At 42.6% G+C, this 63086-nt stretch overlaps 2 protein-coding genes across 4 annotated transcripts; one reads left to right on the forward strand and one right to left on the reverse strand.

Moving 5' to 3' along the window:
- Positions 1–259: 259 nt before the first annotated feature.
- Positions 260–19965, forward strand: fxyd5 (FXYD domain containing ion transport regulator 5). Of its 3 annotated transcripts, none has more exons than XR_011993001.1 (11): positions 260–379; positions 6497–6590; positions 6857–7054; positions 7539–7581; positions 12021–12101; positions 12328–12426; positions 12743–12781; positions 13748–13777; positions 13923–13997; positions 17743–17967; positions 18646–19965. XR_011993001.1 is itself a non-coding variant. In XM_072716465.1 (11 exons), the coding sequence occupies exons 3-11, from the start codon at positions 7031–7033 to the stop codon at positions 18668–18670; spliced, it is 462 nt and encodes a 153-aa protein (XP_072572566.1). In that variant the 5' UTR covers positions 265–379; positions 6497–6590; positions 6857–7030; the 3' UTR covers positions 18671–19965. The 3 variants fall into 3 exon arrangements, 2 of the variants coding, with proteins under 2 accessions (XP_072572566.1, XP_072572567.1); XM_072716465.1 differs by having other exon boundaries at positions 265–379; positions 17922–17967; XM_072716466.1 differs by having other exon boundaries at positions 327–344; positions 17922–17967.
- A 104-nt stretch (positions 19966–20069) lies between these two features.
- LOC140592634 (uncharacterized) lies at positions 20070–40095 on the reverse strand. Its single transcript, XM_072716468.1, has 9 exons — positions 39979–40095; positions 33820–33876; positions 27031–27082; positions 26600–26644; positions 26288–26302; positions 25700–25774; positions 25208–25276; positions 24678–24720; positions 20070–23114 (listed from the first exon to the last, which is right to left on the reverse strand). The coding sequence occupies exons 3-9, from the start codon at positions 27071–27073 to the stop codon at positions 23069–23071; spliced, it is 336 nt and encodes a 111-aa protein (XP_072572569.1). The 5' UTR covers positions 27074–27082; positions 33820–33876; positions 39979–40095; the 3' UTR covers positions 20070–23068.
- Between the last annotated feature and the right edge of the window lie 22991 nt (positions 40096–63086).

Genomic DNA, 63086 nt, shown 5'->3' on the forward strand with positions numbered 1-63086 from the left:
CCCTGTATGTGTTGTATAAATGATGATCAACATGTAACAATTATATTCAATCAACTGCTAAATTTATTTAGACAGCAACAACAAACAGAATTAAATTAAAAAAAAATCAATCAACACACTCATGTGCCAGTAATTTAATCTTTCTCATAACAGACAGCATTAACCCGGAGGCCCCGCTGGTCAACACAGGCATGTAAAAATAATTCCATGTCACGTGTTTAAAATCACGTATTTCCTGTGGAGGAGACGTATTTCCGGTGGAGCTCCACTCTACAGGCGTCTGCAGCTGGACACTCTTGTGGGCTTTCCCAGGTCATCTCACCTACTCTACACACACGAATCAGGTGTGTGGCTGCGGCTCAATTAATGTTGAACTCCAGTAAGTAGGGTATTTTATTCACTTTAAATAATATTCTCTTTAATGTAGTTGATGCAGACTCATTCATAAATTAGTTGCGGCAAAAATGCTGATTACCGATGTAATTTTCCACGAATCTGCTATATTAGCGATTAAAATATTACTTATCTAGTTATTGTTAGCTTGTTTACAATAGCTTGTTGCATAGTGCACTGCAACTAACACGCCAAAGCCGTTTTCCATGCATTGTTTTATTTGTGACGACTTGGCATAATGTTAACTTAACATTAACGGCCACAATTAGCATATTGTGTAGCTGTGCATTTACTAAATGAGCACTGTGCTACGTCCGAACTGACCCCACTGTATTTTTTTTGTTTAATCAATATCTATTATGCATTTAAACAGTCATGTTTAAATTTTATTGTATGTTGATGGCTTGACTGTAAACAACATACCAAACAATGCAATAAATAGTTTTGAAGAAAAATCTGCTTTGTCATTGAATCTGAGAAAAACTTTGAAAATAACCATAATGACGCAGTCTCCATGCTACAATAATAATGATAGAAGCAAAGTTTTTCATTGTGGGGACATATCTTTATAAGTACAATGTGACTGTATTATTTGTGTCCCCTTCAAAAATTGCTCATGAGAAATTTTATATTTATTGTCCCCCCCTACTGTTAAATGAAATTTACGCCCATGAGTAAATCACGATGTTGGCGTTGCCGCAAGGGCTAGTCATTTAAGCGCGAATGAGAACCGTTTTGCAGGGATCGATGTCACGTGTTTCCCCAACCCCCCCCCCCCCCCCCCCGAATATTCGAATCTCAAAATGCAAACTCAATTTCCATCCCTCCAAACAAACATTTGAATATTCTGGTCCACGCACAGAGATTGTTCCAGATTCTCTGAATCTTCGGATGATGTTATGCACAGTTGATGATGATAACTGCAAAGTCTTTGCAATTTTTCGCTGGGTAACACCTTCCTGATATTGCTCCACTATCTTTCTGCGCAACATTGTGGGAATTGGTGATCCTCTACCCATCTTGGCTTCTGAGAGACACTGCCACTCTGAGAAGCTCTTTTTATACCCAATCATGTTGCCAATTGACCTAATTAGTGTTAATTGGTCTTCCAGCTCTTCGTTATGCTCAAATTTACTTTTTCCAGCCTCTTATTGCTACTTGTCCCAACTTTTTTGGGATTTGTTGACACCGTGAAATTTTTAATCACCATATTTTTCCCTTAAAATGATACATTTTCTCAGTTTAAACTTTAGTTCCGTGATTTATGTTCTATTCTGAATAAAATATTGACATTTGCCATCTCCACATCATTGCATTCAGTTTTTATTCACAATTTGTTTAGTGTCCCAACTTTTTTGGAATCCGGTTTGTACCTTGCTGGCATGATGATACAAAGAACATCTGTAGCATTTAACCTTTATGGGTTACAGGCTTTGTTGGCCATTTTTTGTGTCTACTATGTCAGCATAGTGGGTCCAAAAACATGCAAAGAAAATCAAAATCCGATTTAGAAAATGATTTATGATTTATATCATTATAGATAGTGGACTAAATAAATACTCACCAATCAATCATAATATTAAAACCACTGACAAGTGGATAATATTTTCATTATACTGCTGTATTTATCGTGGGCAAACCCTTCCCTCCCCACTCAGTAAAATTTATCATGGGGGAATTTAATCGTGTCACTTCATCCTAGTCAGTGCTGATACATGAAAGAACGAGCACAGATCTGGTGAACCTAATTGTCAGGGTGCGTGGAGCGGGCAAGCGGAGAAGCAGGCAAGCAGAGACGGTGATGCGGGTAAACAGGGGTTTTACTGAGCAGGGTAAGGCAGACATCCACGAACAACAGGACAACGCAATGACGGATCTGACGAGACATACTCAGACGTGGACTAAATACATGAAACAAGCCGAAATAACAGGTAACAGGTGATCACAATCGGGGATTAACACGAGGTAACGAGGTGGGCGTGGCACACACAAGGATCAGACGGAGCTGGACATGACAGAACCCCTCCCCAAAGGCGTGCACTCCGGGTGCGCCTCAGGGGAGGCGACGGACGAGACAAGGACCTTGAAAACAAGAGCAAAAACATCAACGAGGGACCGGGAACAGAACAGAAACACAAAACAAGCAAAGGGGCAAAAACCAAGACAAAACCTGACAAAGGACGGGGAACGCGGACAGACAGACTGGGAAGGGAGACACCGGGGGAACACCGACAGGCGGAACAAAAGGGCCAGGAGTGAACGAAGGAACCAGAGGGGGACGAGGAGCAGAGACAGGAGGTACAAAGGGACGAGGAGGGAACGGAGGAGACACAGAGGGAGGAGGAGCAGAGACAGGAGGCAGAAAGGGAAAGGGAGGAGGAACCAGGGGAGCCCAAGGGAAACCCAGGGGGCGAAAGGCGGCAGCAGGAGGAGCCGCGGGCGACCAAGCGGCCGAAGTCGGAGGGCCCCCGGGCGACCACGAGGTAGGAGCCGGAGGGGACAATGACGGGGCAGAGGAGGTAACCGGAGGGACCAACAGAGGGGCAGAGAAGGAAGCTGGAGGGGGCACCAGCGAAGGCAAGGAGGGAGCAGAGGGGGACACGGCGAAGGCAAGGAGGGAGGGTAAGCCGCAACAGGCGACTGCACAGCCACAGCAGGCGGAGGCGCCGTCCACCGATGAGCCAGAGCGGGGAGACCTGCAGGCGAGCAACGAGTCGGAGTGGGGGAACCCGCAGGCGGCCGCCGAGGCGTCGGAGGTGGGACCACAGGTGGCCGACGAGGCGACGACGGGGGACCCGCAGGCGACCGCCGAGCAGGAGCCCGGGGGACCGCAGGCGAGCCGGGGGGCAGGGCGGGCGGGACCCGACCCCTGCGCCTATGTCCTCTCCCTTTCCGGGACACCGACAAGGTGGGGTTCCAGTCGGGCTTGACCGCGCTTGGGCGAGGGAAGAGGAGTCATTAGGGAGGTCCCCGAGGGGTCCCACTCGAGCTCCTCCTCTTCCAAGGAGGAAGGAGCGGTGGTTGGTCTGTCTGGGACCTCCTCGGGGACTGGGACCAGGGCTGGAGTTAGGGCCTCCAGTGAGGCAGCAGGCGTGGCTGCAGGCGGTGCAGCCAGGGCCGTGGGCGGTGCAGCCAGAGCCGCAGTCAGGACGGGCGAGCCGGACAGGACAGGAGAGCCGGGCTAGACGGGCAGGACAGGAGAGCCGGGCTAGACGGGCAGGACAGGAGAGCCGGGCTGGACGGGCGCTGCCGCGGGAAGAGTGGCGGCATCAGGAGGTGCCGTGGGAAGAGCGGCGGCCTCAAGAGGTGCTGCGGACCTGCGGCCAGCAGGGGGTGCCTCGGCGGGTGCCGCGGACATGCAGCCAGAGCGGCGGCAGCTGCAGCAGGTGGTGCAGCCAGAGCTGCGGGCAGGACGGGAACAGGCGGGTCTGGAGCAGGCGGGACCAACGAGCAGGGCTGGACAGGCAGAGCGGCGGCCTCAGACAGGGCCGCGGGCAGAGCGGCGGCCTCAGGCAGGGCCGTGGGCGTGTGACCAGCAAGGGGCGCCTCGGCGGGCACCGCAGTCACATGACCAGCAGGGGGCGCCTCTGCGGGCACCTCGGGCGTGCGGCCAGGAGGGGGCGCCGCCGTCACGCGACCAGCAGGGGGCGCCTCTGCGGGCACCTCGGGCGTGCGGCCAGGAGGGGGCGCCTCGGCGGGCGCTGCCGTCACGTGGCCAGCAGGGGGCGCCTCGGCAGGCGCCGCCGTCACGCGACCAGCAGGGGGCGCCTCCATCACGCGGCCAGCAGGGGGCGCCTCCATCACGCGGCCAGCAGGGGGCGCCTCCATCACGCGGCCAGCAGGGGGCGCCACCATCACGCGGCCAGCAGGGGGCGCCTCGGCGGGCGCCGCCATCACGCGACCAGCAGGGGGCGCAGCCGCGGGCACCTCGGGCGGTGCCGCAGGCAGAGCGGCGACAGCTGTAGGGACCGCAGGCAGAGCGGCGGCAGCTGCAGGGACCGCAGGCTGGGCAGGCGGGTCAGGCAGGACAGGCGGGTTACAAAACAAGCGCGTCTCCGCTGGAGTCTAATGGTGCGTTCGTTTTTCTCTCGTCACTCAACTCAGAATTTCCGAGTTCCATCACGTCTATATATATATATATATACACACTCACCTAAAGGATTATTAGGAACACCATACTAATACGGTGTTTGACCCCCTTTTGCCTTCAGAACTGCCTTAATTCTACGTGGCATTGATTCGACAAGGTGCTGAAAGCATTCTTTAGAAATGTTGGCCCATATTGATAGGATAGCATCTTGCAGTTGATGGAGATTTGTGGGATGCACATCCAGGGCACGAAGCTCCCGTTCCACCACATCCCAAAGATGCTCTATTGGGTTGAGATCTGGTGACTGTGGGAGCCATTTTAGTACAGTGAACTCATTGTCATGTTCAAGAAACCAATTTGAAATTATTCGAGCTTTGTGACATGGTGCATTATCCTGCTGGAAGTAGCCATCAGAGGATGGGTACATGGTGGTCATAAAGGGATGGACATGGTCAGAAACAATGCTCAGGTAGGCCGTGGCATTTAAACGATGCCCAATTGGCACTAAGGGGCCTAAAGTGTGCCAAGAAAACATCCTCCACACCATTACACCACCACCACCAGCCTGCACAGTGGTAACAAGGCATGATGGATCCATGTTCTCATTCTGTTTACGCCAAATTCTGACTCTACCATTTGAATGTCTCAACAGAAATTAAGACTCATCAGACCAGGCAACATTTTTCCAGTCTTCAACTGTCCAATTTTGGTGAGCTCGTGCAAATTGTAGCCTCTTTTTCCTATTTGTAGTGGAGATGAGTGGTACCCGGTGGGGTCTTCTGCTGTTGTAGCCCATCCGCCTCAAGGTTGTGCGTGTTGTGGCTTCACAAATGCTTTGCTGCATACCTCGGTTGTAACGAGTGGTTATTTCAGTCAAAGTTGCTCTTCTATCAGCTTGAATCAGTCGGCCCATTCTCCTCTGACCTCTAGCATCAACAAGGCATTTTCGCCCACAGGACTGCCGCATACTGGATGTTTTTCCCTTTGCACACCATTCTTTGTAAACCCTAGAAATGGTTGTGCGTGAAAATCCAAGTAACTGAGCAGATTGTGAAATACTCAGACCGGCCCGTCTGGCACCAACAACCATGCCACGCTCAAAATTGCTTAAATCACCTTTCTTTCCCATTCTGACATTCAGTTTGGAGTTCAGGAGATTGTCTTGACCAGGACCACACCCCTAAATGCATTGAAGCAACTGCCATGTGATTGGTTGATTAGATAATTGCATTAATGAGAAATTGAACAGGTGTTCCTAATAATCCTTTAGGTGAGTGTATATATATATATATATATATATAAACACTATAAAAGGTACCTGTTGGGTTATAGATTTGTTTGCATGCATGAACCATGGTGTCCAAAAAAAAAACCAAGGTAACCAATTCTAGTTTCCAGGCAAATGGCTATAGCAGAGTGGAGAAATGCTCCGGATGGGAGAACAACTGCTCTACAGTTACAATAACAATAGATTATGATAAAGTAAAAATTCTTATGTATTCATATTTGTGCCATGTTAATATGCTGCCAGTTTGATATAACATTACTAGGGCATTCCAATAAAAAATTCAGACAATGTGGCATAATTTACATGTAACATACTACATATATAGTGGGAAATATTTCAGGGCCCATCATAAATTGAGCAGGCACATCTTGTGATCCAGGCAAAAACATTTCACAAAGCCATGAAAGAGCACAGACACATGTGGGTTTGCTGAAGCACTTGTTGGAGATAATTGGAGTTAAACAAGTTCAGTATAAACATGGCCTGGGCTAAGCTGGCCCAGTCCACCTCTGCTTATGTTGAAGAGACTGGTGCTTCTGTTTAAGTTTGTGAATATAACACATTGTCCATTGTGGCACACTAGAACCAGGCCCATCATGTGTGGGTTGCTTAAAGCTGCTGCACTTTGAGCCACGTAAATGAAATATGATCTTAGCGGATTTTATGCAAGCACGCCATTCTTGGTCATTTTCTTACCACAATTTCCTTCTGTTCTTTCAAAACAGGTGCTTTCCATTTTGATGCTTTCTTGGTGGTGCATGACACAGCTCCTGCCTTGGATACCAAGCATTGTGCGGCATCCTGAAGAAGACTGATTCAGTGGGTTAATATGCTTACAATTGGCTTGCATTTTGTTTTCTGCTCAGTGTGAATTCAATGGCTCTTTTATATGAGAGAAATACAATGGAACCATTATTGTGCTGAACTTAAATCACAAAAAATGTTTTGTTATTCTTAAAGATGTTTAATATATGCATATGTATATGGGATACATATTTAAACAAGGTAATATGTAATAAAACTTGCAGCCCTGTAATTATTGATTTTGCACTGAAGTTGTGTCTTGTATTCCGGTTGTGTGCTAGGAGGAAGAGTTAGCTAAAGGCGGAAGAGAGAAAAAAACCAAAGTCGAAGGGAGGGGGGGTGCACCAATAAGCACTGTTGAAGCAGACAGGAAGTAAGGAAGCCACACGCTTACAATGCACATGACTGACAGAAGTGCTGGGAGCTGAAGTACTGCTGCAGACCAACGGCTGGGAATGAGATTCAGGATGAGGGTCAAGGTAAGAGGGCTCTCATACGGACTGACCCACAGTGTACAATGTATGAGAGGCCCTTAGAGTCCATGGGTTAGAAGAAGCTATGGGATAATTCAGGAGGAGTAAGTAGAAGGACCCAGCAGGCCTCATGAATTGCAAATGGCGCTTGCCATATGCTCAGAGATCAAGGAATAATACTGATTAATGAGCGAATCATGTACCAAAGTGGGAATTTGTGATGAAGAATTACAAATCCATGTTAAACAATGTGGGCTTGTTAGGTTTTGCAGTATTATGTTATGGTATCATACGATTAAAACATGACTGGAAAATATTTTGTGGTTATCTGATTTGCATCCATGTCATCTATTGTAAGAGTAAAATATAAAATTATATAACATAAAATTATATAACATAAAAAAAAAATATTGAGCAATTGTTTATTCTGAACCTAAACTTGGACTGTACGATTTTGTTTGTTCATTTTTCTCTGTTGACCCTTTTTCAGATACAGTTGAGACTTTATTTATGTTTGTCGATGATGTTTGTGGGTGAGTCATGCATAATCATTCTTCTTTTTCCATTTAACTATGGAAAAGCCTATAGCTTTTCACTAAAGTGATATATTTTCCAGCCATAGTCTGTTCTGGGAGGTATTTTGAGACTGTATATATGTAGTTTATTGATGCACTTTATAAGATGCACTTTATTGATCCCAGAAGGAAAGAGAAGTAATGTGTGTCCACCCTGTTTTACCGTTTGGTCATGCATTATATGTATTGTGTTTGAAAAAAAATGCAGTGTATAACGTAATGTATTGCATAATATAATTACAGTGGTACCTCAGTTCTCGAACTCATCAGAACTCGAATTTCTTAAAAGTCGAACCAACCAGAACTCAATCTGAATGTCAGAAGTCAAACCGTGAACGCCGACCTAAGATAACTTGTACACGCGGGGAAATGAGTCCCGCGGCTCGTCTCTCATCAGAAACAAAGGGTAACGCTTCAGTCTCAGCCTCGCATTCGCTGTGAGAGCATCGTGCATGTTTATACTAGCTGAATACATACAGTATATTTAGACAGTAAAAATACATTTAGACAATGATCAGTAATAATTATTTAATAATAAAATACATATAAAAATAAAGATTTCTAATTAATTATTTTAATATCATAAAATAATAAACCATAAATACATTTAATTATAATAATATTGTCGTGCCGAGTGGGGACGATCAGGGCAGGACACATTGTTTTTTTTAACTTTACACATTCGATCACAACTCGAACTTTTTAGGATTCGATCCGGAGTTCTGAACGGATTAAATTCGAGTTCTGAGGTACCACTGTATTTACAAACTGCTTATTTAAAATTAAGGAGAGGTCTATTATATATGATTGTGTGTGTGTGTGTGTGTGTGTATAAATATATATATATATATACACACACACACTCACAGCTGTGGAAAAAATTAAGAGACCACAGCACAATATTTTGTTTCACTCATTTCTCAATTTATAGGTATGCATCTGTGAATAATATATTAATTTTTTTGCAAATTGCAGCCTTACTCTTCCTTGTTTCCCATTAATGAAGGGTCTCTTCCTTGCTTTATGGCAACACTTCAGTCCTGCTTCTAGGAGTCTGATATGAACTGTCCTAGCAGTGCACTTCACACCTGCACTTAATGTTTCTCATTCCATTTGAAGGTCACTTGATGTCATCCTATGATTCATAAGAAACTACTGGATTAGTTAACAGTCATCTCTGCCATTAGAAAGTTGCTTCTGCCCTTTACCTGGCTGGTTTCTGGGTGTTCACACTGTCTCCTGCTTCACCTTATTCTTGTGTACTGCTGTCTTAAATTTTGACCTGGAAGCAACCTGCTGCTCAGCATAGGTTTCTGCCAGCAGAACTATAATTAAACCAGAATTTAAAAATGCAGATTTGTTTTTTTAAAAAGAATGGTCTCAACTTTTCGGTTCATTTTTTGTTTAAATTCTAAAAAAACATATTTAGGTGTAACTTTTTGGGGCCGGGAACCAATTAATTGGTTTTCCATTATTTCTTATGGGGAAAATTCGATCAGTATGTGTATTCTCATATCGATGAAGTGGAATGGATTCTTTCATGAAGCAATAGAAACATAATATTTTATGTTAAATGTGGGGGGGGGGGGGGGTCCAAACGAATATTTATGAAATGTGAGGGGGACACGTCCCATGGTGCTGCCATCAACATTAGCAAACTGTCAAATGTTATAGTCGTGCCCCCATACCCACAGGGGATATGTTCCAAAACCTATCTAGGATTGCCGAATCCAAGGATAGTAGCGAACACTATAAATAACGTGCTTTTCGTGTACATACATACCCATAATAAAGTTCCATTTATAAATTACACACGGTAAGACAACATCAACAATAACTAGAACGAAAATTCCTGAAGAAATTTTGAGATGGGCCTATTCTGCTGACCCAGGAAGAACTGGTTTTCCTATTGAAGTGGCTGGTCTGTGCTGGTATTCCTAATAAAGCGGTTTGTATGGTGTTGCTAGGTGGTTGCTATGTGGTTGCTAGGGTGTTGGTAGGTGTTCCTAGGGTGTTGCTAGGCCTTGCTAGGGTGTTTCTAGGTGGTTGCTAGGCATTGCTAGGTGGTTGCTAGGGTGTCGGTTGGCGTTGCTAGTGTGTTGCTAGGTGGTTGCTAGGGTGTTGGAAGGTATTGCTAGGGTGTTAGTAGCTGGTTGCTAGGGTGTTGGTAGCTAGGTGATTGATAGGCATTGCTAGCTAGTTGCTAGGGTGTTGCTAGGTGTTTGGAAGGGTGTTGGAAGACGTTGCTAGCGTTTCAGTAGCTGGTTGCTAGGTGGCTGATAGGCGTTGCTAGGTGGTTGCTAGGCTTTGCTAGGTGGTTGCTAGGGTGCTGCTAGGTGGTTTCTAGGTGGTTGCTAGGGTGTCGGTAGGTGTTGCTAGGGTGTTTGTAGGGGGTTGCTAGGTGTTGCTAAGTGGTTGCTAGGGTGTTGCTAGGTGTTTGCTATGGTGTTGATAGGCGTTGCTAGGTGGTTGCTAGGTTTCTGGTAGGCGTGACTATGGTGTTGCTAGTTGGTTGCTAGGCATTGCCAGGTTGTTGCTAGGATGTTCCTAAATGGTTGCTAAGCTGTCAGTAAGCATTGCTAGGGTGTTACTAGCTGGTTTCTATGTGGTTGCTAGGGTGTTGCTAGGCATTACTATGTGGTTGCTACATTTTAGGTAGTTTCAAGTACTAGGTAGTTTCAAGTGTATGTGGGTCGTGGTGTTTGTGGATTGGGGAGGAGCCTTGCTTCTACTTATTATGGGCCTATTCATTTCAATGAAAAGGCCCATATTGCTCTTCACCTGGTTTTCAATGGCAATGCCATAAGAAGTTCCAGTAGTTAGGTATAGGCTAACAATAGCAAAAGTTAGAATTCAATACATTCCTATGGGATTTGTAGTATGTTTGATTGTGAATAGTGTTGCCATGGTAACGCGAAATGCCAAGAAAAGTAATAGCACACCTCACACCATCAAGGACTAACTTTTGATATATAGATCCTGGGTGCACACTACGTTACGACCTGCATTAATTGCCGAAATTTACGGAAGAATAATAAATAAAGTTTTTTTCAACTTTGTGATGGAATTGCATGTGATCCGTAAGGTGCACTGAGACAAACGATGTCAGTCTGTCCAACTAGGTAAGGCCTACAACTCAGCAGCGAAATCAGCTCCATTCATTTCAATGGGCAAGCGCAAATTCGGAAAGTATCGTTTACTAGATGAAGAGTAATATGGGCCTTTTCATTAGAATGAATACACCCATAACTAATAATAAAACCATTAAATTGTGCAGTGGTACCTTGGAACATGAACTGATTCCAGAAGGCTGATCAAGTTGCGATTTGGTTGAGTTCCAAGTCGAATTTCCCCATAAGAAATATTTTAAATGAATTTAACCCCTTCCAGACCCCCAAGTGATTGCCTATTCAGACTTATCTACCTAGCTAATGATAAAAAGGATTGACAATCGATATAAAACTAATACGGGCAGGAAAAAGCAGACATACAATAAACGTAAATTACAATCTCTTACTCCGAAGCGAGAACAGACACACGTGCATCAACTTCAAAGTCTTGCTGTAATTAAATTTTTAAGTTCTGCAGCTACTCTTTCCTCTTCAATTTGCTGCTATCACTGCTGCTATCACCGACCTGTTTGAGGTCCGAATTGGTAGACTTGAATGCGTCTCGCCCCATACAAGGTTTAGCAGGAAAGGTTGACTTTCACGATTTCAGTCGAGGTACAACTCGAAAAAAATCAACAGACCTGTTCGATGTCCGAGGCGTTCGAGTTCCAAGGTTCTGCTGTATTATGTAGGCAGGATGAGGTGGAAAGGCTAGGCAGAATGAGGTGGAATTTAAAGCTTATTAAAACTTTATTTTTGGATTTTCCACTTAATATTTTTGAGTTGTAGTAAACCGCCGTTTACAGACCGCAGTTACCAAATCTGCAGATTGAGGGTCTAATAAACTATCTGATAAACTAAAACACAAGCAACTATCCTTATCCAACAAACTACAACAACAAAAGATCATTTTTAACAAGAATAAGCTTTAATAAGAATAAGGTAATAATCTTTCCCCACAATCTTGCTCCACAGAGTATCGCAGTTGGGGCGTCGCCGTTATTTATTCTGTCCAATCAGCAAATCGGAAATCAGGACATTCTGATGATGAAAGATATAAACGCGATCGGCAGATTATGATGGCGCAGAATAACGTACACCAATTCGGAGGGCAGAGCAGAAGTTTTCCCACTTCTAGATCCAGCCATGAAAATATGCAAATATAGAACGTGATTAAACTGTTAAACATGTAATGATGGAATACATAGGAGGCAATGAAAATGTTAGAATTTTGTTCAATAAATAATATTGCCCAAGATTATTCATTGCTTTGTTTGTTCTTAACAGCTTGTGTTATGGAACCTTTCAGTTCCTCAAGTCCTACTTTGTCTGACCAAACTACACGGATCACCATTGCATCATTTACAGGTAATGACATCTGATCTCATCCTTGTTATTGTTCTCAAGATTAAAGCAATTAATGTCAGAGGTAACATTCTTGTACAGTCTCATTTTAAATAAATGTACTGGGGTAGCCAGACACAAAATGTATTATCATGAATAAAATCTGGAACTTAAAATCCTTTAGATTTATGATGATATTACAACATGAGAGTGTTTTATAATGTCATTTTGCATTTATCTTTTTCCCAAGAAAATGAGAAGGATTCTGGATCTGGGACAGAATTAAATACTTCCCCTGAGGAAATGAACACTGAAAGTATTCTAACACCACCAGGGCTAACTGTGCCAGGTAAAAGATCTCTTGAACAGACACATTTTAAAGGGCAGTCTTTCATATTGCATAAAATCACACTACAGTTGGTCCATGACTCAGGCTGGTGTGAGACTCAGGTCAGGACTGTGTGCTTGTGATCGGAAGATTGTCAGTTCAAGTCCTCTGGTCGGCAGGATGATTTTTCCGTTGGGCCTCTGTGCAAGGCTCATAATTCTAACTGCTATAGGGACTGGCTGAACCTGCATTCTTACTTGTCCATTGCTTTGGTAAAAAGCATCTGCTAAATAAATGAATGTAAATGTTGTTTTTCTTTTTTCCATGAACATTAAAGCAAAAATGACGAATGAAACAGCAAACATAGCAAATAATGGTAAGGCAGCACATGCTTATTTTTAATTCAGCTCAACTTTTTGTTGATTACGTGGGTGATGGCTTATACTTAATTAATAGCTAAATATGTTTTTGATTAAATCCTGGACAGTACCAAGTCCATCCCTTCATTTTCCATACCCTCTTGTCTTATGTAAGGTCACTGGGGTACAGTACCAAGTGGTATATACTATAGCTCAGTAAAATATATAAATAGAAAGCATAAAGTACTGCTGCAACTCCTTCGTGGTCTATTTATGGCAATTTCTCAACTTTTAAAATTTGTACAGTAAAAGTTAAATGGTAATACACTGTATTTTGCTTTTCATTATATATCATATGAATAAAGAGATCAAATCCTGCATTTAGTTTAAGTGGACATTGCACAAAAGCCTAAAGCACCCATGTATGCTATGGGTAATGTAGTTTATACTGATCATCTCCGTACCAATCTATTTAATTTGTATAGTACTATTAATAGTTTAATCCCAAACAGTGGCCATTCTAAACCATTTCAACCGGGGGGCAGATTGTGGCCTCCTAGCATTAAGAAGCAAAGGACAATTGAAACCCCATGTTATTTATGCAGTGCTTTGCAGTCACATATTGCAGTTTTTACAAATATGCAACTCGCTCTTATTTCTTGTTTAGACTGTCTTGCTTCCAGAAGTTTGTTTTTTTTGTGCCGGCAACTTCGCTTTTTACCAACTGAAGAGACTCGACCACCTTGCACAGCCATGTTAGAGTCCCATCTAGAAAATGTATGTTTGTGTTTTGCCAGTAGCCAGCGCACAAAATTTTAGCCCTCCTATATAAATAAAAATAATAGTAATAAAAATAATACATTTGCTTTAGACCCAAATAGCACAGGTATTTGGGGGGGCCACGGGGGTGCATGCTTATTGTTCTCTGTTATTTGTTGCACATTTTTAAATACATGTATATAAGTATAGCTTGTTTTTCACAGATGGCGACCATGATGCAGCTTTTGTTTACGGTAATTTGATCTTTTATTCATGGTAACTTATTCCTTGAGCATTCCTAACTGAAAATGTTTCATTTTTAATGAGTCTGCTGCTTGTTTGATTAAACCTATGTATTTTAACAAACATCAAAAATATTTCAATTTATATCTTGCTCAGATTACAGTTCCCTTCGGCATGTGGGGTTATTTGTGGCTGCGGTGCTCTTCCTGATGGGAATTGCAGTGATGACGTGTGAGTACTAATCTGGAATACTAATGATAAACTATGATTACATCGACATACCCTGTTAGTAGAATGAAGTACTAATATGGAACATATTTTCAATTAATTTATAATTTCTAGACATAAATTCAGCAGCACTTTAAACAGACCCTGGAAAAGGCAAATAATAGTTAGGTTCCATAAAGGTTATAAATACATTCAACAACTTCAAGCTTGCATTACTTACATTGCACAAAACTCAGGAGTGTTTATGCAACAATTCTCTTTAATGGAGAGCATTGCGAGCAACATGTAGTTCATTCACTTCATGAATTTATTTGCTATGCAATGTATGTATTGTACATTTAAATACTATCTATCTATATATATATATATATATATATATATATATATATATATATATATATATATACACACTCACCTAAAGGATTATTATCTGAGTATTTCACAGTCTGCTCAGTTACTGGGATTTTCACGCACAACCATTTCTAGGGTTTACAAAGAATGGTGTGCAAAGGGAAAAACATCCAGTATGCGGCAGTCCTGTGGGCGAAAGTGCCTTGTTGATGCTAGAGGTCAGAGGAGAATGGGCCGACTGATTCAAGCTGATAGAAGAGCAACTTTGACTGAAATAACCACTCGTTACAACCGAGGTATGCAGCAAAGCATTTGTGAAGCCACAACACGCACAACCTTGAGGCGGATGAGCTACAACAGCAGAAGACCCCACCGGGTACCACTCATCTCCACTACAAATAGGAAAAAGAGGCTACAATTTGCACGAGCTCACCAAAATTGGACAGTTGAAGACTGGAAAAATGTTGCCTGGTCTGATGAGTCTCGATTTCTGTTGAGACATTCAAATGGTAGAGTCAGAATTTGGCGTAAACAGAATGAGAACATGGATCCATCATGCCTTGTTACCACTGTGCAGGCTGGTGGTGGTGGTGTAATGGTGTGGGGGATGTTTTCTTGGCACACTTTAGGCCCCTTAGTGCCAATTGGGCATCGTTTAAATGCCACGGCCTACCTGAGCATTGTTTCTGACCATGTCCATCCCTTTATGACCACCATGTACCCATCCTCTGATGGCTACTTCCAGCAGGATAATGCACCATGTCACAAAGTTCGAATCATTTCAAATTGGTTTCTTGAACATGACAATGAGTTCACTGTACTACAATGGCCCCCACAGTCACCAGATCTCAACCCAATAGAGCATCTTTGGGATGTGGTGGAATGGGAGCTTCGTGCCCTGGATGTGCATCCCACAAATCTCCATCAACTGCAAGATGCTATCCTATCAATATGGGCCAACATTTCTAAAGAATGCTTTCAGCACCTTGTTGAATCAATGCCACGTAGAATTAAGGCAGTTCTGAAGGCGAAAGGGGGTCAAACACCGTATTAGTATGGTGTTCCTAATAATCCTTTAGGTGAGTGTGTATATATATATATATATATATATATACATACACACACACACACACACACATATACAGTGGTATCTCGGCTCTCGAACTCACTAGAACTCGAAACCAGTTTGACCTAGAACTCGATCTGAATATCAGAAGTCGAACCGTGAACGCTGACCTAATATAAATTGTATGCGCCAGGAAATGAGTCATACTACAATGCAATTCTTACTTGATTGCCTTCTTCACAGACTGGACGATTAACCAAATAAAGCAGCGCAACATTACAGTAACTAACAATAAATAAACCATTAAATTACGTGTACTATTAGAGCATTTATGTCATTTATTTAAACTTTATTTTACCAGGTAAATTAACTGAAAACCAGTTCTCACTGCTTTACGTGATATTCGGGAGAAATATCAGATTACGCATCGGAACTGCCTGGGATACAAACTAAACTCTTCAGCCAATAAGGGCAAAGGTGTGTCATCACGGAGGCGGTTCCAGTTTGTGCAGCCGGGTGAGAGGTCGCAATGCATCTAACCATAGTGCATTGCGTCAGGATCAGAATGCGTTGCTTTAAGTCAGCGCTGTAAGCAAGTCGAACGCACCCAATGACCGGACTGGGGAAACAAACTGAAACGCGGACTGATCACATGGGGATCCCACACGAGGTTAACGAAGGCTCGTGGCACACGGAAGGAGCGGACGATCGGGGCAGGACAGGGGTAATGTTGGGACCCCCACATGCTTGTAGGCATGCCTGATAATGTCGGGGCATGCTCCTAATGAGACGACGGATGCTGTCCTGGGGGATCTCCTCTCAGATCTGAACCAGGGCATCACTGAGCTCCTGGACTGTCTGAGGTGCAACCTGGTGGCGTCGGATGGAATGAAACATAATGTCCCAGAGGTGTTCCATTGGATTTAGGTCAGGCGAGCATGGGGGCCAGTCAATGGTATCCATTCCTTGATCCTCCAGGAACTGCCTGCATACTCTCGCCACATGAGGCCGGGCATTGTCGTGCACCAGGAGGAACCCAGGACCCACTGCACCAGCGTAGGGTCTGACAATGGGTCCAAGGATTTCATCCTGATACCTAATGGCAGTCAAGGTGTCGTTGTCTAGCCTGTAGAGGTCTGTGTGTCCCTCCATGAATATGCCACCCCAGACCATCACTGACCCACCACCAAAATGGTCTTGCTGAACAATGTCACAGGCAGCATAATGTTCTCCGCAGCTTCTCCAGACCCTTTCACTTCTGTCACATGTGCTCAGGGTGAACCTGCTCTCATCTGTGAAAAGCACAGGGCGCCTGTGGTGGACCTCCCAATTCTGGTATTCTATGGCAAATGTCCATCAAGCTCCACGGTCCTGGGCAGTGAACACAGGGCCCACTAGTGGACGTTGGGCCCTCCGGCCACCCTCATGAAGTCTGTTTCTGATTGTTTGCTCAGAGACATGCACACCAGTGGCCTGCTGGAGGTCATTTTGTAGGGCTCTGGCAGTGCTCTTCCTGTTCCTCCTTGCATAAAGAAGCAGATACTGGTCCTACTTATGGGTTAAGGACCTTCTATGGCCCTGTTCATCTCTCCTAGAGTAACTGCCTATCTCCTGGAATGTCCTCCATGGCCTTGAGACTGGGCTGGGAGACACAGTAAACCTTCTGACAATGGCACATATTGATGCACCATCCTGGAGGAGTTGGACTACCTGTGTAACCTCTGTAGGGTCCAGGTATCACCTCATGCTACCAGTAGTGAAACTGACTGTAGCCAAATGCAAAAAATGGAGGAGGGAAAAATGTCAGTGGCCTCCACCTGTTAAACCACTCCTGTTTTGGGGGTCATCTCATTGTTGCCCCTCTAGTGCACCTGTTGTTAACTTTTTTAACACCAATGCAGCTAAAACCGATTAACAGCCCCCATTGCTACTTAACGGACTAGATCAATATCGCAGAAGTTAAATTGACTCGATGCTATACTTTGATTAAAAAGTGTTTGTTTAATTTTTTGAGCAGTGTGTGTGTGTGTGTATATATATATATATATATATATATATGATTTTTTTGCAGTTTCTACAATTGCAATTATATTATATGACAGTAGATGGCAGCATACATTCAGAATCCATCTGCAATATGTTGTACACTTGCAAAGTAGACTGCTTTCACTTTAGATGAATAAGTAAACACCTGCTTGATAAATAACCCTAAATGTTATCTAAGTCAGATGTTGACATGTTCCAGAGCTGGGTCATAGGAATAACCAGTATTGAATTTGGAATTGTTGGACTGCTTTATGTGACAAATTTTATTTTGCTCATTATTTACAGATTACTACAGGCACTACTGTCATCAAACTGTTATATGGATCATTCTCAGGCCCTGATCTGACAAAAGGAGATCTAGACTAAAATCAGCTTATCAGGATATTACTTTGAAAAGATGCCATTGATTGAAATACATCTGCTTGTGCCCAGATCTTGACTCTGGTTTCTTCCTTGTAACACAGTTGGTAGAGTGTGCCGGAAGTCTAGGTGTCACGTAACTTCGGGAAAGTGAGTATTACTACTGTATGAAACGCTCATGTCAAAATCAATGTGTCCCAGGGTGCTTTATGTGTGGTTTATGTGAGGTTTGCAGTCACATGGTAAGGCTCAACATGTCTTTCCTGGAAACATACCTTAAGATTGCTTAAATCCTCATTTAAGTATGACTCAATGATGAGGAAAAAAGCAGGAATTGAACTACTAACCAACCGCTATGTGGTTCTTAACTCGTACACGTAAGCATGATCATATTTTTCCTGCCCTGGCCTCTCTTCTTCGGCTTCCATACCATTTTAGAATTGATCTTAAGATTTTACTGTTTATTTGAAAGTGCTAGAAGTATGTCTGTTTATCTGTGATGTCTTACATACTTACATCCCAGCAAGGTCACTGACACTGAAAAAAATGGGTGATTGTGCTTTTTCTTTGGCAACACCTAAACTGTGGAATACCTAACCTTTTCAGATGAGGACTGCACCTACATTATTTTATTTCTTGGCTTAATTCACTTAGATTTTTTAAATAATTGCTTTTAGTTGATGTTTTTATTTTATTATTGCTTTATTGTTTACTCATAACTCTTTTTTTGCCTTTTAATTCAGATGTGTTTATTGGTTCCTATAAAGGTGTTGTTTTTAAAAACGCTTTATGTAAAAGTTGACATCGACATCTGTGCTTCTCTTTCAGGTTTTACGAGGTGAACAGAGTGTAAATAAGATGAACATTCATTGATGTCATTATTAAGTTATGATTGTGATTAACTCCTAGTCTTGTCAAATGCATACGATAATGTGAATAAAAGCCTGAATACCAACTGCCAAAAACTTAAAATTATATAAATTTAGAAATCCATCCATTTCAGGGAAGCAGAGTAAGTTTATGAATAACTATATGCACATCCATCCATCCATCTTCCAATAGCTTAACTAGTCTACGGTTGGGGGAAATGCTTAATTCATATTTCATTCTTACATGTCTGCCTATTGATGCTGTGTCCAAACTTGTCCTTTAATCATTCAATATTACTGACATCGGTAAAACTTGATTGTTCATTTACATTGTACATTTTCATATTGTTCAAATTTGTCCAAACTTCTCACAGTCCTGCAGTATTTTGTTGATATAATATAATTTTCTTATTTTGATTCTTTTATAGATACGTCTGTAAAGAAAAGGAAAGCAGTCAAAATGTTTAAATAAGCCAATTATTTTGTGAATAGCAGTTGTTTTAGTAAATAACCAATTTTCCTGTTTTCACTAACACTATACTGCTTTATCACTGTAAGAATCAAATTACTGGTGTCTCATGCAGAGTGTACCCCAGCCCTGTGCTGCTTGATTCCGGATAAGCAGTTGAAAGATGGATGGATAATCTAATAACAGCATTGGGGGTTTGCATGTTCCTCCCATCCAAAGACAAACAGTTAATTGGAGTATTTCAGTTATTTAGGGTGTATGGGTGTTTATCAATATGCATACTCAACCATTCTTGTGTTTTCACGTACTCGCTTGATGTGATTTTCCATTGTTTAATTACAATTCCAATAATCAGGAACAAAAGTAAGGAGGATGTAGTTCTTGCCCAGCCCCAAAAATTAAGGATGCATCAGTCGCATTTTCACTAACAAGGAACAATGTCATGACTGATTACGTACCAAGTTTGTTCTTCAGAGGCAAGTTGGCAAGAACATCCTTGCCAAGAAACACAAGTACGATCTTTGCATTCTCTGTATTGAGAAACACCCTACGATTGTGTATGTATATGTTCTGTGACATACTGGCATCCCATCCAGGGCATACCCCAGCCTTGTGTCCGGTGCTGCCTGGGATAGGCTCCAGGGTCCCCTTGACCGTAACCAAGATAAGTGTTTGGAAAATAGATGGATGTATGGATGTAGTAACTACAGCTAAATTATTCAAAAATGCTTTATGTATGGTACTTTATTGTTTGTATTTTTTAGATTTTGCATAATTGTAGTTAGAATAAACCCTGTCTGAAAAGTTTGAGGGATTGCCCAGATATATGTATATTACTTTTTTGTCAAACACCATGCTTCAGCAAAAGGTTACCTAAGCAGCACATTGCCTAAAGAAGAGATCGAAGACTGGCAGTAAGTACAGCAGAAAGCATTTATTATCACACTGTAATCATTTGGTGCACGTACGTGTTTGAATATATACAACGGATAATTAATCACATACCAACTGTTAATAAAATTTAAATGTAAAATGTCACAACATAAATCTTCTGTGCCGTTTCTTTAGGTAAATGGGCCATGAGATTTTGTGCTTATATTGACTATCAAGCCTCTTTTACTATCTACATATATAAGCCAGTATCAAATTTCTTATCCACATTTCCATCTGAAACACGATGTCTGTGTTTTCCTTGTTCCAAGGTGTGATCCTTTAAGTACGCAACTGTTAGGTACACAGATTAGTCTGAGAAACATTGACAAAGTGGGTTGGGCAGGCAATAAAACCAACAGTAACTATAGAAGGAGCATTACACTTTGTCTCCTTTAGACATTGCTCATCTCCTTTTACTGCATTAATCAACCCGTTGTGGTAATCAGTTACAGAGCTGATTATGGAATCATACAATAATACATAATCTTTATGACATAAAAAAAAAAAAAAACAGGCCCATTGTACCACTTACCTATAACTGCAAAACAGAAAAAAATATGATTTATGGTAAATCTGAAATTTTCAATAACAAATATATCACATGGATTTGACTTACATTCAATATGTAATCACAAGTGTCATATTGCATTTTGACAACAAAAACACCCGTTATATTGTTGTATTTATGCATAAATATATCCTGATTAAACTATGCAAATATAAAAATATAACATAATAATACAGAGAAGAAATGGACAGCCCAGTTATTTCAAGATGATGAAAAACTGCAAAGTGGGGGGGGGGGCAGTTAATGACCATTTGAATTTGCTGTGCCACAACTAATAAGAGTACATTATTTAGCCCACTAAACATTGACTGGCGGAAGATTTTATACAGGACTGACTCTCCAAAATAGGAAAAAAGGCCATTCCGAAACTTTAGGAGTGAAGGACAACGTGTTTCACGGACTTTAGCAACATTCTTGTTTAAACACATTTCTGTTCTATTCAAGCATAGCCCTGCTAATCCATTCCAATGCAAAGACATGCCCTGCAAGGAACAGAAAGTGCTGCACAACTTCTGACAATCACAAGAAAAACACCATAAAAAGATTTGGCTACAGGGTTATGAATTATGCATTTTGCTGGTATGCATATTAGGTTCCAAATGGTTTTGTCTTTGGTGCAAAAATAACAGATTTACAAGGCTTATATATTTTTGCAATGATGATTGCTTTGTCCATAATCATTTCCTAATTTCATTGGCTCATTACACAATACCTTGCTTGCAGTAAGTCTTAAACAAAACACAAATTACCCTTCAACTCATATAAAGGATACAGTGAAAGGAACTAAATATTAATGAAATGTTCTAATTATTTAATTGAAATGCTTCCAGATTATGGCAGGTTAACAGGCTAAAATGGATTTCAGTATTAGTGACATTCTGTTTACAAACAGACTGCAAACTGTTTGCATTGTAAGTAAAGTGCAATCAGAAAAAACAAGCTTGAGCAGATGTAAAAAAATATATATTTCTTTGAAGGTGTTCAGCCATGCTAATAATTACTCAATGATATCATAGCTGCAAGGTCAAGCAAAATCATAATGTATGCCTTTCACTTTACCAAACATTTTTAATTAGCTTCCCTTTGTAGACAACCAATTCGTTTGACTCATGTTTTATGTAATCTCGCTTTTCATACAATGGCAAAAAAGATTCTGCCAAATTCTCATACCAAGATATTTTCTAAGCATTCTGGAGCTAATAAAAAAAGTTACTGTATCCAATTCCTCATGTTCCAAAGCCTGTGGGTAAGATGGTTTTCTATCAAATAGGAAGTGAACAGATCCACTCAAACAGTGAAAGGTATGAATGAAAGATGTTTATTGTGGGGTGTTTCCCAGTCAATTTGTCCCAGTTGATTTGATTCTCTCTCCACCCTGTCATCTGAAACCTTATATTGCCACGACTACTTTTCAAAGCTATTTACAAAAATGCTACAGTGGAAGGTCAGGGTAAATGCATGGCGAAAAGGAAATAAAATATGCTGGGGGACAAGGGACTGTTTAAATCACTGTTTGTTCTGTACAGCTTTTGTAATTGCAGTACATCGGCAAGCAGATTCTGGTAGTGATAATGCGTAGGATGGTTAAGATTCTAAGGGTAAAAATAGACCGATGCATTCCTCCTGCTTCAAAATAATGACGGAACAAGAACATGGGCAGGAAGTCCGTTTATGTGTTAAAAAACATATACTTGTGATATTGGGGTGGTGTGTGGCTTAGCAAGTTAGGCCAATGTATTTATGATTGGAAGGGTGCTAGTTCAAATTGTGTGGTCGGCCAAGTGATTTTATTGTTGCCCTCAAGCCCCAGTTATTCCAGGGACTGTCTGACCTCGCTTTGTCAAAAATGCATATCACTTTGGATAAAAGTGTCTGCTAAATATTTTAAATGCAGCACTTTCAGTGCTATCTGTAATATGTCATTTATTAATTGATGTACTACGTGTACAGTATGTTGTGGTTAAACTAGCTGAAACCACCCATAAGTTACTGTATGCTACTGGAAAGGTGTCCACATTACAGGATTTTTAGTACAATAACGAACTTGGTTAGATCTCATCCAACTCTGTCCTATTCAGGTCCCACAGTGACTGGAGTGCAAAAATTAGCCCTGATTTTTCCCAAGGCACAGCGTGGCATGGCACTTTAAGCATGGAGGGATTAGAAGAAAAGCAAATAGCAAGATGGGAAAAAGGTTGATCAAAGAGTGTGCAGTATTGATTGACCTAAAAAGTGTATGAATTATTCAGCATGTGAACAAATGTGACTTACAGAAGAGACAGATTGAAGAACCAAAGAAGAACTAAGAGTGCAGAGAGGGTTATGTAAGGCTTCCCATGCTGGCTGCTTTGCCCTCAGCGCCCCATGCAAGGGCTCCATGGCAGGTGTTGAATGGGGAAGAGATCTTGGTGATTAGATAGTCCCTTTCTGAGCTTGTTCTGCTGGAACAGCATACATCCTGCAGGGAAAAATTGTGGATGTATTAGCTACACATGTCAACTTCAGTTCAAAGATAAAAGTACCTTCTATGGAAATATTATTTACATTAATTTTTAATATTACTCTGTACTACTACTTATATAATCCATCCAAATAATATCCAATAATGCTAGAAACAGAAAAACTTATGACTGCATATGAAATTTTTCATATATAGAATAATGCACAAAGTAAATGAACAACCAAGTAAATTACCGTTATACTGAATGATTAAAGTGGTGATTACTCTTTGCAAATCACTTGTGTTGTGATCAAACCATTTGATACCATGTTCAATGCTGCACACAGAAGGCTTAAAGACTTACACAGGGCATACATTTGCAGGGCGTGATTGTAATGTTTTTACAGTGTCTCCCAAAAAGCCGAAGTGTTGACTTGAAATACTTAGGGGTTGCTGTGTGATTAAGCCTCTTTTAAGTCACACTGTCACTCATCACCATGGCCACCACCCTCTTCAGATCTTGCCCCGGGAGGCACCGTCACTGTTGCTAAAGTATTTGGTTGATTAAGATACAGCGGGGACTCTATGCCGATTGCTAATGCGAGTTGCTAGGTGAGCAGATACTGGCTCTGCTGTACACAGACAATTTGATAACCTGGTAGGGCTGAGTGGCATACACATTGCGCACATAGGGACAGAAAGTGATTACTCTGCAGAAAACCAGCCACAGCATTAACTATAGCCCACATATAACACGACTCAGCCATCTGCACAGATCCCCTGGGGCCTGTTGTACAAGCTGGTTATTTTCATGTAAGAAAAACACAATGTATCACCGTTAAACTGGTTGAGGCAGTTCTTTTGTCTGATTGTTCATGTCAGACAGAGTGAAGCAATACTGGGATAGGCAGGCTGTTTTTCTGCTTTCTCATTTCAGAGCCAGATTTTCACCGAATGCACCCTTTTCTGGACACATGTCAGGTCTTGTATCGAAGGGTTACACATAGGACACCCCCTCCTTTCTTTTCTTTTGGCAGGTGGGGGCATCAGATGACTCAAAGTGGTGTGTGACTCTGGTGCAAGTATAAACCAGCTCTGATAGGGGGATGTGTCTCATTCTGCTTGCCTTTGGCACAACTGTCTGATTTCGATGATGACATTTTCGTAGCAGAGGTCAGGTTGCCAACTCCATACAGTCATTTCCAAATAAATAAGTCCATTGACTAAACAGATGTTAGGCTTTGACAAAGGATTCTATTCTGTGGATGACTGTCACTTTTTCTCAGACACCAAGGTGAAAGTGGAATGAAACATCAGGTCAGTAATAATATGAGGACAGTCACAATATAGCCACATACAATATCAAAGGCTCTTATCTGTCAGTTAATATTATCAGTTTATTTTTAATTATTCGGATGTTTTCTCATTCAATTTGCATTGGCACCTAAGTAATACAATTCTAGAGTTTATGTTTCTTATTATTAAAAACAGTTCCAATGAATGGTCTTCACAGTGTTGCAAGCAATGATACAAATTATGTTATGTTATAACAATCAAATAAAACAAAATATCTATCCTTACCCTTGAAGCTGATCGTGCATGTAGTGTTTGACCAGAAAAATTGCTGAAACACAGGATAAAAAGTCAAAGCATGCAATTAAACTGATTACATGGCCAATTTATCAACGGAACATAGATTTTAGATATTCTGACAGAGCTCCAAAAAGTAGCTCCAAAGAGTGATTTTCAAATACATTTATCACAAGCATTCATTTGAGGTAGCTACTTTATACCTCAAGATCATTATTTAAATCAAAGACTGCTTGTACAGGTGGTCACATTAAAGTTTGATCTAGTGTAATGGTCAACTATTTTCACAGCGGTGTCACTGGCTTAATTGGAAACAGTCATATTTTGAATATCCCAAGCAGATATGCCAGCCTATGCAAACAGTCTGCAGTTAGATGGGTTCAAATATGAAGTAATTTCACTGGTCTGTAGGTAGGACCTCATCGCTTAAGGCCCCACACAATCAATACATATCAAACTGGTTTGTGTCATCTCCCTAGGGATCATGGGACAAAAACAAGTTTAGGTAACATGTCCCTTACCTCCTATCACGACTAATATCAGCACAATCGTGCTCACGGCTACAATGATGATGATGGTGGTGACCCCGTCTAAATGTTGCAGAGAAAAATAGCATTCAGACAAACAGGTTTTAAACTTGAAAGTGAAATAGAAAGAGATTTTCAGAATGTTTTCAGAAGCAAATTTATATGGGATAGATTTACACGTAAATGCACACATTTGGGACTAAAGCATTTGCTTTAAATGAAATGAACAATTACACTAGGCGCTTGGATTTGTTTACTGCAAGGAACAATTGTTTAACCCATTTTTTTAAAGTAATTTTTCAGTTACTAGTTTGAGTGTTGAATGGGATGCGTCTTAATACATTATATTATATTTGTTTATCATGTCTACTTGGTTTTCATGTGACCAAAACAATTATTGCAATGTGGCAAACTACTGTATGCAAGACCCTGCAAAATAGTACAATATACACAAGATGAACAAGATTTATTTGTTTAATTATTTACCTTCACTGTCTCCTCTTGACTTATCGGAATTCCCAGTGTGTTCCGAGTTAAGATTAAGACTTGCTCTTTTGACATCTACAACATGCATGCAAAGCAACATTGATGGAACAGGTCAGACAACAGCCTATAATCCTGACCCAAATGGTGATACACTTCTGAAAAGCCACCTGAACATATATATGATCTAGATCAGGGGTGACCACCAGTCAGTTTTTTACCAGGCTGCGGAATGCTGGAAGTGTGGGGTGGGATTGATTAATGTCCAAAAATTAAACTTATAGCTGGTGTTTGCTTGTTCTGATTGCATCTATAATAAAAATCATTGTTACACTTATTAAAGTCGCCCCTCCTTCCTGGTCATTCACCTTTAATGTATCAGTTAATTGATTTTATAAACAGGTCATTGATCAAAACAGGTATTTGTTGTACAAATTATGTACAAACTAAACGATGGTTGAGTGGGGGAAGACTCGTATGAAGGAATGTGAAGGAAGCATGTGATAATCTTAGCAGTAAGAGGCACATATAAGTCATCTTTACAATGACATGTTGGGTCTTAAATTCTGTTTCAAAATGGTATAAACCTACAGTCTTCATCGTCACCTGTAGAAAAAGCCAAAGAGAACACAAAAAGGAGTCACTTCAGTGTAATTTATCAAATTTATCAATTTAATCATGCTATCAAAAGTGCTGTTTTAATAAAGGAAAATTAAAATGTTTTTTTGCATATCCATTGTCCTTTAAATACAGTTAAAAATATGATTAATTTCTAAATAAGATGCAAATATATACCCAATCCATTTGTCAACCATGATTAAAATGGCTGAATAAAATTCATAGTTAACTATTTACAATATGGGTTTTCGCTGCTGTGTAAATTTGTGGGGTCTCACTTCTTACCAATATCAGCTGATCCTTCTGTCTCATCCATCTCAACAGCTGAAGCTGCCAGGAACATGCAGAATTGTTACATCAGACATATGAAAAGAAAGTCTGCTACTAGAAAAATTATGAACAGCCAATGATTTCTCATTTGATGCAGGAGTACACAAATTCGTAACACAAAAGTAGTTGGATAAAGTCCTTATACTGAACACATGCAAAATACTTAAAAGTGCACTGCCGTATAAAAACGTACACCTGTATAAACTAACAACTAACTATAAAATATAATAATATAACTTATTCCATTCAAATGTCTACATGTATTTAAAATTCATCTTAAAGTCCCATGCTTTATTTGACAGGCAGCAGGCTAGGGTTAGGTATCTGGCTAATTCTGATTAAAGTTTAGGATTATAGTTATGTTTAGGATTAAGGTTGGTTCTTACCAGTTGCTTTGACAATCAGACACAGGACCAGCAGTTTCAGCATCTTTAAAATCTGTGAGAGAAAGAACTTGTCAGTAGTATTCATTCACATTTGTGTAATGAAATGGTGATATTTTCAGTAGCTTGTGCTGGCTTGTACAATAAGCATTCAAGCATGACTACCAGTTTATAAAACACAATGAATGACTAACTTCAGTTTCTGCTCTCATTATTAGGAATTTACCACTACAACACAACCCATTTCCCTTCTGAAACCATTACCGACGTAACACTGTTGATTAAAACAACATGTCAGCACAAATGTTTTGGTTCAGTTTTATGCTGATTACGCTCAAGTGACCAAAATGGTCAGCAGCACACCAGTCACACATCAGATCCCTATCACAGCTGGAAGGTCACCTCATTTCCACACAGCTCAGCACAAAATCTCATCCAACGACATGTTTTTTATCAAGGTATCACTCCAGTCCAGCACTACCCTACTTCACCTATTCACCCAATTCATTCCCCTCTGCAATGTTAGACAAGAACACTAAGGGCTCTATCTGAACGATATAACACAAAGTGTAACACGCAAAGTGGAACTAACAGTTATGGGCATGTCCAAATCCATTTCACTATTTTGACAGTGGAAAACCAGACTTTGTGCCTGTGCGAGGTGGAAAAAGGTTTTCCTAACTGTCTCAATTATTCAGAATCATGTTTTTGGCATAACATGCAATGAACCACTCCGAATGGTGCATCACCTCACCTATAGAAGGCAACAGCACAAGATCTATTGTGGGTTCCTATATTACAATGGTGAGTTTGCCCGGCAAACAAGAACGGTTTTTGGCGAGGAAACGGATATGCTCGTGCGCGAGGTGAAAAGACATGAGCATGTCATCTATGGGAGCACCACTGTTCCACCGAAGCCTTTCGAGGTGAAGTGGGGGTGGAATGAAGTAACAGTGAGTGTGTCCTCGTTTTATGGCATCACCAGATCATCCCACAGTGCTGAAAGCAGTATAATAATGTCAGAAGATGGGGAAAAATGGAATCTCACTGCTGAATGAGAGCAGTGGCTGGGAATGGGGACTTAATTATGCGTGTGTGTTTATTATTTCAATTCTGGGTCTGCAGTTCACAAAATAGATAAAAATTGAATCTTTGTTCAAACAAAACAACCTACAGTTTTTAAAGTGTTTTAAAATGTTCAAATAAAAGGCAATAGGGCCGCTATTTTCCTACTCTTATAATTTAGATCCTGTACCAGGCTACAGATGATGCAGCTCTTCTGCCAACTGATCCCTCCCTGCCCGCGCTGCTGGCATGTACTCCTTTGTTGGCATTGGCACATGCAGTTCAGCATGCCTTCTAAAGTCCTCTCATGTGTCCTCATTTATGTCCAACACACATCCATCATACATGGAAACGTTATGCAATATACAACATGCCACAAAGAATGCCGCGACCTTCTGAGAGCTGTAATGTTCCACCTGAATAATCTAAATATCTGAAATGCATTTTCAGCAATCTAAATGTCCTTTCAGTTACAGTTCTTGCTTAGTTCTGATAATGGACTACAAAGGGTTTTTAGTGATGCGGTTTATTATTTACTTAATATATACTGTTTTTCTTTTGGTGTTTCATTTAACAGTATGATCATGTGAAAGGACCAGATGTACTCTATAAAAAACGTATCTAAATGAAATCAAATAAAATAAAATACTATTAGTGCATGAGTGCGTATCTGTATCAATAATGAGTGTTGTGCACCCACACATTTCTAAAACTTGCCGTTTAAATACCGTTTAACAATGCGGCACTAACTTTTGACTTAGTTTTTGTCGGTTTAAAGCGCAATGGCATTGCACTGCATTAAAATAGCAATGCGTCAACAATGCGCCTGACCATGCCTCATTTAAAAAATACCACTCCTATGAGCAGAAAACAGCTGCAAAATAATTTACTGTTTTTACTAGGGGTGTAACAATACATCGATTTGTATCGATATATCGATTCAACGGCGGTATTGCAAGCACAGCACACAACACAGGGAAAACTTCAAAGACAGATCTGGACGACAGACTCTGATGTGAACTTAAATGCAAAGGACTAGACGAAACAATAAGAACCTGCTGGGATTGCATACAAAGTTAATGAGGGGCGTAGCACACGAGAGGGTCATACGAGCAGGTCATGACAGTTATGGACATACTTTTACACTTTTTGTTACACTTTTGTATTTATTTGGAGAAGACTTGATTCAAAATAAAAATTAGTCACCATGTTAATCTGCATCCATCCAAAGTATTTATTTTTACCTTATTGCACTTTATTTTGCTTGATTTATGAGACATACTTGACTACACTAGATTTTGTTTACAGTTCCCAATAAAATATAACAAAATGCTAATTATATTTGCCTTTTTTTTAATCCATTGAAATGTAAAGGATTATGTGAAATTTCATCATTTCGACTACTGTCCCCAGTATCAAACTGAATCGAATCGTGGGAATTTCTGAGGAATAAAAAAAAAATCGAACCGTTGGCTTAAGGAATCGATATTGTAACATATCGCGAGGAAACCTGTGATTTACACCCCTAGTTTTTACAACATTTGTGCACGGCGTAAAAATGAGCAATGCGCTGGTACGAAATGAGCAAAACCATTTTGCACAAGAGGAAAATAGAGCCCTAAATGATTTAAATTCCATTTGTGCACAATCAAGACCCATTAACATAACTTGTAGTTTGTTAAAACAAATTTCAAGTTTCCTACTGATAACAAATACAGGCTACAAATAGCATTTTTGTTTAGGTGTTTTAAATGAAGCTAGTATTTTTATTGCCATGAGGAGGGACCTTCACCATACCATTACCACACAACCGCTCACATTCACATACACAGTATTGCTGTAGCAGAAGATCAAAGAGTCAATGTGCCCCCTCTAAGAACCAGACCACCAAGATTATTATCAGAGTCTAATGTTTTAAGCTACTGTTTCCTCCAATTAATACTTTAAAAAATGAACTGCATATAGTCATTGAAAACAACAGTAGTCAGAAACAGATTATGCACTTGACTGAAGGGGGAGGCTGAAGTGTTTCCAGCTATGGCCCCCATGGTGTGGATGCCTGGCATGAGTCCACCTGGTGTTGTCTGGCATGAGTCCACCTGGTGTTTCCATGGCAACAAAGTTTTTCAAAGTCCATCAAATAGCCAAACAATAAAACTTAAAACCAGTGTCACCAAGAAATCATCTATCAATGCAGCTGTTTAAAGTTTATTTGAGCTAAAAATACAAGATAATCTAACAAACATTTTCCAATTTTGAAGGTTAAAATGAAGTTTTCATATTTTTTCATATCTGCTTGGAAATTTCTCTTTGTATTTGTAAAAGCATCTATGCAGGAGATTCACTGTCTCAAAAAAATCTAAATAGTAACAAAAGGTATAAAATGTTATGACTGAAGAAAAAGGAAGTGCCGACTAATAAGGTAATAAGGCCAGGTTGTTTTTTTTTTCATGTTTCATAGCTGCTAGCACCACAGGAACATGGCACGCTATCCAACCCCCTGCTAAACGCTGAGGCAGCACTGTGTCACAGGCAAAAGCAGGCCACCTATATGGAACAAAACAACTTTATACGTAATCTACAACTCACTCCCATTATTCTTACATTTGTTCCAAATTCCGACTCTAAAGTTAAGAATTTGTCAATGACGGAAGAGTGACAGAGGGAGTTATTATTCACACCCAGAATAAGGGTTAGTAAATATGAAATCTGTGTTAGAAACATAGTTTACAAAGCAAAGAAAATATAGGTACCCTGATGATATGTTTCACACATTAATCTTTTACAACCTAATGGTCTCAGCTCATCTCCAAAAAATCTTCTTGCAGAAGTTTTCAGTAAACATGGACTCCGTGTGAGTGTGCGTGTGTGCAGTTTGATGAACGGATATCCTATCCGGGGTCTACCTCTAAGTCTATACCAACCTCTTGGTCTAGGCCAGCCTCATGGTCTACCCCAGCCTGTAAGTATATATCCTAGCCTCTGTGTGTATCCTATCATCTGGGTCTATCTCAGCCTCTTGGTCTACCCCAACTTCTAGGTCTATCTCTGGTTGGAACTGTCTCAGCATCTGGGTCTACCCCAGCCACTAAGTCTATTCCAACCTCTGGGTCTACCTCAGCCTCTGGAGCTCCAGGCTCTAGACCCCCTGGGCACCCAGAGAAGGACAAACAGTTGGAAGATGGATAGCAATGGCACAAGCACACATCCACAAAAGAAATAGTAAATACCATTTTGGAGTAAAACCATCCCCATTTGCCCACAGAATTGTGTACGTTTCCTCTTAACGTTTTCAGGAATACAACAAATGTGCAGTCTTATGTAACTCACAACAAGCGAAAATTACAGTGTTCACAGAAAGCCTTGGGATGCTAAATTCATTACAAATATTGTAAATGTATTGATTTAGTAACAAAAATTATAACATAATAAATTATACATTTGCTCACAAAAATATTTCTTTTACAAGAGAGACCCAAGATGGCAGCTGTATAAACTCACGACATGTTAAAATACACCGCATTTCATACGATATAAAAAAATCCACACATTAGACAGATTGATTGATATATATCTCATTAGAAACAATCCGTACTGTAGGTTTAAGTAAAGCATTAATGTCCACTGGCAAGAAATTGAAACCCAAATTATAGTCCTAAAAGTGCTGTTTTGAGTTAAAAAGTTCATTGACAAGCAGTCTCATTGGGTGGTTTTTAATTAGTAACAACTCTGGAATAAAATAAAATACCATTTAATTGTGTGTAGATTGGGAGCCAATGACTACAACTGCAATAGCAAAATGGCAAGAAGAGAACTGAATGAGTTGGTCGGAAAATGATGATTCGTAATAAAAGAAAATGTCTGTGATATGCTTGTCAATGGACTTTTGTTATGAAACCAATAAATTTACATTTTTACATTATTAAACAAGCCTCCCAAGAGTTTCTGTGAGCATAGTATATTCTATTTTGATCATGGCTACACCGAAAAAAATCTTTGACTTATTGTGTTCTCAGATACACTTCAGTTTCTAAGAAACTTTCCACGCTACAACCACAATGTCGCAGGTTAGTATGTAACGGTCACGACAATCGTAATCTAAACTAATTTGTCAGAATACAAGTTAAACTTCCTTAGAAAAACAGCCCGATGTTACCAATCGGTATACTCTCCAAGTTCACTATACACAGAGCTACCAGGATTTTTTGTATGTCCTGAATACACTACGAATAACTATTTTAATCCATGAACATCCGTGGATCGTGGACATCCATTAATATAAACCCAGGCACACAAACAAACTACACGTATGGTATTCCGAAAAAGAAAAAACAAAAAGTGCTTTTCCCTCATTTCCTTACATGGGTTAAGTTATATTTCAACTTTACCATGATATTCCCTCGCCTAAGCAGCGCCCAGCAAGCTCTCACCTCCACCGCTTGTCAAGTGTAATGAAGTACAGGAAACGCGCAAAGCGGCAGAGAAACGTCGTTTTAAATAAGAGGGACTTTCCGGTGCAGCTTTTAAAACGCTGACTAAGAAAAGACTGTTATTTACAGTTCACCGATTCACTTTTCCTATACATGGAAACAAAAATACTTCCAATCACATGCAAAATATATTTTACACTGAAAAAGCATTTATGATAAACAAAAAATTGCATCAGAATGTCAGCTATTTTCATTTCCCGTACATCTAATATGGTACAAGTTTAAGTAAATCCTTGCCTTTCTGTGTTATTTAATATATATAATCCTAAAGGAGAGCAAATTTACTTCGTTTTTTAAATATCATTACATTTTTACATTATTGTTGTAGGCATCAGCACCGAACAGCACGTAATTTTCCTTTCTAATAAAATGAATAATCAAACAGGTTTGCGTTTCCCGAAGAGTTGTTAACGCTACGTCATTCGTAATTAAGTTATGTGTTAAAAGATATACAACTTACAAACGACGTAACGTTAACAAGGCTTACTCCAGATACTGGTAGCCGTTAAACACAGTGGTTTATACAGGGAAACACAAAATTAAAACCGATAGCTACAGCTACCAATTAGGACTTCTAATCAGAATACAGGGCAGGGCTAAAAGATACGGTCCAAAACATGCGGTAGTTTTTCAAGATTCACCAATGTAAAGGAGGAACTATTTGAAACCTTACAGATTAGAGGAAACGTTTTATAGCTGGCTGTATTTAATATGGGGTTGTCACCCATGACTTACTGCATGATCCCTTAGGAAAAACTGGATTTGGAAAAAAATTACCTCACTTTCTGAGCAGTAAGGGTTACTGGTAAATATGTTTTACCTGGTCTCTGGCAGGTATTTTGCTATACACAAACATACACACGTGCACTCACCTAAAGAATTATTAGGAACACCTGTTCAATTTCTCATTAATGCAATTATCTAATCAACCAATCACATGGAAGTTGCCTCAATGCATTTAGGGGTGTGGTCCTGGACAAGACAATCTCCTGAACTCCAAACTGAATGTCAGAATGGGAAAGAAAGGTGATTTAAGCAATTCTGAGCGTGGCATGGTTGTTGGTGCCAGACGGGCCGGTCTGAGTATTTCACAGTCTGCTCAGTTACTGGGATTTTCACGCACAACCATTTCTAGGGTTTACAAAGAATGGTGGGCTACAACAGCAGAAGACCCCACCGGGTACCACTCATCTCCACTACAAATAGGAAAAAGAGGCTACAATTTGCACGAGCTCACCAAAATTGGACAGTTGAAGACTGGAAAGATGTTGCCTTGTCTGATGAGTCTCGATTTCTGTTGAGACATTCAAATGGTAGAGTCAGAATTTAGCGTAAACAGAATGAGAACATGGATCCATCATGCCTTGTTACCACTGTGCAGGCTGGTGGTGGTGGTGTAATGGTGTGGGGGATGTTTTCTTGGCACACTTTAGGCCCCTTAGTGCCAATTGGGCATTGTTTAAATGCCACGGCCTACCTGAGCATTGTTTCTGACCATGTCCATCCCTTTATGGCCACCATGTACCCATCCTCTGATGGCTACTTCCAGCAGGATAATGCACCATGTCACAAAGCTCGAATCATTTCAAATTGGTTTCTTGAACATGACAATGAGTTCACTGTACTAAAATGGCCCCCACAGTCATCAGATCTCAACCCAATAGAGCATCTTTCGGATGTGGTGGAACGGGAGCTTCGTGCCCTGGGTGTGCATCCCACAAATCTCCATCAACTGCAAGATGCTATCCTATCAGTATGGGCCAACATTTCTAAAGAATGCTTTCAGCACCTTGTTGAATCAATGCCACGTAGAATTAAGGCGGTTCTGAAGGCGAAAGGGGGTCAAACACCGTATTAGTATGGTGTTCCTAATAATCCTTTAGGTGAGTGTATATATGTGTGTGACTACCAGTCATAAGCAAGCACTCGTTGAATACATTAGAATTTTTTGTTGGACCACCTTTAGCTTTGATTATGCGGCACATTTGTCATGGCATTGGTTCCACAAGCTTAAGCAACATCGCACGCTTTATTTTCATCCAGATTTGCATTCATTTCTCACTGAAATCCTGTATTGACAAGTGGGTTGAACCACTCCATAAAGCCTCCTTCAGCACTTCCCAAAGACCTTCAATGAGGTTAAGGTCACAACTCTGTGGTGACCAAGTCATGCATGGAAATGATTCCTCATGCTCCCTAACCACTTTGACAATTCGAACCCAATGAATCTTGGCATTCTTGTCCTGCAAGTATTTGCTGATATAAATTCAAATGGCAAGTTTTTTTTGGCCTGGCAGTGTAAGTACTCAATTCTGTGTGTAAACACAAAAACACAAATTACAATATAAGTAAAGGGTCAAGGTAAATGACAGGAACTGTCAGATGACTTATTTACAAGGTGCATGTACCTAATGGGTGGAACAGGAAATGTTTTGTTGCCATTGTTTTTTTGCATGTTTTTCTACATAGAACATTTGTCCCAAGCAGTGATTACATCTTCATAACCTTGCACCTTGAGAAACAATTTGCTTGGTGAGTCCAGCCATTTCCTCAGTGTTAGACAGTGATGTTTTCATTGTACAGGGATCACGTTACAATAACGTACTATACAGTAATGAGTACTAAAATAACAGTACATCAATGTAACAGATGTAGCCAATCAAGAAGTGAACATGAAATTTCAACAGTTATAATCAGAAGATTTTCCTACCAAAGTCAGCTTAGGGAGCTAGACCAACCCTTGGGTTGTCATTGTCATTGGTTCACTCACCATAAAAACTTGATTGCATCTTCACATAGCTGTGAAGGCAATGCCCTCGCAATTACCTTAAATGTCATTTCATTTCACTTCTTACAAATATAAATGACAAAAACTAATTTGACTTGTACTGATGTTCATTTGAAATATGACTATCAATACTATGAACAATTTAAAGAAATAAATTTTACAATTTTACAGAATATAAATCCATTCATCCATCCATCTGCGAATCACTTATCCTGAGCAGGGAACAATAGAAATGTAAATATAAAAGTTGTGATGCCAGAGTATGCATGTAAACAGAAATGTATGGTATACTTTAAGGCAGGGGTGTCAAGCTCAGTCACTGGGTTGAATTTGAGGATTTAACTTCTCCCAAGACATCTTTTCCTGGAGCTTTTCCACCACACCAGGTACTGTACTTTTGGTATGGTACATTCGGTATGTTCCCTTTTCCACTGACTTCTGTTCAAGTACCAGCACCAAAAGTTTCAGTATCTAAAGTGCCAAATCAACTGGGGTACTTTTTTGGTACTTCAGTACTTTGAGGTGGGACTTTCTTTGTCGACTGGTTATGCAAATAGCCTGCCTCTGAAACACAATATACACGCAATCTTAAAAAAGGTTGCAAACTCAGAAAACATTAAAAAAGTGAAATATATATGCATGGACAAATGAAGAGACCCAAGCTGGTTGGAAGAACAGATACATCAAGATCAGTATGGCATTACAAGAAAGTATTTTGTATAATACAGCTACTAGGACAGCACTGTTGTGCAAGATTTCAAAATATTTTCTTGTAATAAAAAATAAAAAACATAACATAAATTTCTCACAAACCTATCTAGAACTGATTTTATCAGCAAAGATTAAAATGATTATGATGACCACAATTTGTGAAGGTATTTTCCCAAAATGCACTTCAATATCTTTACACGAACAAAATTTCAAATTTTTTCACAGGATTTACTTTACACCTGTCCGTCTTCATAAAATGTATTCAGATTGTTCCAATCTTTGCTTTAAATGTAAAGCACAAAGGGGTACATATTTTCATGTATTTTGGTCCTGTGATAATATCCAATCATTCTGGAAGGGGGTTCACTCTGTAACATTTTATTTTATCTCCTGCGCTGTATTTGTTGAATCATATTCCTGAAGATCTTTTTGGTTTGGACTCCAAGCTCCTGTTTACAACTCTTTCATTTTTGGCAAAAAAATGCATTTTACTGAAGTGGTCTTCACCCCAGGTTACAACTGTCACTATGTGGATATCCCAGCTGTCATCTTTCCTTCCCTTGGAGAAACTAACTCATGATCTTAATCACAGGTCGGACAAATTTTGGAGACTCTGGAAACCTCTCCACTGCTTTTTGCAAAAACTCTGAATGTTTATTTTAATAGAGGTTTTTACTTTCCCATCATGTTTTGCTTAACTTCAGTAGGCAGAGATTTATATTTTCATGTACATTGCGTATTGTTACATTTTTTCAGCGGATGGGTGGGTGGGTTTGTTTATTTGCTTGTTTGTCTGTCTGTTTGATTGTGTCTGTAATATCTGAAAATCCTTGAATAAAAAAAAAAAAATGATTATGATTATCTCAGACAATGCATGCAGCACTCATGCAAAAGCAGCAGAGGTAAACTTTAAACTGATTTTTAAACATATACTATATAGTCCTGAAATTGAATAATCATTAAAATTACAAAACTTGCTTACTTTTTTTTTTTTCTATGACAGAGTAAAAATGGTTTGGGAGAACATGTTAAACTGGATTAACTCTGAGCAATTAGTTGAATTCTCCCCAAACAAGCTTGATGGGCCAAATGGTCTCCTCTCATTTGTAAATTTCTTATGTTGTTATGTTCCCTGCCCTATAATGTCCGTACAGTAGTAAAGGAAGGAAAAGCCTGATCTTAGTCTAGCTGACTAGGAACGTAAGAATTGCATGTGCATAATAATGTTGGTATTAATATTGTGCATCGCCCAGCCCTATAATTTACAATAGACATTTTTTGAATTCAGTACAAAATACTCTGGCTTATATTGTGACAACATTTGGCGGCCCCAGTTTTTACGGCAGTAGAAAACCAACATGTTGAAGTACCGTCCGTTTGGTGTTTTCTTCAAATACCAAAGGTATGGTACTTGGTGCAGTGGAAAATTTCCCCAAGAGGCAGGAGGGGGAGCTAGCTTGAAAGCCTTGATTGACGTGCCGACGTGCCACCTATCGCTGTGCAATCTGGGATTGATGTGCGTATACAGGTGGGTCAGATCTGATAGACTTAAGACATTATCGTGCACAATAAAAAAGATATATCCAGTTTCAAATACTCTTAATTGCAACCTTAATGGTTATTGGCTACCAGCTAAAAAAAATGAGACAAAGAAATCGTACAATCTACCGATGTTATATTAATAAGTATTATTCTTGTAGCTGTTCAATGAACATTCCTTTGGCTCTCACAAGTGCCAGAGAAAATTTCCCCATTATTTATAGCAGGGTTCCCCAATTTCAGTCCGGAAGATTTCCCTACTCAAGCACATCTTAATTAACTAATTACCAGGTTTAGTAGGTGTGTCTGAGCAAGGAAATCTGCAAACTGTGTTGCGTTGTGGCCCTTTTGGAATGGAATTGTGGAACCCTGATATATAGTATTAGTTCCCCTTTTATGAATAAGGAATTTTTGTAAAACTGAAACCTGAAGTCAATCCAATCCATTCAGCTTTCATAATTATCCCATATATGGTCATGGTGGTAAATGTGCTGTGGACATTGTGATAAATTTAGAGGAACTAACCAATATATATGACTGGACATATAATGAAAGCATGCTTGATTTCTCACAAAACACATGGAGCTACTGTACAATACTTTCAGCTCATGCTACATACAATATTCTACAGTTTACTGTAAGATTACCTGGTCTTATTACAGTTGATGATAATAAAACTGCCAATAAAAAATAATCCAAAACCAGAAGCCAAATGGGAATTATTGTCTTTTTTGCACTGTTTTTATAATGCAGAGACGATTTCTTGCCCATATACTTTGCATTGTATTTAATTTATTTAACACTCTCTTCAGTAGCATTCATTCAGAAGTATAATCAATCTACAGACAAAGTGTCCCTTCAAACATTTTGAGGTTGTGTAAAGTTTGCATTACTATGAGAACTGTGAGATGTCTCCTATGTGACTACATATAATAAGTTAGTTGTCATAACATTCAAAAAGAATCATAAGAATAAAGGGAATAAAACCTCATCTCTGAGGTATCCATATGTAAATCCTCTGCTTGCTTTGATAACTACCCATTGCTCATCTACTGCTCATCTTCTAATCACTCAAGTCTTAACAAGTCTTGGTTGTTTAGTTTGCTGTTATTTGTGCAGTCTTTTGCTGTTATAGGGTGGAGTTCCATTCAATTATTAAAACTTGTTTCATCAACTGAGATGTATGGTCATATCAATCCTTAACTCTTTCAACCAAAATTTTCCTTAATTCATCTTTTAATATATGCAGAGTTCTATCCATCTCACTTTCTTTAAACAATGATGGTTAGCCGCTTTAAGCAAATCCTTTCCTGTTTTCGTGCAAAAATGTGCTAAGTGGAATGACTTCATATACTGCAGAAAGTCCTTTCAAAATCTTTTGCCTATCTTAACAGTACATTGACAGCTGCAGTATAATGATAATGAGGAAAAGCTATCCAGTTTGCAGAATAAGCAGTGTAGTGTACAATGGCTTAATGTATTGCTGGTAAACTAATAATAAACAACACAATGCCTTTGCACGTCAGGCAGAATTTTAAAAAATACATTTCAAAATACTGGTACATTTTAAATATTCTGTGTATTGCCATTCACCTACAGCTTGTAACAAATATACAATAACAAACTGTAGAACTTGCAAGGTGATAAAAATCACATCTTTATTTTCACTACCATCAGAAAGGCTGCACTTGCCTTGTAAAGTGAACTATGGAAGCTTAAACTCCATTAGTGACAACACATCTTTGCAAAACAGGTTTTTCTATACTTTTCTGTTCATCAGAACAAAAATCTGAAATTGATTGGATGTTCATCATGACTGTCAAAAACCACCCAACAGTTGAATATTTTTATTCAAGAGAAGCAGCAGCCTTAACACTGATGTCTTTAAAAAAATGTAATTTATTTTTAACATATTTGATTTAAACACATAAATCATATATATAACACATTAATAAATAAGCCAATATGTTACTACATCACAATAAAAAAATAACAGTATTTTGGTTGTCTTTGTAATCTTATGTATTTTACGCGTTTTTAAAAACTCAAATTTTCTTCTAAGTTTCCTGGAGGTTAAACATGGTATACCCAAAACCAAGCACAAAGCACAATGTTCATGAACTACAAGCTATTCTGTACAATAATTTAAGCTCATGTACTCATCTTGATAATTGCAGTGTTAAGAGTCCACACCAAGCACAGAATATTGCATATTAGAGGGACTTAAGTTTAAGTGTATTTATGAAACTATAGATAAGAACGTTTACTTAATTTGCACATATTCCACTCCACACAATACCAACATGTACAAACAGAACACTGCACATATTTTAAAACTGAAAATAAACTTTTCCTTACCTTACAAGATAAACCTGCTCTGATGAGAATTTTAGAAGCTTTAGTCTTTCCTTGGTAGGTACTGCTAGGAACTTCCTGAACATGAGTGTACACACAGAACGTGTAAAGCTGACGGTCATGAACTCCAGCACTGCATTTTATTGGTTGAAGCGTAGTGAAACCTGACACTTAGCATGATAGGTACAGCAGTTTTTTTTTCCTTTTTTGATAATATCGCATATTCTCTTGTAATATTTTCCACACAAAGACCATCTGATAAATGTATGTGTCACAGTGTAATGATGCGGATAGTGTACAATGCAATGCAAAATACAATGTCAAACCACCGTATATAGTTATATGCAGTAAAAGTACTAGGTTCAAAGTTAATTTGCCATTCAAAGTGTCGCAAGTTTTAACTGTTAAGTGTAGTCATATCTTATACCACTTAATGTACTAAATTTAGTGAATGAAGCTGTAAATGTTAAAATGGGTGTAAGAAATATATTTGTAAATAAACTGCAAAGAGACAAATTATTACATAAAACCAATATAGATAAGTTACCAACAGTGTTTTTTTTTGAAGTTTACAATTTTATATAATGGCCCTGCCTTTTAACAATATACAGAAGAAGGTGTCATGTCAGGGGTCTTTTATTATGATATTGTTTTGAAAGATTATGTTTGTACCACTGAAGAGCCAGGACACAGCAGTCAGATTAGAATTCCGAACATAATAGTCTGGATAGATTTTACATAATATTTTTGACGTACATTAGTACAAGGTTTTCAGCATAATACAGCCCTCAAGTGATAGCTCAGTGGATGAATGGTTGCACGGTTCAGGATGTCTAAGACAAAATATGCAAAAGCATGCTGAGCAATATAAATTTATCGGTGTAAGATATTAAAATACATTTTGCAAGGTCAGCCTTCAAATCCCTAAAAATGAATCATATTTTGAACATTAGTTATCTCACTAGCCAGAAGAGGACGTCAATAAAGAAGCACATTTGCTTCTAAAGGAGACTGACCAAGGATCCCAGTTCAAAGGTCTCAAACATTGTAGAAAATATAGTTCTGAGGTCACTCTAAGACTCCTTAGTTATTTGGTCAGGCTCTCAAAGTACAAGAAGGTACATCAACATATTGATTCACAAACGTTAATATATAGAAGTGAGCTAATATTTATCCTACATAGGTTGTCATATTCATGAAGTATTAACCATCTTAAATTTATTTCTTTTAATAGATGCTTTTGTCCGAAGTGATATACTGTCATTCAAAAGTTTTTGAACACCACAGGTTTTTACCATTTTTCCATTTATTTCATACAACTGCAGATTTTTATTCTTGTGAAGCATTGGACAGTTGAGTCAACAACAATTTATGGATATGCATCTGTGAACAATATATAATTTTATTTTGCAAACTCCAGCCTGGTTCTTCTCTGTGTCTCATTAAGGAAGAGCTTCTTCCTTGCTTTATGGCACTATGCTTCTAGGAGCCTGATATGAACTGTCCAGCAGTCCATTTCAGACCTGCACCTAATGTGTCCCATTTCTCTGTAAGTCAAACAAAACAATTGCATTAACTGGTTGTGCTGTGAATGCATAGTCAAATTCTAAGCTGTCCTTTAACTTTAAATGCACTTGTTTCATCAAATATTCAACTGCTTCATCCCATGGAACAGAGGAGAATTTAATGTCTCTTGTAAAAAGAATGCCTTGAATTTTCTCTGCTTTGATAACTGCTGGAGGAGGTTACTTTGAAGAATCAAATATATTACATTTTCTTACTAATAAAGGTACTCAAATGGTAAATATATTGTAAATGTATGTGTTATCAAAGAATATTGAGTGTATTTGTAGCAAATGTTAAGTAAGTAACATGCAAATGTAGAAAATCTCAGTGTGTGCCAAAACTTTTGACTGGTAGTATATATACAAGTGAGGATCAGAGACCAGGGTCAACCTGTCCCTGGAGCGAATGGGTTTAAGGGCCTTGCTCAAGGACTCACGGAATTTGAACCAGTCACCTTCCAAATACAGGCACACAATACAGGCCAGAATAAGCAACTACTGAAGCCTTAGTTTCAGGATGACAGTGATCCAGATTTCAACATAATACAGAACATACTGCCCTCTACAGGATACCAAGGAATACCAGTAAGTTAGTACAATTTATTTATTAATCATTTTTCACAGACAAGAGGTCACAAAGCTCTGTACAAAACTAAAACAGCCATCAAAATGAAACACAACAAAGAAAAAGAAATTAATTAGAACACTACAAGTAATATTAATAATAAAAACAACAGAATACAAGCAGAAGACTACTCAGACCTATCCAAACACCTGCTTAAACAAAGAAGTCTTTAGTTGCTTTTGAAAAGAGTAAACTGACCCAGCTGAGCGCAACAGCAGCAGGAGGCCATTCCAAATGCCTTGGTGCCAAAGACTGAAAGGCACAATCCCCGCGTGTCTTTACCTGGGTACGTGGGACGGCTAAGAGGGCCTGTTGTCCAGACCTACGTGCCAGAGAGGCTGTAAAGTGGTGCACGATGCCAGTAATGCACTCTGGCATTTGCCCATGCAGAGCTCTGTAGGTGAGCACCAAAATTTTAAAAGGAATTCTATACTCGACTGGAAACCAGTGCAGTGCATACAGGATGGTGGTAATATGTGCCCTGTAGCCATATCAGGTTAAAAGCCTAGCAGCTGCATTTTGAACTAACTGTAGCCTGGAAAGGGAAGTTATTACAGCTCCAGCTCTAAACAGAGCACCTTTGTAGCACTGATTAAATTAAATGTATCTCACTACATCTCATCTCAAAAATTGAGTAACTCCTTAGTAAATTCAACAAAACAGCATCAATGGAGAAGTTTAAGTAATGTGATGCTGTACCCTGTCCAGGTTAAGCAGTTAAAGATGGATGGATGGATGCTTATGTAGTATATATTAAGTAATTTAAATATATTTAATTAAATTGCACATTATTTAAACAGAAACTGTACATATTTTCTAACTCATTGGGTGTTATACATTGGGTGACTCCATTTAACTTTTCTGCCCGGTTTACTGTACCTTTCCCATTAGTTTTTCTTATGGAACATTATATAACTTTCTTAAACAGCTGCATCAAAGGTGACATTCTGCAGCTGACTGAGCACAGATCCCACAGCAGCATATATGAGATTTTGAATATACTCAGCTACAAAGGATATGGGTTCCTAATATAACTTTTGTAACATTTAATCTGTGTCACATTTTTTATTCTTATGGCATGAGTGTGTTTGCTTTTACCTATCCATCCCACACACAGCTGATCCAGCACTGGGCCATCAAGATTTTAATTTGTCACATGTATCAACAGAGTTTAATGTTTGCACTTAAGGGGCAAAAATACAAAACTGCATCCTGCTTACCTTATCTCATGCACATGTGACCTATTATTTTGTCTACCTATAGGGTACCAACAAGCCACTTATGCAAAGGTGCACTGCTGCAATACAGAACTTGTGCAATGGTGGTCTTACCAATTAAATGCAATTTTGACTCAGGCGACATGCGGGGCAGCCCCCCCAAAACTTCACCCATGGTTACATGCATAAATGTATTGGTACACTAGAAGCAGAGATGTTCACAAGTCACAAAATTACAGTCCGAGTCAAGTCTCAGGTCTCCATCATGGTTCCAATTGGACATTACTATTTACTAAAAATGTAACTGTCTATTTGTTTTTTATTATGAGTGACTTATGTGACAAAATGGGAATCACTATACTTAAACAGTTCAAAAACAGCTTGTCTCCTAGTTCCTTATGCTTCCATACATTTTCAAAGTAATCGCTATTTCAAAAGGCTTTAAAGTACTACCATTTTTGTTAGAACCTAAGTACCTTTCTAATGTAGATTTTAAAACTAATATTTTCTCAAAAATATCATGATGGAGACATTCCTTGAGCAGAACATGTAAACTTGAATTAATGTGAGCAGTTACAAACATGGCCCAAAGAGGGTCCAAACTTGGCAACAACAAACTGTGTACACGCACCCCCACACACACACACACACACACACAAGTTTGTAATTATATCTTTGTGGGGACTCTCCATTCATTTCTATGGGGAAAACTCTAATCCCAACATGACGACCTTAATGTCTACCCAGCACTAACCTTAACCTTAATAGATTAAACAAAATACAAGACTTTTGGCATTTTTACTTTTTTATACAAAAAATGCTGTTACTCTCACATTGTGGCCAGTAATTTCTTAACTTTTATTGGGTCAGAAATTAGATCTGAACTTTGTTTATAATAAGCCTATAATTAACTTTACATTTACATCTTGGGACATTTTTATCAAAATGTAGCTTTGTAGCAAAATTTTAATCTCATTTGCCAGTTATTGTGTCAGCCTGTGGAATGTTTAGATTTATTAACACGAAAAGCCTTTGACATCTTGTGTAAGGGCCTAGAACAGTAGCATAGAACAGTTCTTACCAAAGCGGTAATTAGATGGTGGCATTTCCCCCCTGTGAAATAAAGTAACCATTATCTACTCTTTTCATTCCGTATTTCAGCAAAGATGGGTGACTCAATTTGTACTCAATCGAATCGCACTGGAGTTGCTCTTAAATTGACTTCTGACTATGGCAAGCCGTTTTAACATTTAATCGCTAGACTGGATATGTATTGCAGATATCCGTAATTAAATTCTTCCTAGTCAAAAAGAGCATTTCAAATATCCACAATGACATTCTTCCTATCCACAATTGTCATTTCAGATATCCACATCATCATTCTTCCTAGGAGAAATTGCGTCACTTTTGCCATTCATGTCTATTGGGCGTAGAATTTCAGATATCCACAATTAACATTCTGGATATCCGAAATTGAATTCTTACTAGGAAAAGCTACTATTTCAGATATCTACAATGCAATTGTTACTAGTCATAATATTAATGTCAGATATCCGAAAGGATTCCACCATTTTAGATATTCATAATGTCATTTCGAATATCCGAAATACATTGTGACTAGCAAAAATGTCTTCCTATCCACAATTGTAATTTCAGATATCCACATCATCATTCTTCCTAGGAGAAATTGTGTCACTTTTGCCATTCATGTCTATTGGGCTTAGAATTTCAGATATCCACAATTAACATTCTGGATATCCGAAATTGAATTCTTACTAGGAAAAACTACTATTTCAGATATCTACAATGCAATTGTTACTAGTCATAATATTAATTTCAGATATCCGAAAGGATTCCACCATTTTAGATATTCATAATGTCATTTCGAATATCCGAAATACATTGTGACTAGCAAAAATGTCTTTACGGATATCCAGAATTCATATTATTTCAGATATCTACAATTAGAATTATGACTAGGAACAATGCAATTGCAGATATCTACAATTGTATTGTGGATATCTGTTGAAAAGTAGATAAGACGCCGTTTTAACATAAAAACGATCCATTTACTATCCACAATTACATTTTAAATATACAGAATATCATTTCTCCTAGTCAAAATTATATTCTTACTAGTCAGAATGGCAATTGCAGATATCCACAATTACATTCTTACTAGTAGAAAATGTATTTCAAGATATCTAAAACTTTATTTCTCCTAGTCAAAATTCCATTTAAGATATCTTTAAATCTTTACAAAGTATACTGTAAGTGGCCGTCTTGACATTTAATCGCTGGACTGGATATGTATTGCAGATATCCACAATGACATTCTCCCTATCCACAATTGACATTTCAGATATCCACAATGTCATTCTTCCTAGGAGAAATTACGTCACTTTTGCCATTCATGTCTATTGGGCTTTCAATTTCAGATATCCACAATTACATTTCAGATATCCAGAATTAACATTCTGGATATCCGAAATTGAATTCTTGATAGGAAAAATGACGCGTCTTCCGCCAGTATGTTTCCCTGTCATCATTTCAGATATCTAGAATGGCGGTGCGACGTACATCCGGTAAAAATATATGAAAAATATAAGCCAGCTAAATTATTGATTCCATCCATACTGTTGCTATGACAGTTCTCTATAAATTCCTTATTACAAATAAATTAATTACTACATAGTCACAAATACTCCAGTGCAATTAAATCAGTATTAGCCAGGTTTGCTAGTTTTGCTCCAGTTTCATTTTTGATTTGGTCATCCAGAGGGTCTGCTGACAGACAGACAGCTAGCGCAAGTGGCGTGTTGAGAGGCTGTCAGCTGTTCGCAGTCAGTGCATGGGAACAGTCATTCATTCACAAAATGCATAATTTTTACCAAAGCATGTAAGTGGAACTCATCGCTCATGGACCTGTACGCTCCTCCAGCTCCCCCCACTCACAGCCGCTTCGCTCATTATCGCCCCCCTCTCGGGTCAATTTTAATCCCGCTCCAAGGAAATCGCTCACCGCTGTCTCCAAGAACGAAAGTTTTAGCCTTAACTTTAGCCTGGCATCAAAATAAATGAGCAGTCAAATCCACATTCAAGTAGAAATGGTTTATTTCTGGGTCAGTCATGCTTCAGACCAGGGGCGCCGTAAGGGGGAGGAAAGCTAGGACGATTCCAAGGGCCCCTGAGTGACAGGGGCCCTAAAAAATTAGGAAAATAACTGGATTGGTTTGGACTGGGGGGCCTAATATGATATGCTTTCATGGGGCCCAAAATCTCTAGCGACACCCCTGCTTCAGACACAGGGTGTGAGCTGGTCTGGTACAGCGAGGTGACGCTAATTGTGGATAGTCAATGGACCCATTTTATGTTAAAACGGCGTCCTATCTACTCGTCAACAGATATCCACAATACAATTGTATTGCATTTTTACTAGTCATAATATGAATTGTGGATATCTGTAATGACATTTTTACTATTCACAATGTATTTTTGGATATTCAAAATTACATTATATACACTCACCTAAAGGATTATTAGGAACACCATACTAATACGGTGTTTGACTCCCTTTCGCCTTCAGAACTGCCTTAATTCTACATGGCATTGATTCAACAAGGTGCTGAAAGCATTCTTTAGAAATGTTGGCCCATATTGATAGGATAGCATCTTGCAGTTGATGGAGATTTGTGGGATGCACATCCAGGGCACGAAGCTCCTGTTCCACCACATCCCAAAGATGCTCTATTGGGTTGAGATCTGGTGACTGTGGGGGCCATTTTAGTACAGTGAACTCATTGTCATGTTCAAGTAACCAATTTGAAATGATTCGAGCTTTGTGACTGCATGGTGCATTATCCTGCTGGAAGTAGCCATCAGAGGATGGGTACATGGTGGCCATAAAGGGATGGACATGGTCAGAAACAATGCTCAGGTAGGCCGTGGCATTTAAACGATGCCCAATTGGCACTAAGGGGCCTAAAGTGTGCAAAGAAAACATCCCCCACACCATTACACCACCACCACCAGCCTGCACAGTGGTAACAAGGCATGATGGATCCATGTTCTCATTCTGTTTACGCCAAATTCTGACTCTACCATTTGAATGTCTCAACAGAAATCGAGACTCATCAGACCAGGCAACATTTTTCCAGTCTTCAACTGTCCAATTTTGGTGAGCTCGTGCAAATTGTAGCCTCTTTTTCCTATTTGTAGTGGAGATGAGTGGTACCCGGTGGGGTCTTCTGCTGTTGTAGCCCATCCGCCTCAAGGTTGTGCGTGTTGTGGCTTCACAAATGCTTTGCTGCATACCTCGGTTGTAACGAGTGGTTATTTCAGTCAAAGTTGCTCTTCTATCAGCTTGAATCAGTCGGCCCATTCTCCTCAGTTGAATCAGTCGCCTAACTGAGCATGTGCAGTATGAGTATCATCACTCTAGCATGTTTCTAATTGGAGAAATAAGACTTGTTGCAACCGTCCCTTGTTGCAACCGTCCCCAGTCTCCCCCTAAATAAATGACTATGAAAGTAACATAGTGAACGCCACGTTAAAAAGTTAAATTAATGTCTGCGGTCGTGCTGCTCCTTTAGTCAGGGGAGAGCCGTCAGTGATATTACTGTTCAATCCAATTATTTGTTGGCGTTATGTTTTTATTTTATTAAAAATCTGTTTAATTTGAATTAGGGGTGCACCGATTGCAGTTTTCTGGCCGATCAACGATCACCGATCCTTAGGCAACCTTACCTGCCGATCTCGATTTTTTTTTGCCGATCTTGTTTCTTTCATAACTAAAAGACAGTTACTTCAATGTTTCCATTTTTATTGAGTAAATTGATATGAATACTCACAAAACATGAGGTAGTGTCCTCAAATATAAACGAACATATAAATGAGCATTGCTGTTTGAACTACAAAATCATATTTTTTCTTCCAGACTTTAATTTCTCTAATTTTGTAAAAAATATATATATATATAGCTGTTATGACACACTTGTCCAAAAAATAGGGAGGGAGGCAGCCTGCACTGCACCTCTCTCGGGAATGGGAGAAAAGGCTGATTTAACCCTCTGGGGCCTAGGGGTAGGAAACACACTTTCACTGACTGGGGCATGATCACACATTTCATCACACTTAATTCATGGCAAATAAATTATTTCTTATATATTTGTTTTGCCATTACACTCATCTTTATTTTAATATATATTGTAAATATGTCAGATTTTTGTTAAGTTTGAAATTTGACATCAAAGTATAGACATTGCAAAATGCAGTTTGGAACACTTGCAGAAACATTATAAAAGTACATAGTAAGCAATGCTGGCAGTTTGTTTTGATCCCAGATATCTGATCACCAAAGTCTTGGCTACATGAAGATGACTAAATGGTGTAGATGCAACATTAATTTGGATAAATAAATAAGAAAAACCTAACTCATGTAACTATTTCTGGCTCCTTTCATTGAATATGTAGCAACTTTCATGTGTATGAATGAGCCATTGTCACCTGGCCACGTCCCCAACCCCCTTTTATGGCGCTGAAGGGGATGTATCTGGATCGCGTTTCACCGTTGCGCTGTTAATCAAATTACCATGCGAATGCGATCTTCGGGTGAGAGCGGTACTACACGCCCCCGATGCAGGTAAAACAAAGTAAGATGACATGGTTTACTTTTTTGCCGATTTAACCTAATTAAAAAAACTTTAATACTTCCGACAATGGACGTTTTGAAAAGAAGACAGATTACGGATTTAGCCAGCGTTTTTTTCATGATTATACATTAAGATTTCAGCGAGATATTTATAAACTGAAATAGACGCGAAAAGTACGCGATGTCGTCGACGACATACTCGACCCCAAAGAGTTAAAAGCATATAACTAAGATCGGTTGATCTCATGGGAATATGGTCGATTTCTGATCCCCTCAAATTAACGTGATCGAGGCCGATCGATCGGTGCACCCCTAGTTGCAACATCTGACTTCTTCAGTTCAAATCAATATTGTGCAGGATATGTAAAATATAATTAACTACAAGTACTATGGGTAATTAGAAGACAGATGTAAGTTTATAGTATACAAATTTGGCTGGTGTAGTCCAAACAGTCTCTGAGTAAATGAGAGGAATGCAAAAAGTGTTGCAACCGTCCCCAGTCTCCCTACTTGCACAGAAGAGAGAGATGGAGAATACCGCTTCTTTTTTTTTTTTTTTTTTCCCTGTCGTGTCCGGCAGTTTAGCAAGCAGGATGTTAGTCTGGGTGCTTTATTGTGCCAACACTTTTATTTTGCCAAGTGGAGCTTCGGATTTAAGCTCCTCTTGTTACTTGAGGTATACTCTTTATTAATCGGTTATATGTCATTGCGCCACAAAGCCAGAGCTGACAGGGGGGGTTAGTGGGAAAAAAATAGAGTGAGAAAGGAGAGAAAGGGGTGAGAGACAGAGGAAGTAGAAAAATAAATAAATGCATAATAAAAATAAAATAAGGAGGGGGGTCAGAGAGAGAGACAGGGAAAGAGAAATATACATAAACAGTAGAACAAAAAAGAAAGAGTAATAAAAGGACAGCTTCTGCATCTTGCTGCTTTACACCGTATCATCACACCAGCTGCTGTATCTGAAAGATAAGATCCAGGGACACACACAAACAGTATACACACAAAGAAACCAGTGGTACTATTATGACATGGGAATATGCTTGTGTCAGTATCTGCTCCTGGAATTAAATACGTTAATACCAGCGGAAAAAAAAATAAAATATATATATATACATATATATATATACATATACATATATATATACTGTACATATATACACACAGACACACACACACACACATATATATGCATACATATATATGCACAAGCAGACCACCAGGAACACTTTCTAAATATTGTCGTACCCGTATCTGCATCTAAGAGGAGGGAGTGGAAGCCACACACCAACTTTCACACATACTCTCACACACACACCCATACAAGGAGAAAAAAGGGGTGAAATAGGGGATGAGAGCCCTAGGCTCTCGTGTGTGTGTGTGTGTGCGTGCGCGCATGTCCCTGTGTGTGTGTGCGTTCTAAGTGTATGTGTGTTGATATGAAAGTGTGTGCATGTGTGTGTGTGTACGCATACGCGCATGTGTGCGTGTACGCATACGTGTACGTGTGTGCGTACGCATATGTGCACGCGTGTATGCCTGTGTGTTGTGAGTGCATGTATGAGTGTGCAGGTTAACATGGAATGATTCCCAGTGTGTGTGCGAGGCCACAACAACGCCGCCCCGGGGCCCCCAGACAGCCGGGAGAGTCCCGACGGGTCATGGACCCAGCTGCCCCACAGCGGCCAGGTACCCGGGCCCCCCGCCACCGGAAGGCTGCGCGCCCACCCAAGGCAGGCAGGGAACCCCACGGCCACAGGCGGCAGCGCGGATAGAGCCCGGAGCACCCGCACACCCCGTGGGGGCCCCGCCAGCCCCGGGGAGACCCGCCCCCCCCCCCAAGAACCCCCACCCGGGGGACCAGGGGGACGCCCCGAGAGCCACCAAGCACACCCGCCCCTGGCTACCGCGACCCCCCCTCCCCCAAGTCCAGATCCCAACCCTCCCTCCCCAGCCCCCGCACCCTCCCTCCCCCAAGTCCCCTCACTGCCGCCCCCACACCGCCCCCACACCGCCCCATCATCCACGTGCTCCCCGTACCAGGACAAACCTGCAGACACACAGATCCATACATGCACTCATACACACACTCAGACACACACTCCCAGTCACACCTGCTCGTCTTTGAAGTCCGGCAGCAGATGCCCTGGACTTGCCCAGTGGACGGCCCAGAGGATGTTCCCCACCCCCCCAGATCGCAGGCGAGCGGGCACCCCGCCGGAGACCGGCAGCGCCCCACAGATGCGGCCGCCCCACCCTCGAGCCCACCCGCCGGCGCCCGCCACCCCCGCCACACCCAGGACCACTCACCCCGCCCGCCCCCCAACCGCCCCCCACCCACCTTGATCATTGATGGTGTACATGTGTGTGAGCTAAGGTGTCGTTGAGATATGGGGGAGCATATGGGGAAAAGACACCCACCGGCCCCCCCAAGCCCTAAGTGTCTAAAGTGGAGTTAAAATAGAGGGGAAGGGAGCCGTGCAGTCCAGCTGCGGGCTGCAGAAGCAGCCAACCCAGGACCTGCACAGCTCCCCTCGCCCTCCAAGGCCCTATGTGGATGAGTGGTGTGACGTGGATGTATGTCTAAAATGCAGTTAAGATAATGAGGGGGGGGTGAGTGGCTAATCGCCCCCCCTTCCCTCTGTGTGGTGCGGTGTGATGTCTAGATGTGGCGTCTAATGTGTAAGATGGGGGGTGAATAGCTGATCACCCCCCATTACCTATGTGTGGTGTAGGTGTATGCCGGCTGGCAAGGGGACGCGCGGTGATAGTCGACAGTGCCGCAGGGCAGCGGGCGCCAGGCAAGGCACACCCGGACGCACGGCGCCAACACCCAGGGGGACACCCCCGCCCCCCGCCGCAGCGCCCCCCCGCCCCAACCCAAGGAGGTGTCTGGGGCCTCATCTGCGCCGGCATCGCCGACGAGCCATTCATACCCAGATACCCACATTCACCAAACACTCGCACCCCACAACACCCGCACCACCCCAACATCGACGTGCTCCCCCGTCCCAGGCCATACATGCAGACAAACAGAGCATGCATACTCACCAGATACACACACACAGGCACGCACGCCCACACGCACACCCTCACCAGATACACACACCTACATACACGCCCACACGCGCACACACTCATCTCGAGGCCCAACAGCAGATGCCCTGGAATTGTCCAGTGGACGGCTCCAGAGGCTGTTCCCCCACCCCCCAGGTCGCAGGCTAGCGGCCCCTCGCCGAAGGCCGGCAGCCCCCCACGGACGCCGCCGCCCCGCACCCGGGCCCGCCAGCCAACACCCGCCGCCCCCCCCATCCCCCAACCGCCCCGGTCCGCCCACCACCCCCCTTGATCAGTGGGAATGGGTGTGTGTGTGGAGCTAGGGTGCAGTTAAAATGTGGGGGGGACACAAGTGGGGGATGGATACCCCAGCCAGAGCTGCGGGCCTCCCCCCCCAGCCCCCACAGGCCCTCAATGTCTAAAGTGGAGTTAAAATAGAGGGGAAGGGAGCCGCGCTGTCCAGCTGTGGGCTGCCAAAGCAGCCGACCCAGGACCTGCACAGCTCCCCCCACCCTCCAATGCCCTATGTGAAAGAGTGGTGTGACATGAATGTATGTCTAAAGTGCAATTAAAATAATACAGAGGGGGGTGAGTGGCTAGTCACCCCCCCCCCCCCTTCCCTCTGTGTGATGCAGTGTGGTGTTGTGGGTGTGGTGTCTAAAGTGGAATTAAAAGAGATGGGGGGTGACTAGCTGATCACCCCCCAGAACCTATATGGAGTGTGGTGTAGGTGGGTGTGGGCTGTAGGGGGCTGTGGGGGAATAGGTGGTAATGCAGCAGGGCAGCAGGCATCCAGCATGACGCGCCCAGATGCGTGGCACCAATGCCCATGGGGGCGCCACCCCCCCCGCCGCAGCACCCCCGCCCCAACTGTATCTGGAGCCTCATCTGCGAAGGCCTCGCTGACGAGCCGCTCTCACACAAACACCTACACTCACCAGACAGACTGACCTGGGACCTATACCCTCTATACCCTGCCCCGGTGCCCTCCCCCCAGAGGCCAGCATGCCCAGAGGCTCCCAGAGCGACACCCTAGTCAGTCCCACATGGGAAGGGGCGCCCAGGGGGAGACCGGCCCCCCCGGCACGGACGAGGCCCCCACCCCACTAGCGGGCCCCCCGGAGCCCCGAGCCCCACCCCGCACCCACGAGGCCCTAGCCGCCCGGGCCGCCAGGCCCCCCCCGCGCCCACCGGGTAGACGCCCCCAGCCCCCCCCACCCCGCCAGCCCAGGGGCGACCCACAACCCCCAGCCCAGGAGCCGCAGGCCCCCAGCCCCACGGAGCCACCGGCACCCACACCCCCCAGAGCCCCCCCACCATCCAAGGGACACAAGGAACAGCAAAGCCATGACGCCACACACCCACTAAGTGATGGAGTCAATTATTGGGGACCAGAGAGAGTTGAAATTGGCTAATTGATTCTTGGAGGAAGCAGACATTCGCTCCATACTAATGTGGTCCAACAAGAGACCTTTGTATTGATTAATAGTCAAATTGTTTTTTGATTTCCAATTCACAAGAATAGTTTTCTTGGCGATGCACAAGGCGGTGAGAACCATTTGTGTTGCACTACCCTCCAGATCCATATTACTTACATCGCCTAGCAAGCATAATCTCGGGGAGGCCGTAATATTATAACCTAAATACGTAGATAAGTCTTCGCATACCCTCTGCCAAAATAGGTGAACAGCTGTGCATTCCCACATAGCGTGCATATAGTTGTCTGGTGCATTATTTGTGCAGTAAGGGCAGGTGTCGGATTCTATGAGGCCCATCTTGAACATCCTTTGTCCTGTGTAGTGTGTTCTATGGAGAGTCTTATATTGTATGAGTTGCAGATTGGGTTTTTTGGTCATTCTAAAAGTATTTAAACATATTTGTGTCCAGATGCTCTGGTCTATACTAATCGATAAATCAATTTCCCATTTTGAGGTTGGGAGAGATATTGAGTCGTTTAAATCTGACAATGATCTGTATATTTTTGACATTGTCTCAGTAGTTGGGTTACCTTTGTAGGTAATTGTAGATTTAATTCATCATGTCCGTATTTAACCCGCAATATATATTTAAGTTGGTGGTACTCTAGAAACTTGCTTCTCTGAATATTGTACTGTGAAACAAGTTCTTCAAATGGAATAAATTGTCCATTTTGGATAATATGCTCTAGATACCGTATGCCTTTATCCCTGTCACGGTACGGGATGAAGGCGAGCAGGGAAGCAGGGAAACGGAGCCAGGGAGTCGGGTAAAGCGGGGATTTATTGGGCAGGACAGGACTGGGGAAGCAGGACGGCAAACAAAGGGTAACACTACAATGACAAGTCTGGGGAAGACTGACTCAGACGAGGACTAAATACACAAGACAAGCTAGACTTAATAGGACACAGGCGATCACATTTAGGGCTGAACACGAGGCAATGAGGGGGGCGTGGCACACATCGGGATCGTACGGAGCGGGATGTGACAGAACCCCCCCCCAAAGGCGCGCACACCGGGCGCGCCAGAGGAGAGGCGACGGACGAGACGAACCGGGAAAACAGGACCTGGAAAACAAAACAGAACGTCAACCAAAAACAGGGAACAGAACGGAGACGCAGAACAAGAACAAGGACGAGAAGAAGGACAGGACACGACAGAGGACGGGGAACGCAGACAGGCAAACCGAGAAGGGGGACACAGAGGGGACACCCACAGGCGACACGAAGGGGCCAGGAGTGCACAGAGGAGGAACAGAGGGACCAGGAACAAAGACAGGCGGGACGAAGGGAGGAGGAGACGACAGGGGAGACCAAACCGGAACGGAAGGGGGACAAAGGGGAGCCTGAGGGAGCCCAGGCGGGCGACGGGCAGCGGCCGGAGGGGCCGCAGGCAAGAGGGCGAAGGGAACCAAAGGGGACCACCCAGGGGCCAAGGGAACGGGACGAGGGAGTGACGGAGGGGACACGGAGGGAGCAGGAGGGAACACCAGTGAAGGCAGGCAGGAGGGGGAAGCCGCGGCAGGCGGAGGCGCAGCCGGAGCCGGCAAAGGCGCCGTCCGACGCCAAGCCGGAGCAGGGGGGCCCGGAGGCGACCGACATGGAGCCGGAGGAGGGACCGAGGACCGGCACCGAGGATCCAGGGGGGGACCCGGCGGCGACCGCCGAGCCGGAGGACCCGCAGGCAGCCACCGAGCTACAGCCAGGGGCTGAACGGGCGAGCCAGGGGGCAGGGAGGGCGGGACCCGGACCCGACGCCTATGTCCCCTTCCCTTACGGGACACCGACAGGCGGGGTCCTGTGGGGCGTTGGCCTTGCCGGGGTAACGGCGAGGGAGTCAGGGCCTCTAAGGAGGCAACAGGCGGGGCAGCCAGAGCCGCGGGCGTGGCCGCAGGCGGGGCAGTCAGGGCCGCGGGCGGGGCAGCCAGGGCCGCGGGCAGGACTGGAGAGGCGGCCTGGGCCGCGGGCAGTACTGGAGAGGCGGCCTCAGGCAGGGCCGCGGGCAGGACGGGAGAGGCGGCCTCGGACGAAGCCGCGGGTGTGTGGCCAGCAGGGGGCGCCTCAGGCAGAACGGAGGCAGCAGCAGGCGTGCGACCAGCAGGGGCCGCCTGGGTCGGCGCCTCAGGCGTACGGTCAGCAGGGGGCGCCTCGGCGAGCGCCGCCAGCACGCGACCAGCAGGGAGCGCCACCATCACATGGCCAGCAGGGGGCGCCACCGCGGCCACCTCAGGCAGTTCAGGAGCCGGCAAGGCAGGCAGTTCAGGAGCTGGCAGGACAGGCGAGACAGGCAGTTCAGGAGCCGGCAGGACAGGCGAGACAGGCAGTTCAGGAGCCGGCAGGACAGGCGAGACAGGCAGTTCAGGTGCCGGCAGGATGGGCGCCGCCATCACGTGGCCAGCAGGGGGCGCCGTCGCGGGCACCTCCATCACGCGGCCAGCAGGGGGCGCCTCGGCGGGCGCCGTCAGCACGCGGCCAGCAGGGGGCACCTCGGCAGGCGCCGCCATCACGTGGCCAGCAGGGGCCACCGCGGCGGGTGCCGCAGCCAGAGTGGTGGCAGCTGCAGGGACTGCAGGCAGAGCAGGCAGGACGGCCGGGTCTGGTGGGACAGGCAGGACAGGCAGTTCCGCTGACAAAGCGGCGGAAGCTGCAGCAGGCGGTGCCGCGGGCAGAGTGGCGGCAGCTGCAGCAGGCAGGGCAGGCGGGTCCGCTGACAAGGCGGCGGAAGCTGCAGCAGGCGGTGCCGCAGGCAGAGCGGCGGCAGCTGCAGCAGGGAGGACAGGCAGGACGGGCAGGTCGGGCGGTGCTGCGGGCATCGCGGCAGCTGCAGCAGGCGGTGCTGCAGGCAGATCGGCGGCGGCAGCAGGCAGCGCAGCCGAGGGCAGATCGGCGGCGGCAGCAGGCAGCGCAGCCGAGGGCAGATCGGCGGCGGCAGCAGGCAGCGCAGCCGCGGGCAGATCGGCGGCGGCAGCAGGCAGCGCAGCCGCGGGCAGGTCCGGAGCATGCAGGTCCGGAGCAGGCAGGAGGGATGCCGAGTGTGTTGGCGCTGTTCCTTTAAGGGCTCTCGGCACCCGGGGAATAGCGTCTCTCACGGCGCGTATTCCTCCGTGTCCCAGACGCTCCGGCCGGTAGAAGTACGCTTCTAAGGGAGGCGGCTTCTCCGGTGGGAAGCTGGCCAGGCTGGTTGCGGCGGTGTCCTCCCAGGCGGGGAGCAGAGAGCAGGCTCCTAGGTAGAGCGTTGGAGCTGCTTCCGCCAACTCTCTGCTCCGCTTCTCCCGGCTGCTAACCAAGCGCTGGCTCAGGCGGCGAAGGCACTTACGTGCCCTCTGCAGCGGGTACTGTTGTCCGGGCGGGCGCTCTTCCTTGAGGAGGTCCGCGCCCCGGGTGGCCAGCTCCAGGGCTACCGGATCCTCCAGGACCTCGGGCTGGGATTGCCAATACACGAAATCTTGCAGGAGACCGAGCCGGTGGTGCTCGGTCTCCCGCGTCGTGTTGTTGTAGAGACTTGTCATTCTGTCACGGTACGGGATGAAGGCGAGCAGGGAAGCAGGGAAACGGAGCCAGGGAGTCGGGTAAAGCTGGGATTTATTGGGCAGGACAGGACTGGGGAAGCAGGACGGCAAACAAAGGGTAACACTACAATGACAAGTCTGGGGAAGACTGACTCAGACGAGGACTAAATACACAAGACAAGCTAGACTTAATAGGACACAGGCGATCACATTTAGGGCTGAACACTTATGAGGGGGGCGTGGCACACATCGGGATCGTACGGAGCGGGATGTGACAATCCCTCCATACAGTGAAATTTAACACTTTCTTGTTCAGTAGGATGTCTGGATTGTTCCAGATGGGCGTTCGTTGGCATGGGGTTAGCGAGGATTTGTTTAATTTAAGAAAGTCCCACCAGGCTGTCAGAGATGTTCTAATATTAATACTTAGGAAACATTTATGGTGTTTGATGCTAGAGCTGATAAATGGCAAATCGGAGATATCTAAATTATCACAGAACTCCTGTTCTACATTTAGCCATAGTCTGTCTAGCGGGCTTGGATTAATCCATTTCAAAACATATTGTAATCTATTGGCAAGAAAGTAGTAGTAAAATTTTGGCAAATCTAAACCTCCGCATTGTTTAGTCTTTTGTAAGGTTTTTTACTAATTCTTGGTGGTTTATCCCGCCATAGAAATTTGGAAATGTGTGAATTTAATGAATTGAACCAGGCAGAAGAGGGGATCATTGAGAACAAATAGTTAATTTTGGGTAGAACCATCATTTTAATAGAGGCCACCCTCCCCATGAGTGATATGGGCTGGGTTTTCCACCGTATAAGATCGTCTTCTATTGTTTTAAGTAGTGGAGTAAAGTTTAATTTTTGCAGGTCTGACAGCCTGGGGGAAATATTTATACCTAAATATTTGATATTTCCTGATTGTAATGTACTAGTTGGCGCATTTTGAAAATCGCAGTTTATAGGCAGGACTGTGGATTTTGACCAGTTGATGGAATACTCAGAGATTGATGAAAATCTTTCTATGACTGAAATTGTGTGAGATAGGGAGGATTGAGAGTTTGGAAGGAAAATGAATACATCATCTGCATAAAGACTTATCTTATGAAGCTCATTTTTAATTTGAATACCTGTAATATCTCTATTTTGTCTTATCATGGCTGCTAGAGGTTCAATAAAAATAGCGAAGAGAGAGGGGGAGAGTGGGCAGCCTTGTCTAGTACCCCTCTGGAGAAGAAAGCTTGGTGAAGTTTGGTCGTTTGTCCTGACTGATGCATTAGGAGAGCTATATAGAATTTTAATCCAGGTAATAAAAGATGATCCAAACCCAAATTTATTTAGTGCTGCTATAAGAAATTTCCAATTTACCCTGTCGAAAGCCTTTTCTGCATCTAAAGAAATAATCGTAGTTTCTAGTTTGTTGATGGTAGAGTAATCCATTTGTCAGGGTCAGCCCCCCGCTGTGGTCCTTCCGTGCCCCTTCCCTGTTTGACCAGCAGGTGGTGCTGGTCATCCCGTTCATACGTCAGTCCTTGTTCTCCCCTGTTACCTGTCTGGTCTTGTGGCTCAATGTGTAGAGCATGTGGTTGTCTGTGTACCATTCTGTCTTGAGTACCCTTCAGTCCTATGTTTGAATCCCACCTCCTGTTTTTGTATTTTGCTCCCTAGTGTTTCATTTGAGTTTCTTTAGTTCTTGTGTCTGATTTTGTAGTTGGTTTTGGTTTTGTTCCTTATGCCCCTGCTTGTGTCTTTACCTGTTTAATTCCCTAGTGTTGGCTTCTGTTTCCTTGATTAATTCTTAGTTTCCCTGTTTTTGTTCCTTTGAGTTTATTAGTTTCACCTGTGCCTTGTTTTCCTGGTCTGTGTTAATTAGTCTCACCTGTCCTGTGTTAGTCTTATTACCCAGTTTTGGTTTCTGTATTTAAGTCCCTGCTTCTGTTCTGTTCTCTAGTGGTTCATTGTCTATGTCTATGATTGTCGTTGGTTTTGATATTTTCAGTGTTCTGTGTGCATTCGGTTTTTGTTATTTAGTCTTGTTTATCCCCTTTCTGTTTTTGACCCCTTGTGGTCTTTTTGGTTTAGTTGTGTTTTTTGTGTTTTCTGTTTTGTTTAATAAACCCTGTTTTGTTTTCCTGGAGCCGCAAATGGGTCGTCCGCCCTTTTTGTGCACCATGCCTCGTTCCCGTGCCCGAACCGTCCGGAATCATGACAGAATGAACCACTCTCAAGGACGATCCCCAGGCTCCACAACACCCCTCATGCTGGGATATGTTTCCCTAGCACCAGCTGCTGGGCCTGCAGTGCTGCAGCACTCACCCCCTGGACCTGTTCCTGTTCCTGTTCCTGACTCACCCTGACTTCGTGATGTCCAGTCCCTGAGTGCCTACTATGGTACCTGTCTGGCTTTCAAATGTTCCCGGTCTCCTGTGGATGCCATCCCTCAGGTCCCCAAGTTCCCTAGAAAGGGAGGGAAAGCTCCAGCTGTTTTAACAGTGGAGCCTCTGCCTCTAGAGGGCCCAGTTCTTCCCTGCCTGCCTCCAGGGGTTCCTTTTATAACGCCTGTTGAGGGGGAGGATGGACTGGAGACCCTCAATCATCGGCTGATGGATTGGGCCAAGGGTTTCTCGTCTCCAATGTCTGGCCCAGTCGCAGCCGCCGCCGCGATGCCCGAGCCCTGCCCAGGGGAAGCCGCAGCCGCCTCCGTCGCTCTGCCCGAGCCCTGCCCAGGGGTAGCCGCAGCCGCCTCCGCCGCTCTGCCCGAGCCCTGCCCAGGGGAAGCCACGGCCGCTTCCGCCGCTCTGCCCGAGCCCTGCCCAGGGGAAGCCACGGCCGCTTCCGCCGCTCTGCCCGAGCCCTGCCCAGGGGAAGCCACGGCCGCTTCCGCCGCTCTGCCCGAGCCCTGCCCAGGGGAGGCCTCGGCCGCTTCCGCCGCTCTGCCCGAGCCCTGCCCAGGGGAGGCCACGGCCGCTTCCGCCGCTCAGTCCGAGCCCTGCCCAGGGGAGGCCACGGCCGCTTCCGTCGTTCTGCCCGCGCCCGGCCCACAGGGGGCCGCCGCTTCTGCGATGTCCCGGCCGCCCGCGCCCGGCCTACAGGGGGCTGTCGTCTCTGCGACGCTCCGGCTGCCCGCGCCCGGTCCACAGGGGGCTGCTTTCGTCTCTGCTCTGCCCGTGCCCGGCCCACAGGGGGCCTCTGCTTCTGCTCTGCCCCGGCCGCCCGCGCCCGGCCCACAGGGGGCCTCTGCTTCTGCTCTGCCCCGGCCGCCCGCGCCCGGCCCACAGGGGGCCTCTGCTTCTGCTCTGCCCCGGCCGCCCGCGCCCGGCCCACAGGGGACCGCAGCCTCTGCTTCTGCTCGGTCCCGGCCGCCCGCGCCCGGTCCACAGGGGGCCGCCGCCCCTGCTTCTGCTCTGCCCCGACTGCCCGCGCCCGGCCCACAGGGGGCCAGGCCTTTTGACTTTGCTCCTGCATCTCCGCCCAAGACCGTCCTGGCCCCAAGCCCCAAGATCCGGACGCCTACCTCCACCCAAGCGGACCTTTCCTGGCGCTGGTGGAGGTCCAGCAGAGGGCTAGGCCGGTTCTCTGTCTCCCGAAAGGGGAGACGGGGACACACTAGGCGGTCCAACCACCTAGACCCAGTCCCTTAAGAACATAAGAACATAAGAAATTTACAAACGAGAGGAGGCCATTCGGCCCATCAAGCTCGTTTGGGGAGAACTTAGCTAATATCTCAGAGTTGTTAAAATCTTATCTAGCTCTGATTTAAAGGAACCCATGGTTTTAGCTTCCACTACAATAGCAGGAAGACTATTCCATACTCTGACTACACGCTGTGTAAAGAAGTGCTTCCTCAAATTTGTTTTAAAATGTTCTCCCGCTAATTTCCACTTATGGCCACGAGTTCTAGTATTTAGACTAATATTGAAATAGTCATTTGGCTGAACAGCATCCAGACCCGTTAGAATCTTATAGACCTGAATCATATCCCCCCTTAGTCTCCTTTGCTCAAGGCTGAACAGATTCAGTTCCGCTAACCTCTCCTCGTAAGACATTCCTCTAAGACCAGGAATCATTCTCGTAGCTCTTCGTTGCACCTTTTCTAAGGCAGCAATGTCCTTCTTGAGGTATGGTGACCAAACCTGCACACAGTATTCTAGGTGGGGTCTTACCAAGGAATTATATAAGTGTAACATCACCTCCCTTGACTTAAACTCCACACATCTAGAGATATAACCCAACATTCTGTTCGCCTTTTTTATTGCTTCCCCACATTGGCGAGAGTGGGACATGGAAGCATCAACATACATACCGAGATCTTTCTCGTAATCAGCTACCTTTATTTCAGTGGAACCCATAAAATATCTGTACTGTATATTTCTGCTCCCTGCATGGATTACCTTACATTTATCTGTGTTAAATTTCATCTGCCAAGTATCAGCCCATTCGCTAATTAAATCCAGATCCCGTTGAAGCCTCTCTGCTGCTAGATTAGTATCTGCTACCCCGCCCACCTTAGTGTCGTCTGCAAATTTAACCAGTTTACTGTATGTATTCGTGTCAATATCATTAATGTAAATTAGGAACAATAGTGGTCCTAAAATTGAACCCTGCGGTACCCCACTATAAACGGAGGCCCACTGTGACATAGTGCCTCTAATAACTACTCGCTGCTTCCTATCAGTTAGCCAGTTTTTGATCCAAGCTGCCACAGTTCCTAAAATTCCTGCAGCTTTAAGCTTTAACAAGAGCCGTTTGTGGGGGACAACATCAAAGGCTTTCTGGAAATCTAAGTAAATCACATCATAGGCCTTTTTGTGATCAATTTCACTTGTAGCTTCCTCAAAGAACTCAAGCAGATTCGTTAAGCAGGATCTACCTCTCCTAAATCCATGTTGGCTATCCTTTATAATGTTATTTGCATCTAGGTAATCTACCATTTTCACTTGAATTATAGCTTCCATTATTTTTCCAGTAATGCTAGTTAAACTGATTGGCCTATAGTTTGCTGGATTACTTCTATCCCCTTTTTTGAATATGGGTGTTATATTAGCATGCTTCCAATCTGATGGTACCACACCCGCAGATAACGATTTCTGGAATATTAAAGTCAAAGGTTGGCTAATAATATCCCTCATCTCTTTCAAGACTAAAGGTAAGATGCCATCAGGCCCCTGCGATTTATTTATTTTGAGTTTAGCTAGGCTTAGTATCACATCAACCTCAGTTATACATATATTGGTCATAGACGATGCTGTATTCGTATTAATTGGTGGTAAATTACTTGTGTTCTCTATTGTGAACACCCTTGAAAAATAATCATTAAACTCGTTTACCATATCAATTTCGTTATCAATTATAAGGCCCTTACTATCCTGCAAATTAGTGATTTCAGCTTTTAGTGCTCTCTTGGAGTTAAAATATTGGAAGAAACCTTTACTGTCATGCTTAGCCTCCAATGCAATTTTTCTTTCTACATCCCTCTTTGATAGCCTAATGTCATTTTTTAACTCTGCCTGTAGACTTAGATACTCCTGCTTGATTTTGAAATCATTAGTTATTTTCCAGTTGTGGAACAGAGCCCTTTTCCTCCTGACTTTATTCTTAATTTCCTTAGTAAACCACCTTGGTTGTCGTTTCCTAGATTTAGTTTTGCTGGAAACAGGTATGAAGTCCTCTTGCACTTGCAACAATGTGCTTTTGAAAAATTCCCATGCCTCTTCAACTGTTTTGCTATTTAACTCTGTCCAGTTTACAGTTTCTAATTTCCGTCTCATACCATTAAAGTTAGCCTTCCTAACATTGTATACTTTTAATTTAGACTTTGCTCTTCGGACACTAAAATTAACCTCGAATTTAACCATGTTATGATCACTACCGTACAATGGGTCTAAAACCTCTAATTTTCCAATCCTATCCTGGTTATTACAAAAAACGAGATCAAGAAGGGCTTCTCCCCTGGTAGGAGTATTAACAAACTGAGTAAAAAAAAACAATCCTGTACTAATTCCACCATCTCAAG

This window comes from Paramormyrops kingsleyae, chromosome 9 (genome assembly GCF_048594095.1).
Source record: "Paramormyrops kingsleyae isolate MSU_618 chromosome 9, PKINGS_0.4, whole genome shotgun sequence".
NCBI classification, from domain to species: domain Eukaryota; kingdom Metazoa; phylum Chordata; class Actinopteri; order Osteoglossiformes; family Mormyridae; genus Paramormyrops; species Paramormyrops kingsleyae.

Bases quoted from the DNA above. Each gene is read 5' to 3' on its own strand.
- LOC140592634 (XM_072716468.1), bottom strand. From the start codon at position 27,073: ATGCTGAAACTGCTGGTCCTGTGTCTGATTGTCAAAGCAACTG. The intron at 26,645-27,030 runs GTAAGAACCAAC...TGTTCCTGGCAG, and splicing joins TCTGATTGTCAAAGCAACTG to CTTCAGCTGTTGAGATGGAT. The intron at 25,277-25,699 runs GTAAATAATTAA...TGCAACATTTAG, and splicing joins GTCAAGAGGAGACAGTGAAG to ACGGGGTCACCACCATCATC.
- fxyd5 (XM_072716465.1), top strand. From the start codon at position 7,031: ATGAGATTCAGGATGAGGGTCAAG. The intron at 7,055-7,538 runs GTAAGAGGGCTC...ACCCTTTTTCAG, and splicing joins GATTCAGGATGAGGGTCAAG to ATACAGTTGAGACTTTATTT. The intron at 13,778-13,922 runs GTAATTTGATCT...TATCTTGCTCAG, and splicing joins TGATGCAGCTTTTGTTTACG to ATTACAGTTCCCTTCGGCAT.